Source organism: Rosa chinensis, chromosome 2 (assembly GCF_002994745.2).
Source record: "Rosa chinensis cultivar Old Blush chromosome 2, RchiOBHm-V2, whole genome shotgun sequence".
NCBI lineage: Eukaryota > Viridiplantae > Streptophyta > Magnoliopsida > Rosales > Rosaceae > Rosa > Rosa chinensis.
In genome coordinates this window covers 31,428,568-31,499,540 of record NC_037089.1, presented here as the reverse complement: position 1 = coordinate 31,499,540, position 70,973 = coordinate 31,428,568, and the positions used below count along the sequence as shown (strand labels likewise).

The following is a 70,973-nucleotide window of genomic DNA, read 5'->3' as shown; positions in this document are numbered from 1 at the left end:
TCCAACACCTTTTGGGGCTTGTGGCTTGTTTTGCAGGTGACCTGTTTAAATTCACAATACTGGGGTCTAAATCACAATGCGTCACTTTGTAGGGTCACAATACTGGGATAATAAATTAAATTATATCTTATCATTTTTACCTCACTTTGTAGGGTCATGATCAAAACTATTGAGTTTCAATCTAAATCACCTTTAAAGACTATTACGCAAAAAATTAGTAAAAACGATCACGGAATTGTACCAACTACCAAACATATAAATAGCATTGGTACCTCTTTACATGTTAATGAAGAAATGCCTAATTGATTGATTCATTGCATGATTAAACAATTCTTGATTTTCAACTATTTTTGCGAAGATATTCTTTCAAAAGGTGAATTTAAAAACAAATTACTATGACTATGATCCTATAAGTTCTGAGAGATAAAAAAAAAAAAAAAAAAAAGGAAATAATTTGGTACCTGTCCAAATTTATTTGGGACAGGACTCTATATTGGCAAAGACAAAAGACTAGGGAACAATATAGGTTTTCATGTCTAAATTAATTGAAATTTTCCTTGGAGATGATATAGGCGGGAGTTATGAAAAGCTACCCCTCAAAGCTTCTCTTTACTACTCTACAATGCTTTCTAAGTTCAATCCAGACGTTTGTCATTGCCATCGCTGTTGAGAGAAACCCCTATGAATGGAAGCTCGGATGGAATCTCAAACTTGTTGCCATAGCTTACTGCGTAAGTATTCTGAAGCCACAATTTTCCTAATGTGAATTAGTACTAGACTTTAATTAGTATTATCAATCTGTCTCGGCGCAGGGAATTGTGGTGACCGGCATTACTTACCATTTACAAGCATGGGTAATGGAGAAGAAGGACCCGGTTTTCTTGGCTATGTCCACACCATTGGCTTTGGTCATCACACTCTTTGCTTCTGCAATTCTCCTGGGAGAAATCATTAGTCTGGGAAGGTAAATGACAATGTTTGCTTAGCTACATATTCCCTTGAAAATGTAGTCACGCACGGTTTTGGTCACCATCTTTTCTATTTATGTTTGCAGTATCTTGGGTGGGCTCTTATTGGTTGGAGGGCTTTATAATGTTTTATGGGCGAAGAGCAGAGAGCAGAGTATAGTTGATGAAAGTTGCTTAAGAGCTGAAGTTGTCAAAGACTCCTCAAAACTGAAAGAAACAGAGGACTTTGTTTCTGTAGCGTAATATATCATGTTTTGAAATCGTATCATTGATATTTTTAGTGATCGATATATGCATTTACCTCAACTAGCTTATCATCAATGAAGATGTAAACTATGATCTGTTGAGTAGTTCAAACTACATACACCGTAGTGAATTTGAGAGAGATTGAAGTCCAGTTCAAGCCAATTTTCCAATATTATATGCTGACGGTAACTAGGGTGAATATTAATTGTGAATCCACTATTCGCAAGAGTTATTGATGATGCATGACAAGATATGAATGAAAAATAATGTCTCCCTATGATTTGTCTTTGTAACTATTCATCGACAGGTTTTTTTTTTTATAATCACCACAGGTGGTCGAGTTAGTAAGAGCTTCCAGGTTTGGAAACCCCACACCCGGGTTCGAATCTCATCGACGCTTATTGGAGTTAAATCCCAATATATTCTTGGTGACCAGGGGGAGGAAGTATTTTGACATGATCCCTCGACACGAATTAGTGTCTGGGTCTAAGAAGCCTTTGAAGAACTGTGTGATCTCGATAAAAAAAAAAAAATTAATAATAGACAAGTTTTTTGTCCAATAAAAATATTACAAGCTTTGCCACTCATCACCTTAATTGTGATGCTTAAGGTGTGTAGTTAATTAATCCTAGAAGGCTAGAATGCTACTGGCGTGTGTGTGTATATATGAATGACATCTGCATCTGAATCGCGAAAACTGTTCATCTACAGCTCTAGGAAATTACTCAGTATATTCAATCTAAAGTGTCCCATATGTCCACACTCCACACACAGACATAGTGTAGCAGAGAAATTAATAAGGCAACTCGAGTGAAAAATAAATAATAAAAATAAGACATATATATCAGAGAAATTTAAGGAAACACCAGAAACAAAGTCCTCTCAAGAAAAAAGATAGGGCAACCTTCCTTACAATAATGTAGCTAGTGAACAGAAGAAGCACAGCTCCTCCATGAAGATGAATCTTTTCCCTCTCATACTGCTTCCTTAGGTTTCTCTTCAGCCACTTTTTCTTCCTTCGCTGTTTCGGTCTCTTTTTGTCCTCCGGATTTTTCTTTTCCAACGTTCTCTTCAGCAATTTCCTTGACTTCTTCTGTGATCTTTTCAACCACTTCTTCAGTGATTTTTTCCTCTGAAGCTTCTTTGGCTTCTGTCTCTGCTGGTGCAGCTTCAATTACTACCTCAGCTGACTCGGCTGTCTTTGGAGCATCAAGAACAACAATGTCAGGGGTATTTTCCTCTAGAGGCTTTTCAGTTTCTGATACTTCTGTTGTTTTCTCTTTTTCTGTCGAGTCCTTCCCTTCTTCACTCTGCCAATTAGTTTCAGAAAGTTACAAAAGGTTAGAGAACAAAAGTCTAGATCGCAATGCAAATTGTGGTTTAGCACTTTAGCATTGATATCATTCCCAAGAAATTATAGGAAAAAGAAAAGAAAATTATTGATCGATATAAATGCAGGTATGTACTTCAACCATCATCGATCAGGTACTAATTAATCAACTGATCAATTTCAAGGGACCCTCACCAAACCATTTTATTTGAATCCAGGGAATCAAAGCTCCCAACAACTAGTATAGATAGTCATCTGCAGATTGTATGGTCTATATTCACACATATGGTGGCCATGCACATTCAAAGTCCACAACTAATCAATCATCATCTATAGTCATTTTCATTGCAGTACTCAAAGTCTACAATTAACCTAGAAGGTTGTAGACATCATGAGCGCTAAAAACTTAAGCCGTTAGGAAATAGGCGATGTATATTTAGCTGGCACACTCCGTCAGGAGTATCCCCGACAGGGGTCGGATCCAAGGGAATGCCTAACCATGCCATGCACCGGACCACTCTTGAATATTTGTGCATCCACCAAGTAGCTGCAGATCTGTTTGCTAATTTCTTTGGGCTTTTGGAGGTATGGACTATGAAGCTAGATAAGATGTTTGTAAAAATATCTGAAAGATACTTGGTCATAGTTCATAGGAGAGGTATCGAGTGATGATAGTTTAAATAAGTGAAGACAAAATATTCAATGAATTATTTTAGATAAACTCAAATTTACACAGAAAAAGCAGTTGGGAAAACAATCAAAGTGATGGTGGGCCTCTTTAAAACAAAGACTCATTTGCTTTGTCGTGAGATGAAGATGTCATGGAATCCAAAGATACCTATATCTGATTCTCTAGGACTTCACAAGTTTCGACAAAGCAATCAACGCCTTACGCGATTTAAGTCTCATTATTTATTTCAAACCAAACAAGAAAACATTTCAGAAAACAAATTTTGCACAGAGAAAGTTACATTTTAGTGTGGAATTAACATCTGACAATCTGATGGAAGATCCCTAATGCGGACGGGACATTAGACAAGCATAAAGACATGGACCAGCTTCATTAGAAAAGGCTATATATGCAATTAAATATTTCACAGAACATTTCTCATTCGGTTAATATCTCATAGGCATGGTGAAACATTCAGTGAAAGGACTAATCAACAGAAGGAGGATACTAAATGAATCGTAGACACACTTGAATCAAGCTGAATTAGTTGATCACTACACAAAGCTAATTTACCCTTATATATATATATTTTTTTTTTAAAAAAAAAGAGATTATATATATATATATATATATATGTAATTGGTAATTAATGTACTGATACAATATTGTCCCATATACGAACTTAATGAATTATATTTTTGATAAAAAGATGACTTGGCACAATATAATAAGGCCTGTGATCTTTTTTTTTCCTTTTTGGGTAAATCAATTAAGGTCAAAATATTGGTAAAAATCCATCTTTTGAATAACTTACCGAAAAAATAACTATCGTTAGTAAATGAGAGTGATCAAAGTGATCGTTGATATAGAAAAATATGGCTGTTTTCAAGATTTACTTCCCTGAATGGATTTCTGTTTTTAATTTTTATTTATTTTTTTAGCTGTGTAAAAATAGTAGGGAATCGTACAAATTTTTTCCATATAAAAAAATCAAAGGATATGTCCTCGGGAAAATAAAAGAGTGGAAGCATGAAGTGAATTTGATCATATAGAGAGCAGATTCATTTTTGCAAGAACATATTGTTTGATCAGATCTCATTCAAATTCTGTAGAAAATATACAGTTTGCTGCGTATTAAACCTGTTCAACTTTTCTGACAAAAAGAAAAAAAAAACAAGTTCAATTATTTTTCATCTTTTTGACAAGAGACTGCTGCTGGATAATAATTAGTTTTTAAAAGTTATAAAACAGCACTAATTAATCAACAAAAACAGTGATCATGAAAAAGTTGAAGGCATAATAATACATGTTTAATTAATTAATTAATTTTTACCTGGAACAAATTGCTGAGAGACTTGCGTTTATCTTCATCATCAACGATCTCCTTGACTGAATCATCACCTTCTATCTTCTTCTCAGCTTCATCACCAATCACAACTACCTCCTTCTCCTTCGACTCGATCACGACAGCTTCTTCCTTGGCTGTCTCCGGAGCCGGCACTGGCTCCTCCCCGCCGGCTTCCTTGGCCTTTGACACCTTAGGCTTCGTTGCACATCCGCCCATATTTATCAAGCAGATAATCAAAAAACCACGACTGCTACTTAGCTACCTAGCTAGGGAGAATGAGAAAGAAAGCACAGTTAGGAAGCGTGGAGGGAGAGAGATTGGTTTATAGGGAAAGCTTAGAGGCTGTGTGGTTGTTCCCACATTTGTTCCAAGGCAAATAAATAATTGTCTGTAATATTCTAATATTATTGCAAATGTTGTAACAGACTAACTTGTATTTATATATGTGGAAGGGGGCCAGTGCAGGCCTTGCAAAACTTGGAGAACCTATGTGATTGGAAGGTGAAGGGGCCTATTGGAAAGAAGCTCTTTCTTTTTTCTGGTTCTTTTTATTTCTTTGAATGAAATGAACTAGCTTTTAACATTTTGTATATGTTATTATTACAGCGAGGCTGCATAGCATAAACGTCATGATCAGATTCATGTGGAGGCTTCTGAGTTGGCTAAGCTATCTTCGCATCCCAGGTTGGCCTCACGGCCCTCACCCTCATAAAATGTACAATAATAATCACTAATTAATTCATTAATTAATTAATTATGTGTTAATTGACTCTCTGTGGTTACCAAATGAAACGAACGATATATCAAGATTCAATCTTGTAATTAATTTACAGGTTTAATTAAATTTGATTTGATTTTTGGCTCATAGGATTCTCCAATGTTGCGCTATAGGCTTTCATCTCAAAAAAAAAAATGTTGCGCTATAGGCTTATATAATCATGCATAGGATATATGTCAAAAGCTAGTGTACCCCATTGCTTTTAATTAATTGTTACAGTAAGTTTAATTATGTGATGACAACTAATAAATCTGTAGTAACCCCTTGGAAGATCAAATACACAAGACCAAGGCATTTATCTCACTGTTTGTGGATAGATCTTTCCTTGATATATATTATATATGGTGACTCTATTATCTCTTGTCCTATCAAGGAAATACAAGAACCTTTGAATCTTCTAAAAGTAATCCCACCATATATTTACCATATTTAGCTAGGTTCTTATAATCAAGACATAAATTAGTGCCAGTTTAGGAAAAGATCCCGCAAAAAAATTAGTGGCTCATAGCAGATTGGGTCAATTGTTGGTGTATCAATATTCAAGCTCTTTAAGATGATGGAATAATGGTTGAAATAGAGAATGAAGGATGGAAGAGTGCCAATGTTATAGGTTTTCAAGGACAAGGGCAGTTTCGTTCAAGGAATGACCCATTCTCTAACACTTACAATGAGGTGTGGACGAATCACCCAAATTTTAGCTGGAAGGACAATGATAATGTGCATAAATCAACACCTTCAACCGTGGACCTCCAGGATTTTATCAAAAGCTCCAACCTCCTCCTCAACAATCCTCAAGTAATTCTAAGGGTTAAATACTGTTTACTCCTTCAACTTTCAGGAAAAAAAACAGTTCAGTCCTTGCCTTTTCAATTTCACACGTTTACTCCCTCATCTCTTAATTTTGGACCAATAGGTCCATTCCGTTACTCTCCGTCCAAAAACTCTGTTAAATAGCTGACGTGGCAGTCCTTCTACAGTAAAATGTCTATTATATTCTCACTTTTTTTTTTCAATTTATTCTTTTCTATTTTTTTTGTTTTTTTTTTTTTTTTAATCTATTCTCTCCCCAAACTCAACTCCGATAACTCCATCACCTAACCGACTCTTTCTCATCGTTTGTCATTCAATCCCACCATACTCATTGAACTCAAACACCTCCAAATTAGTTCTCCTTCCTCCACCATCTTCCAAATAATTTGTACCAATCATACCATCCTCATTCCGCCTACCATGCTCCAGTCTCTCCCTCTTCGGAACCATTCCACCTACCATGCTCCAGTCTCTCCCTCTTCGGAACCATTCCACCCCTTCCACAATGCCCTTGTCCAAACCATTACAAACCCGAATAGTCTCCGACCCAACTTTCCTCCTTGGCATCAATAGCTCATCACTCGATCCTGAATCACTCATCACCAACCTCGACCTCTTCTTCTCCTTCTTCGATTCGAAAACCTTCCGAAAACTCGAAGAACCAACACCTCCACTAACCAGGCTTCTTCCTCACAAAATTAAACACCCCGAAGAATTTCTATTCTTCACCAACACCCCAGAAGGGCCAACAGATCTCACACCTTCATCCATCTACATCCACCACTCTCAAAAACCCCCAAATTCCAAACCCCACCCTTCAATTCATCCCCAATTCACCAAATTCGACCTGTAGAAAAATCTGGTCGGATCTTTTATGAGCTAAAACAAATTATGAATATCAACAAAAAGAAGATCAAAGCCTCCAAATAGTCAATTGAAATTACCGATTACTCTCCAAATACCTCCGGATCCAGAACGATCCGTGTTAAGATCCGGAATTTAAGCTCCGCCGGTGGATCGGTGGAGGTAGAGCTTGCCGAAGACGTGGAGGGTAGTGACGAATCCGATGAAGCATAAGCTCATGACAAGCATGACGGTGGGGGAGATCTTCAAGCCAGGAGCGTCGTCGGTGTAGATCCTAAGTATGTTGTTTCTGGCACCAGAGCCACCGCCGCTACCTCCCATGCCTCTGGAGCTGGAGTTGCCGCCTCCACCGATACGACGGCTGCGCATTCCAACTGTGGCAGCAGCTGAACCACGAGGAGCCATGACGCCGGGGCGTGAGGTCGTGAAGAAGAATGTGCCGAATAGATATGTCATCATTAGCACGGCTATCTTCCTGGCATCTTTCTCTTCTGCCGGCTTTGTCAACTCATCTATCAGTGTCGACTCCACCCTTGTTCTGAGGACAGCCTGCGTCTTTAAAGGGCTGCCAAATATTGGAGAGTCTTCCATCTCTTCCCTTACCACCCTCCTGTTCACATTGAACACTTCTCCTTCAGCCGGGAGGTGAAACAAAGCCATGACATCCTCCTCCGTTATTTCCATAACAATATCACCAAACTTCCACTTGTTGTCGGTACGGTCGAAGTGCCTTAGGAGTATCTCCAGGTCCGCTTCATGTTTGTGCAGCTGGATCTCTGTTATCTTGTCCTGCCAGAAAGGCTCCATCATTTCACCAAAGTTGGTGCCCATCAAAATCTCTTTCGTTCGGTCTGGTATTCTGTCTTTGTGTCCGTTGACCATCCTCCAGAACGCATTGAGCGTGCACTTCTGTTGCTTCCACTCAATCTTTGCTTTCTTTGTCTCTGTTTTCTCCTCCTTTTTAGCCTCCTTTTTCATTGCTTCTTCGCTTTCTTCTTTGGTTTTTCTTCTTCTGTATGCACTTCTTCGCTTTCTTCTTTGGTTTTCCTTTTTGGTTGTTTTCTTGTTTTAATTACAAACCTTTTCGTTGTCTGTTCACCCTCTGATTCTGATTCTTCTTCAGACAATCGTCCTGAATCTTCTTTAACTTCTTCTTCAGCGGATCCTTCGTCAGAAATATGTGATGCCTGTTGTCGCTTCCTCTTTCTTATTTCGACAAACTTTTTTTGCAGTGTTTGGTTAAACGTGGTCTCAGTACAGTTATCGGAACTCTGTGAATTCCGGTCATCTTCCTCTGAGTCACTGATCAATTTGAATTTGGGTCTACCCATCCTGCACCGAAAATGAAATCACAATGATCAATCCAAAATAGATAATAGAAGGGTTCTGACTACAGAAACCCTATTATTGAGGGGCAGTAATGTGTCTACTGCCATCCACTAAGCCATCAAAACTAGGACAAGTTTTTTGGATTCACAGTGTAATGCACTATAGAACAAAGAAAACCAAAAATGATCATTATATAATCAACAAAAGATGATGACTGTGTCCTAAGAGAAACATTATTGGTTGGCACTAACTAGTCTACTGCCCACCAGTAGACCATAAAACATTACACCGCATCCCATGTTTCACGGTTTTTAGCAGTTATTCACACTCAAAACAACAATTAATTTACAAAACCCCACATTAGGATGGTGTAATGTGTTGTCTACTGACCCCCACTAGACTGCCAAACACCTCACATTTTGCATCAAAAATTCCATCGCATTCTATGTTTCGCGTTTTATAGAAGTTATTCACACTCAAAACAACACTTAATGTCCAAAAATCACGCATCAGGATGGTCAATATACTGTCTACTGCCCCCCACTAGACTGCCAAACACCTCACATTTTGCATCAAAAATTCCACCGCATTCTATGTTTCGCGTTTTATAGAAGTTATTCACACTCAAAACAGCACTTAATGTCCAAAAACTAATACATCAGGATGGTCAATATACTGTCTACTGCCCCCCACTAGACTGCCAAACACCTCACATTTTGCATCAAAAATTCCACCGCATCCTATGTTTCGCGGTCTATAGAAGTTATTCACACTCAAAACGAAAATTAATGTCCCAAAATCACGCACTAGGATGGTCAATATACTGTCTACTGCCCCCCACTAAACTGCAACATACACCATAACTTGAATCAATAATCGACTACTGCAGTTTGACACAAAATTCAACTTGGAATAGCATATTTCTTTCCGCCAATGAATCAATCAGTGATAATTGGCCCCCAGTACGTACTCTACTGGGGGGCACTAATGTTTCTAATTTTAGGGGGCCTCCCCAATACGATTCAGATCCTACCTCATTTCATCTAAAATAAATGTTTTGAAGTACTGATTAAGATTCGAATCATATTTTCACAGTTATGAACTAGAAACCCTATATTTCACCGTTTTCACAAATATATGCAAACTCGTTCGAGAAATTTCACAGAAATGTCACCAAAATGTAACTTCAATCTACTTTAAACGAAAGATTTTGTAATAGGTCCCCCAGAAATCAATCTAAAACTGGATAACGGAGTCGTAATAGGTTTTTACCTGTTTCGATATCTTCCAAGCCGGAAAAAACTAGAAACACAACTGCCGGACCTTGAAGCGTCGTCGCCGTATAACGGTGAGAATACAGGTCAGAGACACAGAGAGAGAGAGAGAGAGTTAGAGAGGGAGTGAGGCAGAGAGAGAGAGAATCGGGTATGGAGGGAGGAAGAGATTTGAAACGGTTTGACGTTTGATTGGGATTGGTAACTGACGAGTCGTGCGGTGTTAGAATTGGTAACTGACTAGTGGCACTACCGTAATAATGTTTGTTTCCAGAACCTATATGAGTCTTGAACCTATAGAATTGGGTAAGTGGGCACAATTAGATGAAGGTGGAGTGGTTGGGCATATATTGGTCTAAAAATGTGTAACTGGTCACAACCCCAAAAATTTATATCATGTGAGACCACATTTTATGTTTTCACCTCAGGCCTAGATAATATCAGGATCGATCCCTGTGGTCAATCTCTAGCCAAGTTTCGATCAACAAATGCTCTATTCAATATTTGATTTGGTTTAATAACTAGGGAAAGTGCAACAAAGTTTTGCGTTGAGGCCCTAGGTTTGTGAACCAATTGATGGTGGCTAGCTAGTTATGAGGGCGCTTTTAACATCCGAGCAATGCCCTTGAACCCTTTGGATTTTAAGTTGTCCTGGAATGGTATTCCACCAACATAGGCTACACAAATTGAGTATGAAGGATGCCTAGTCGTCAGCAACAATAAACTAAAAGATACTTTTTTTAGTAAACTCTAAATTTCTCTACCCTACGGGAAGAACATCAAGAAAGCTGAAAAGAAGTCTTAAGGTAATCCTTTCTGAAGAACCAGCTTTTCTGGAGATGTAATTTAGCATAGTTCACTATTAGAAAAGGCCTCATAGAATACATAATTTTTTTCTGTATCTTTTGCCTCAAATGATAGAGATAAGGGTACATACCTAAAACTCATTAGATATGGTGCAGCCACGGAATGAAAAATTGTATTCTCTATAGTAGGTTTCACTAACCAAAAGTCATGTTAAGACTTCAGTATTTTTTTTTTTCAATTTTATTATTTCCGTTAGGCTTTTTTCCTCACTCCTCATTTGCTTTTTTGTTTTTTTCTTTTAAGAATTTTTTTTTATTTTTTTATTTTTGTATTAATCAAAATACAAAATTTTTTATTTTATTATCTATATATTTTCATTTATAGAGTATTTATTTGTGATTTATATTTTTTTTCTTCGAAGTCAAGTATTTCTTTTTTATTCAATAATGGTCATATCTAACTGCTCAACTCTGGCAATAAAATCCTCTCTTTCTCCGGCAACTCTTTCTTTCTCCCTTTATCTTTGCATCTCTCTATCTCTATTTGCATCCATTCTCTCACTCAATTATCCACCCATTGTCACGGTCTATAGATCAAAAGAAGAAAGAAGTCAACAACTCATAAGGTCACAGAGTATGAAATAGAAAAGGAAGGAGACTGTAATGTTGGTTCATAATGTGGTATTTGATATTTCAATAGTGGTGTTTATTATCAAGAAAAATGGACTTTGATGCTTCATTATAAAACTTTATATTTGTTTGAATGTGCTTGGATTTAAATCAAAGACGTTGAAAAAAATCCCAAGATTGATTATTAAAGTGCAACACCATTTTTGACGCAAATTGAATAGAGTGGGTCTATTTAGACATCCTAATTTGATATTTGGACCTCATTTAATTTTTGTAAATATTTAATCTCTATTTTACCCCTAAATCTGTGAGAAAAAAGAAAGCGAGAAACTGGAATTGGAGGAGGCTCCACGATGCCACATACAACCATCTTCTCTTCCCTTCCCACTTCTCCCGTTTATAAAACCCATAATTTTTGCTATGATAGTGCAGCTTCATATCTTCGTCAAAGGATAAACTTAGTTTCAGATTTTACTTTTTTTCATCATGCTAATTATACGAGACTACAAATTTTGTGTAATTTTATATATATCAAGGAGAACATCCCAGGCTTTATGGGTTCCATAGACTTCAGAGCTTGGGTCCCAAATCTTGGTTTTAATGTGGCAACGATTCACTATTTGTATTTGATCCAATTAATTACCTACTGTGAGTTCCTGAAATTTAGAGTTGGTCAAATTTTATTTTTGAGCTTCGAAGTGGAAAGTAGAGGTCGCCTCAAGTTCGCAGCATTTTTTAGTGAATTTTTTTGGTTCCCAAGCTATTTTTAAGGAATTATTGAAGTTTGGATGCAAAGCAAATTAGCTGGCGACGTGGCTCCTCATTATTGGTCGAAAGCATGACTTGGTGACCACGGAGCAGCAGCCTTGTTGCTATTATCCTAAAAGGCTGGTCATCTGTCACTTGTCAAAAAGAGACATGAACGTTGTTCTATAGTTGACATAGGGGTCATCATTTGGTCCGCGGGCCCAAAAGCCCAGGGGTGCTCGCCTGACCGACCTATAGCAAAACCCATCTCGACCTTGCCCATTGGGCACAAGGCAGGGCTAGGGCGGAGGGTTTAAAGCCCGCCCCGCCCTGCCTTATAAGCCCAGCTCGAAAGCCCATTGAATTCTAGTATTAATATTTTTTTATGTAGTTATATTGAACTAATTATTACATTAGGCCATATTTTCCTTTAATTTTGTATTTTATTTTGTTCAATCATTAATATATCATAATTTTTTCATAGTTCTTTGTATTTTTTTTAACAAAAAAACATGACATCTTAATATAATGGGCCCGGCCCTGCCCACCCAAAAAGGTCAGACCAGCCCATAAGGCCCTGGGTCCATGGGCGGCCCTGGGTCTTGATTTTTAAGAGAAGCCCCAGCCCTACCTGGCTAGATCAATTAAAAAAAAATGTTGTGGCCCGGCCCGGCCCTGCCTATTGACAACCCCTAAGTTGACAAGTGTTTCAAGCACCTTGGATGGAAGTTTTATGTGTTGACACATGGCAAGCTATCATTGGTCTTCTCTCATATATAAATAGGAACTCAGCCCCCATTATACTCCATACCAATTTCTGAGAGACTTTCTTTATGTTTCTAGTTTTCTCTCTCTAAAACTTTGACGGGTCATAACTTTTTATCCATAACTCCGATTCAGGATCTGCGAAAGGTTACAGATTCGTCTTATTTTCCTTTTTCTATCCAATGGTGATTTCTAGAAGGCTTGTTTTAGGAGGCTCGGTTTATGATCGGTATTCTAGGAGGCGATTCGGATTGTCGAGGTGAGTGCGTTTGTGTAATATGTTTCAAATATTCTTATTTGCTACAAAAATGGTGTAAAAGCATGATTTTATCTATTTATGAAATACCCCTCTATTTTCAAGTGAAGCGTGTTTATTTGTGAAATATACGGAGTTTATATATATTATATGCTGGATCCATTGTTTGACTAGTCGTGGACATGAGACCTTCTTGATTGATTATGTCGAGGTAAGGATGTGTCACATAGTGGTATAGGGCTAGAGAAAGCCATTAGAGTTCCCCTGGGGTACACTAAATTGAAGGATAATCAATAAGAAGGGATGATGCGATGTGATGAATTAATGTAAATTGTATGTGTATATGATATACTACTTTCTAGCTTGTGTAAAATGACATGGCTTTACTGGCATATTACATGATCTACTCACTAAGCGTGTGGTTTTGCGTACCCACCCATCTCTAATACCTTTTGTAGAGAAGTACTTAGATTTTAACGAACTGAAGTGGGTTGGATGAGCCTAGAATCAAGTGCCTAGAAGAAAGAGTTTATTTACATTGTGCTTTGTAACACTCACACCTCGGATACATTGTTAAGTGCTTAAAATCCACCGACACCAGGTCCGGCGCGTGATACATGCCTTCTCTATTTCATGTGCTTTGAATTATAGATGGGTATTGCCATTAGTGGTACTCTTGGAAACCACCATTGGAATGCCAAAGGTTGATTTCATGGCGTTTTGGCTGGAGATTTGAGAGAGATGGGAGGGAGGAGAACACGGCTGTATCTATAAGTCTTTTTCAATATTTTTTTTTGGTTTAATTTTGTTTAAGGGTAAAATGGTGATTCACTTTTTACAAAAATTAAAGGAGGCCTAAATATAAATTTTGGAGTTTTGACTAGAATCACCCAATAAAATATTATATTTTCTTTTGCCTGAAAATAAAGATGGATATAACATTTACAAAAATGCTTGAAATCCCAAATAGTTATACCAAATGATGTGGCACCTGCCATGTCATCAATTTTGTTACCAAAAAAGTGATGATATGGAATTAATACAATTTTTTATACTTGTCGTAAAATAAAAAAAAATAAAAAGAACAATCTAAATATCTTCTTCCCCGAGCAGTAGCATCGCACATAGTTCTTTGCAGTTTCAATCGGAGCCATGAAAGAGTGCTAGAATTCTTGGCTTCGTTCTCAGTGAATTAATTAAAAGCCACCCAAACTTACTAGAAGTTCCTCTCTCTCTCTCTCTCTCTCTCTCTCTCTCTCTCTCTCTCTCTCTCTCTTCATGATTTATTCTTCTGGCATATGAACTTTGAAGGCTTGAATCAAAGAATCAATCTAGGGTTCTCATATCGCTTGACCAGTAGGTATTCTTTGATCTCTGCATTGAATCAATAGACCGGTGCAGTCTATTGCTAGTGGTGTGCACATCATAGTTGTTGGCTTTTTGCCTTTTATCACTCACTTTGATGTGTCAATGGTAGATGATCATCTCCTCTTGATGAGGACGGCGGTCGTGCTACTTTGCAATGGTTGGGATTTTCTTGATCTTTAATTTTTTGATAAAGAGAAAATTAGTATAGAAAATCCATGGTAGTAATTCCATTCAACTAGATTGATGAGTTGGCCCTGCCACGTCATTTGGTATATGAATTTGGTATAAATATTTGGTGTCTCTAGCACTGCTCTAACATTTATGCTGCAGTGAAATTTGTCTTACAACACAACATGATGCCAGTGCTCCTTGAGACAGACTCTTGGTTGGTGCAAAGGCAAGTTTCTGCTCAAACTACTTCGAATAATTCTGTGTTGGGAAGATTATATGATGATATTGGGGAGATGATAGATTTGTTTTCAAACATCAAGATTAATCATATGAGGAGGGGTACTAATTTGGTTGCTCACCTTCTTGCTGATCATGCCAAGTCTCTACAACAAGAGACTTTTTTCTTTTCTGCACCTACTTTTTTACAAGCGGCTATTGCAGCTGATTCTAATTTTGTGTAATTCTTTCAATTTTCAATAAGGGGTTGACGTCATTCTACTAAAAAAAAAGTTTAGAGATCGATATAAAAAATAGGGTTAAATACTGTTTACTCCCTAAACTTTCAGAGAAAAAACAGTTCAGTCCCTTCCTTTTTAATTTCACACGTTTACTCCCTCATCTCTCAATTTTGGACCAATAGGTCTATTCATTAACTTTCCGTACAAAAACTCTGTTAAATTGGTGACGTGGCAATCCTTCCGAGTCAAAAAGTCTATATATTTTGTTATCTCTTCTTCTTCCTTCTTTCAACTCTCTCTCCTCTAGATACCTCCCTCCATCTCCTCTGCAACCTTCCCCTTCTCCTTCAAGTCTGAGACTTGTCCAATCTCAACAACATGTCGTCCTCGTCAATTCCTATCCTCATCCTAATCTCTCTTGCTCCTCTCTGCACTTTCCCAAGCTCATGACACAGTCTGCATCGTTGACGCTGGCATCGGAGGGGCTGTCTGGCGAAGCCTGTTCCCCTCCGACACTCCCCTCGCCACCACTACCTCCAACACTTCCTGTACCCCCCTTTCTTACCTCTCTCTCTTTCTACCAAAACCCATATATAACTCCAGTAACCCATCCCACAGCTCTCTCCAATCTCCATCTCTGACCTCCCTTGTTCAGCCCAAGATCTGACCTGTCGACTATATTTCAGCCAAAATCGCTACCGTCAAATCGATTTCCTCAATTTCAGATTCTAGAGCTCCCAATTTTCAATTTCTATTTCATCGCTCCCCTCACTCTCTTCCTACTCATTTCTCCATCCAATTCTATACTCCTCTGTTTATGCAATTCACTACTAAGCAACCCATCATCACTCAAACAAAATTAGCCTCACTATTTCAAGCTCATAACAAGTTCTACATAGAGAAAAAAAATAAATAGCAACATTCATCTTCCTCTCTCTCTCTTTTCTCCGACTAGTCAATTCACTGTGACCAATTCATAGCTCAAAACGACAACCAACACTGCCTTCACAATTCACCCACCATGCTTAAGCTTGAAACCCTAGATTAACGGTGGAGGGAGAGGAGGTCGGAGTACTTGGATTGGCGGAGCTGGGCGGCGAGGACGAAGTTGACGGTGTAGATGGTACGGCGACAGTTGGAGTAGATGGAGTGGCGGGTGTAGAAGGCGGCTTCTTCGTTGCGGCAAATGAAGAGCTTACAGGTCTTCTGTGCCATAAGAGGCTGAGGAAGACGATGAAGAGCACAACTCCGCCACCATCGAAGAAGGCGGCTTCTTCGTTGCGGCAGATGAAGAGCTTACAAGCCTTCTGTGCCATAAGAGGCTGACGATGAAGAGCACAACTCCGCCACTATCGAACTCACCGAGGTGGGATCAAACAAAAAAAAAATTGAGAATTTGTTTATGGAGAGAGAGAAGAGAGGAAAAAGACATTTTTATCCTTGATTTAATGTCAAATCTTAACGGATGGACCTATTGGTCCAAAATTGAGAAATGAGAGAGTGAACGTGTGAAATTAAAAAATGAGGGACTGAACTGTTTTTTCCCTGAAAGTTCAGGGAGTAAACAATATTTAACCCTAAAAAATATAAATATATGCAAAGAGATTCAAAAATAGACTCATCTATAACCTAAAAAACCAGACAAAAGGGAATCCTTACTAAGTTTGTTAATCAAAAGAACAACTTAATCAATGATGATGAAAATGCTAATCATCCAATCATAACATAAATTACAATGCTAACCAAATTGGTCTCATGCATGACAGCGTCATGAATATCCATTAATTTTCCACATTGTTAGTTGCTTTGATCCTTTATTCTTTCACATTTAACAAATGTGTTAAACATGAACTCCAGGTATGGATTAGTTCTTTGAGTCTAGAAAGCTATTGAAGATACCGCGTGTGATCTCAATAAAAAAAAAAAAAATCGTGTCAAGTGCCGGTCAACCTATCTTCCTATCATTTTTTGAATTTGTTTCTCCTTATAGGTTTTTTTTTTTTGGGGTGAATTTGTTTTTTCTTTTATTGAAACCACTAATTGATTGGTTTACACTTGACATTACATCTTGGAAAAGTAGAAACAGAAAATGAGAAACAGATATGCAGAAAAAGCTATGTTTGGTGGAAAGCAGCCAACTAATTAGTCTGGTTGTTTATTTTTGATAAACTTTGTTAAAGTACCATTATTACGAGTGGGAAGAGAAAGCCACATCTCTCATTATTCAGATATTTTAAAAAGATTAACGAAATTGATCAAATCCAATAGAGAAAGCCAGAATCTGAGCAAAGCTGTCTAGTATCAGGGCGGCCAAATATGATGAATATTAAAGTATGTCTTTGATGAAACTCAGAAAGAATGAATGCAAGGGAGTGTGTGGTGTCCTTATAATTACATCGTGTTGGCCATACATTATGAACCAACATTTCTGGTTTCTTTATTATTTTGTTCTCTGCATATAGTGTAGCCTATCCATCAAGTGAATGAAGCTTTCTAGAATCAGTAGATTGACATTTTCATGATCTTTCACACGTTTGTTCATCTGACCAACTGACAAAGTAACTGATGTATCATGGTCAATTTTTCTTACTGTGCACCCTACAAAGTACAGGTTGACGTACCCTTATAATCTTGGTGAACTAGGGCACAGAGTTGAAATGTTATAATCATAAGAAGCAACTCTGCCAATTAATTACCTATTGTCTAGTGATACACACGTACATATATATGTTTTTGTTTCAATGAATATAATAATATATAGTCTATCATGAGCCGTGTTCTCCAAGACCCTAGCGGCGAGTTCACCACTATGAGCGGGTCTATGATCCACATTGGCCATTCCTAATACACAATGACGCTGCAGAAAAGGATTAGCAAAATGCGCCCCCGTCCCAATAGTGAAGACGCGCTCAAACGTACCTAAGGTTCACCTTCTCATCACGATACATAGAACTTAGTTTGCACCCTTTTTATTAACCATTTTATATCTTACTAAAATTACTTATACCCTTTATTTATTGGGTCTTTATGTTAGGAAATTCGGGTCACCTTCCGAATTCCCTAGCCCAAGACCGAAACCGAATGAAGACAGTAATCACAAACTATGCAAGCAAACACAAGATTGTTGACGAGGTTCGGTCAAACAGTTGACCTACGTCCCCGGGTGATGATGATGGTGGATCCACTAAACGAGAAGAAGATTACAAACTTTTGAAGAACGTTTTGGTTCTTCCACTCAAATAACCTCTCTCCTCACAGCCCAAATTCTCAATAGAGAATTCCCAAATACACCCGATCTCTCAAAGCTTGCAACTCTCTAAAATCTCTCAAATTATCAGAACTCTCAATTGATCCACACACGGATCTCTCTAAACAATGTCTCAATGGCACCCTCCAGAATGAGTCTCTTTCAACCCACAACGGTACCTCCTAGAATGAGTCTCTTTCAACTCACATCTTCTCTTAATGGTGTCTTCCAATCTCCGAAAGCACACACCAAACCAATAACCCTGAATGACTATTTATAGGCTCACGATTAGTCCAACTCCCAATAGGATCTTCAATCCTAAACCTTTACTTCTAAGGAAAAACTCCATAAATCCTAGATACACTAAAATTGCTTACCCAAAGCCTTCAGAATTAAAGAATCCAAAACAGACAAGGAATTAGATATTGAGCCGCAATCCTAACACTTTAACCATTTTAAATTGGTAGTGAAGACGCTCAAGCGTACCTAATTAAGGTTCACCTTCTCATTAGGATACATATAACTTACTTTGCACCCCTTTTATTAACCATTTTATATCTTACTAAAATTACTTATACCCTTTATTTATTGGGTCTTTAATCATTTTAAATTGGTAGGATGGGCCAATCCGTTTTTTTATTGTTAATGTCAAAGATTGAGCGGTGGCCCAAGTCTCGGTTAACGCTGATCCGGTAGGCGGACCGCCACTTGTGATATTCTCAGAGTTTCCGCTATCTGTCAAGTAAAATATAAAGGGCGTCAGAGGGAGACCGTGTTGGGCGGTCTTCTCTTCTCCGATGCTTAAGTTAGTCAATGTATTTGTGTTGACAGAATAACAGTAGGTAAGTAGTAAATGCGTATTTAATGAGAAAAGAGGAAAAAACCTTTTATAGGTGGTGAAGAGGCTAACCTCTTCCATGTTTTCGATGTGGGACTGATATGCTTCGATTTCTAGCTTCTGGAGCTTCTGATGCTATCTTGGAGAGACACGTGGCGGCGCACCAGTGGTGATCTGGGGGTGAGCCGGGGCTCAGGCGGTAGCTTGCTTGGCTATGTTTCCGTAGGTCACTCCGTTGGTGGGAGTTGGTACCATTGGCGGTAGCATGAGCATGGCTCATTATAGCTAATTATGCTTGACAAATGCTCATGCAAGTACATTTATTGACCCGCTAGTAACACATAATAAACTATTTATTGAGCCCAATAAAATGTTTATCCTCAATAAATACTCATGATCCCTAAGAAACACTTTTTTAACCCCTAACAAATATTACTGGCCCAAGTTAACAGTTTACTGGCCTCTAGTAAACACTTTTTGTTATAATAAGAAAATGTTCCATAAAAAAGTGTCTTTATTAGAAATTTTAGAGATTGACTAAATATGTTGGAAAATTTTCTTGATTTTCACACGTAAACAAGAAACTTATTTTCAAAGTTTAGGGTTCACGATTTAGTGAAAAGTATGACTGCAGCTAGGGCGGAAAAACCTTAGATCTAAGGATTTTGGTTTTTGCATTTCATTTTTGAGTTTGATGGAGGAAGACATGGCTTCACGTTTGGTGGAGGCATTGACTTTTATGGAAGAAGCAGTAGTTGATTTTGGCGAGGTTGGTGCGGCGGCTGTCGCAGAGGAACACCTTTACCTGGTTGGACGTCTGGTCCAACTGAAGAGCGGAGATGCTCGTGGTCTGCCCGGAACCCTAGCCACTATTTGGTGTCTGGAGGATCGCCTAGCGATCTCGATGGTGGGAGAAAGGCGGTTCCTTTTTCGGTTCTGGTGTAAGGAGAAGGGGAACAAAATTCTCCACAATGGCCTGTGGTTCTACAATGGTCGCATGCTGATTCTGGGGTATGATGGCCTCTGAGAGGTGGATCAAGTTCCTCTACATTCACTGGAGAGGTGGGTCACGGTTCAGTGTATGCCACCGTGTCTCTGAATGGAGGAGTCGCTGGTCTTGAACGGATCCTCGATGGGTCGCTTTTTGTGGACAGACCAGTTTAACCTGCAGAAATCGGTGCTGGAGCAGAATTTTAGGGTTGCATTGGACCTACGACGACAGTTGTGGATGACTCGTTCCCCGGTTCTCTTCTGGCATTAAGGCAACGGTAGAGCTGCATTATGAGAAGCTTAAGGGACTGTGTAAGGGTTGTTTGTGGTTGTTTCACAGCGTTAATGGCTATGATTAGTTCCTGGTGACCCATGCAGCCAAGGCAAAGGAGGTGGCGGTGGCAGGGGGCTAAAACCACTGGCTTCGTAGGGGCCAGGGCTGGATCCAACTTGGGGATCAGGGTTTTTGGACCTAAGGTTTCGCTAGTGATTCAGGTTGTGCTATGAGCCTAGTGGTAGCCGTGGTGGTGACACTAGAACCAGTCCGACAGTGGGACCTTCCAAGAGAAAGATGGCTGGTAATGGTGGAGTGCATCCAGGGTGGGAGGCGAAAAGCCACAGGGCTCTTCCTATGCAAACCCTAATTCTAGGGCAAAACTAACCCTAACCTTAGGGTACTTTTTGCTCCAAACTTTTTAGGTAATGGCACTTCTCCTGCTCTTACTTCTTTGTTCAAGAACAGGGGTCCCCGTCCTCCCCCTAGGAAAACCCGCCTTTTGCCTTATTTAGCCCTTTCTTTTCTGGTTTATTTTTATGGCAAGAAAGAATCTTGTCTTCAATAGAACACCAACATGGGGTTCTCATTTGCAGGCTATTCCAAATTGGTCACATGCGGCGGAGGAATCTACTACTCAAGTTTTGAAAGTTATGCCTGAACTACCTAGCATTCTGGGAGTTCATCTGGATTCTCCTGAATGAATTTGGTCATGGTGGTAAGAAAGCTAAGATGGATGTTGGTTTTATTGATACACCTCTTGATTTTGAGGGTGTTGAGCAAAAATAGTGAATAAATGTACTCAACACAATCTCACTCTATTTCATTAACGGAAATAGAGTTTTATTATGTTAAGTTCAGACCCATTCGAGATAAAAATTGAATAGAGAGGAGTGTGTTTGTTTGATTTTGCGGCTGCACCCAGAGAGTTTATCAGGTTGCCTACGTACCACATAAGGGATCAAGCCACTCGTAGTTCAGATTTTGGGAAGGTTTGGATGCTTCGATGGGTAAATTACCCACCAAAGAAATTTGGTTAGTGTTTGGGTGACTTTAAGGTCATTTGGAGTTGAGAATTTGTATGATTTTTGTGGTCACATGGATCTGGTGAATTTGGTCTATAGAAAACCAGGGATTCTGTTAAGGTCACGGTTGCATCTAGATTTAAATCCAGATTGCCTACATACCCTGTGAAGGGATCAAACCACTGTAGTTCAACATTTGGCAATTTTCGGTTTTGTACCGATTTTTATTCAACAAATATGCATTTTTGAACCCGTTGAAAGAACATTTTTTAGTGAACACTCGATTTTAGTAGAGTGTCCACTAATTTAAATTGGGCACCTGAATGTGCCGAGCTTCATAATAGGCCCTGGAATTTGAAATGGGCTTTGTGTTGCCCTTCGATAAACAATTTAATCGATCTCTCGAGATAGGCTAATTTGGACACCCATCTTTCCTTTCTGGGCCTCTAGCTTCATTTTGTCAGTCCTAATTTATGCTCTGACCCATGTATCAGGCCAGCTGCCTCATGATAGGCTCTGTTCTCACTCCAGCCAAACTGATAAAGCTGAACTCCTTCTTAGTATGGTTGACTTGAGCTGATATAGATCAAATTAGAGATGGGTGTGGATTTCAGTTCCGCTTGGAGAGGGAGTCTTGATGTCCGGCTTTATACAAAAGGGGAATTTATGGCCTCGATTACGCACTCTTCACCGAAGACTACTGGGTAAGGCTCCTCTCCTCCAGAACCTTATTTTGATTTGGGAACAATTTTAACTAATCTTCATGGTATGCCTTCATCAATTCTCGAAGATTCAAAGCTTTCGTACTATACACTTTTTGGTCTCTGGCGGAATTGCATGTTGTGTGGCGCCTGAAACTGGTAAGAAACTATGCTTTTGAAACCTTCCACACCAATTGAAATTGGTGAAACACAGCGCCACTTCAATTAAGCATATTTAACTACGCCACCGACTCCATTATCTGCTTTATGTTTCTTTTTCAATGACTTGGAACAAAGGCACTTGTCATTTTGCCATTTAATTCCCCTTTCAAAACGAAGCTGCAGCATGCCATAGTTTATAGATTAGGCCTTAATTATATATAGCATTTTGTCTTCATATGTCTTGATGACTTTCCACCACCAAAACTTGTCAACAAAAGATATGACCAAGAGGAAATGACTTTGTTGCTGCAAGTCTAGAACACCACCTCTTGGTCTGCTTGCTTTATGCCACCGCTTGCCCCTTTTTTTGTTTTTGTTTTGAATATCCACCATGATGTACTAATATGCAGTAGACCAGTAACCTTGCATTATGCTTTGAGAATACTGATTTTGTTCTCCTCTAATTGAGAAGAGGTCACGTAGTAAACATCTGAATCTTTTGCCTTGCATGCCATACGAATCTGGAGAGTGCGTTGTTCCTTTTTTTTTTTTTATAGCTTTAAATAGAAAAAAGTTACAGTGTAGCACCCTCTGAGAAGCATGGTTTCAGATCGTCATTTCCTTTCAGACCAAGTTCTTTTTGCCATCCTTTAGAATCCACCTTTGATAGAGCCTTTTGTGAATGCTGCAAGTACAAGTGCAGGCAGGGACTTCGTGAGCAAGTGCAGGCAGGAACTTTGACAGCAAAAGCCATTTCATCGCAGGGATTTGGTGGACAAGGTGAGTCCAAGGTTCTCTCTAGAGAAGTGGGAAAGCTTCTACCTCACAGCTTGGTCTGAGGTTTCTGATTTATTTCCTCCTTGCTTGCAGGTTGCTAGGAGTACTTCCAAGAGAACATCAAGGGTGAGTTTTCCTCTCCAGACATCAATTTCGAATATTTGTGTGGTTTGTCCTGCTTGGTCAATTCTTTGTTCAGCTTGTTTGCAAGGCCATATGTCTTTATCACAGTTAACAAAAGACAGAAAGCATGCAGGAGACTTTTGTAGGGACTGTTGTTGACTTTCAGAACAGATGACATGACATTCCACTGATTGGTCATACACTTGTTGATACACATGTATCGTATACGAGATTGAGACCGCTCAGGGATCTCCATAGCTCTATGGTGACACAAGTAAAAGAGACACTGCAAAAAAAAAAAAAAAAAACAAGAAGTAGCACTGGTAGGTCAGAGAGGCCTCAAGCTTTTAGCGTCTGCTTGCCACCTCCTCCTTCGAACAAAGTTGCTGAACACTTCTTCTCTCCTTTGCAGCAGGGTTTCGCCTTTCTCTTGATGTGTTTTATGTGTGTTTCACTCTAGCACTATGCTTGCTTTTATAGAGTGTACTGAGGATAAGATTGAGTCTTGAATTTGAATTTCAAATTACCTTATCTCATGGCAAGTCATGTATGGCATATAAATTCTGTTGCATTCAGTTTGAAACAAACCCCACAAAATTTGTATAGCGTGATTTGAATTTGGATGTGAATGCCTCCAACTTTGACAAACCTCTTGCTTTGACCACTGTTTGAATTTGATAGCTATCTTGATATTGAAAGATATTCAAATTGGAAGATAAATGTTGTGGCTTGTGATTGTTGCATTTTTATTATTATTATATTTCAGCAGAAGGTAGCTTCGAGCTCCCCATTGATAATGGGTTTATCAACTTGTCTCCAACCAAGAAACGTGGAAGAAAAAAGGGAAGTCAGAACAAGACTACAAGAGTAGAGGTCCTAAGCCCCGTAGGAGTAGGGTTCCCAAGGTTCCTAAGGGGATTAGGGAAGATGACGTGACGGCCATGCTGATGGTGAATGAAGATGAATCCGGTGGTGGTGGTAAAACCAATAAAATGGGAGACATTGCTAAGGAAGGTGGTGTTGGAAATTTTGATTCGATATTTCAAAATACTTTGTGTAACTCCCAATTCATTGAAAAACTTTTTATTATACATTTATTCTAAAATGTTACTAATTCATTGTGCTCATAATTAGAGCATATTAAGGTTATTATGGGAATTACAATATTCCAATAATTATCTTATTAAATTTTCATAATATCTCTAAGCCTTTTCATGTAATATATATACCTATCACTTCTTGGTCTTACACACACTATGAAATTCATTATCTTTTATAGTTCTCTCCGTAGCCATTTCTCTAGTGAGTTCATACATATTCTAGAGTGTTCCTTGTTCTCGCTCTTCCATAATGCCAAAGGAAAAAATCAAGCATTTCTAGGATCCAAGTTTGCTAGTGTACGCTTACAAGGATTAACGGTTACTGTAACCTGAAGGGTAGGACGCCATAAACCTGTTACACCGAGACATTGTCTCCGAGGGGCGAAATCTACTCTTAAGGGCAATGTTTACACGCCTCAACCTTAAATTCTTTTCGAATGATGTGTTATTTGGAAGTCTACAAATGCAAGAGATAAGTCCTATAATTCTTATTATTTTAATCTATTATGACAATAATATTATGACTATTATTTCTTATTAATATATTGTATTTTTGAGATTTTGTAGGAGGTGAAATCCGGTAATAGAAGTAGCATCCATCGACCAAATTTTTCAACAATCTTAAAAGTAGAATATGCTGGTTTAGCTTACGTGGTGGTCCGACAAGGTGGCTAGTTGGGCCGGTTCCTTGTCATCAGGATGGGGATGGTGGGCGGAGGCAGGGACGGCCAGCGATCTGTTCATACACCGTTGGTGGCGCTGAAGTTGCTGCTGAGGGTGGATCGGCACTTACTGCAAGCTGATGGTGGAGATGCACCTACAGGCCTCATACTTGGCTTGGGCTTGGAAATTGTTAGGCCTGGGCTTTGGTTCAAGACCCATACTATGTTTTTATTACTTTTTATTGTTTTTTAGAATTAATTAAATATGGCTTAATGCCAAAAATAAATCCCCGTCATAGATTGGCAGGGCGAAGTGGGCGTTGTCCCGGTATACACACTCTGTGTGCCTTGTATGGCCTAGTGAGGTGGCGAGCTGTTTGTTTGATCAAATGGACGCAACCTCCTAGTGGCAGGATGAAATTGAGTGTCACCGGATTTATTTATGTGTTGCAACATAGTGGGAAAGCTGTGATATTTGTAATGATGCTTCTTCGTTATAGAGTTATCTTTATGGTATGTCACCGCTATGTAAAAGTAAATGGAGTAGCCATTTGTGCACTCTTTGCTAATTGGTGCTTGTTAGAGTACATAGATTTTGTAGAGAATTCTGATATTATTTTAGGATGTTCTCTTTATGCTTATTGTAATATGGGGTTCAGACTATACATCCCCCCCCCTATGTATTCTACAATTTCATAAATCAAGGCTTGAGGGCATCCGCACCAGCCCCATTTCAAAAAAAAAAAAAAGGAATATGTTGGTGGATGTTTCCTTGTGGAATGCTTAAGACATGAAGATAAGTCTTTTATTCTTTGAATGAACATAATTCTATCTTGTTAAACATATTACTTTTCAGCTCTAAGAATTGAAAAGAACTACTGAAATTTTCCTTTAAGAATGGATGATCACTATATCTTGAATTATATTTATGAATTAGTTGTTCCTTTTTGCAATAGGAACTGTTTGATTTGGAGTTTTATGTGATTAGTTGGCTTTTTATTGATTGCAAAAGTACTGATTACACTTTATGAATTAGTTGTTCCTTTTTGCAATAGGAACCGTTTGATTTGGAATTTTATGTGATTAGTTGGCTTTTTATTGATTGCAAAAGTACTGATTACACTTTAATCCTGCATTAAGTTTTGGTTATATTTTATTTGCTTATGGCTTATGATCGTTTAAGTTTCTGCCTATAGATTTTGAGTTGTTATTGGCGTTAAGTTATAATTTGAAAAACTAAATAGTTCTACATTTGAATGTTGATCATATAATGTGCATTTTTCGGTTAGTAATGCATGGTGTAATGATGTTTTGAGTTGTGTGCTACCATTAATTTTAGTTTTATTTGCATTCGCTTCATTGTTCAAAGGAATTATGTTTGTAACTTAAAAACTAGCCGTTTCGCACATTTACTTTTCTATATTAATTTCAGTGTTTAATATCGTTTTACCATTTTCGTACTATTTATTTTGCATCATTGCTATTAACCTTATGGTTTAGCAAGAGTTCTAATTCTCTTTGTTATATGATTTGAACCATAATTATTTTCTATGCATTAAAATATTTTTTACCGTTATAACTCAAAAAGTTGTTCGTATGTTGTTGCCTTCTGAATACGTCCCTTCAAAGTATTTTTCTTCAGGGAAGAAAAAAAATTGAAATGTTGCCTTTGGATTATTGTTGCTTCGGAAATAATAAAGTTGTTGCCTCTCAATATTTTCATTGCCTCTTGATTAAGATGATGCCTCGGTTGCCTGAAAAATAAATGTGTTATCATGAATGCATTGAGAAATTATTTTGTCAATTTTACATTGATGGTTGTCTATGGCAATTTGATGTCTCGGAATATTAATGTCCCTACGGTTGATGTCCTTGAAAAGAAAAGAAAAATGTTCCCTTAAAGTTTGGTTACAAGTAATAAGAGTTGCCTCATTTACATCTTGAATGATGAATTGGACCCTATCCTATGGATTAAATATAACGGTTCTCTCAATATTTAAACAGTAATGAACATAGTTGCCTTGAGAATTTGGTCACCGAGAAAATAGTTGCTTGATTCTATATTATTGGTGCTTCCAGATATAATGCAGAGGCAACAAGTCTCTAAACAAGGTTCCCTAGCCATATTTGCTCAGATGATTAGCTCTATATGCTACCTTAAGGTTTTAGGTTGCCTTTCGAATTTTCGTTGCCTTTCAGTCAATGTTGCTTCAAAACAAATAAATATATGCTGTTTTTATTCATTGACGCCTCGATATTTTCATTGCCTTTGGTTTATACTTTGAGAAAATGGACATTCGATGTACCTCCATGTTCAAATTTAATTTTGATCAAGAATAAAGAGACATTTGATGGCTCCAAATATGGGGGTGACTAAGGTATCCGAAGTCACTAAATCGGTAAATAATGTTGCCTATTAAATTCCCACATCCTTGACATGCGAAGATTTGTTGCTTGAATATATATGGCTTGATATTATCTTGCCTATATATATATATGAGCCTGAGGCTAATTCAGACAGACTCAAAATGTGGGGGTCAAAAGAAAAACAAGAAAAAATAGGCTCTTATATTTAAATGAGATTGGATAACTATAACTAAAAATCCAATGAAGATTACTTATTGTTGAGATTATTCAATAAGCTGTGTAGGTCAGAGTTGATTTTGGCCTATACTCTGATAAAACCAATAGGCTAAAGGCCAAAACTAGTGGTTAATACACCAAGGGGGATGAGATTACGCCTATAACAAAGGTCAAGAGTGATGGCTAAACCCAACCTACGTGAATGGCGATCCCAGGAAGTAGGTTCATATGGGTAATAACAAGTCACTTGTTGATCAGTGACCAACTATCAAATTAAACTTTGAGTCCATCCCTATGATGCATAGATAGTTCTTTAACTAGAACATATAAGGATGAACTTTGTTCTTAATAAGTATTATAGCCCTTAAATATGGGTAGTGTGTTTGATTCCGGTACACACTTGATGGACTTACCTATATGAGTGTGGAAGTGGGGCCGCTTCCTATGAAACTTGGATAAGTCTTCTAGAGCACTCATGAATATCTAGGTAGGGGTGCATGGCCTATTAATACCCACCCGCGGAAAATGCTTGATTTCGAGAGTTCAGTGTGGATGGCAGTTCTCTGATTCATATTAAGAAAATTTTAGTTCATAGAAAATTTAATTTTCACCAAATTTCTGTGGATCACAATTATTTATCCTATGGTTGGTTCATAGTCCAAAAGATACCAATTCAGAAGCATTGGATTCTCATTTTCCTCTGGCACTCTATAATTTCCGTTTTCATTTAGCAACTTCCGTATTTTGAAATATGTGGGGGATTGTTGGAAATTTTGATTCGATATTTCAAAATACTTTGTGTAACTTACAATTCATTGAAAAGCTTTTTATTATACCTTTATTCTAAAATGTTACTAATTCATTATGCTCATAATTAGAGCATATTAAGGTTATTACGGGAGTTACAATATTCCAATAATTATCTTATTAAATTTGCATAATATCTCTAAGCCTTTTCATGTAATATATATATACCTATCACTTCTTGGTCTTATACACACAATGAAATTCATTATCTTCTATAGTTCTCTCCGTAGCCATTTCTCTAGTGAGTTCATACATATTCTAGAGTGTTCCTTGTTCTTGCTCTTCCATAATGCCAAAGGAAAAAATCAAGCATTTTTAGGATCCAAGTTTGCGGGTGTGCGCTTACAAGGATTAACAGTTGTTGTACCTTGGAGGGTAGGGTGCCACAAACCTGCTACACCGAGACCTTGTCTCCGAGGGGTGAAATCTACTCTTAAGGGCAGTGTTTACACGCCTCAACCTTAGACTCTTTTCGAATGATGTGCCTTTTGGAAGTCTACAAATGCAAGAGATAAGTCCTATAATTCTTATTATTTTAATCTATTATGACAATAACATTATGATTATAAGATTATTATTTGTTATTAATATATTATATTTTTGAGATTTTATAGGAGGTGAAATCCGGTGATAGAAGTATTATTAATATATCAACCAAATTTTCCAACAGGTGGTAATTTGTTCTTGACAGATGCACCTTCCTCAATAGATGTTTGAAGTATTTGACGCCAAGGGGCTTCTTTTCATCCATGGCTCTTTGATTTTCCATGGATGAATAAGCACTCTGTTAGATGAGCTTCATTGATTTTAAAAAGGTTGAATTGTTTAGGTAATTATTTTTTGTCAGCCCCACGTGGGTAAGTCATTATGTATGATTCCGCTGATCAATAAAAAAACTTCTATGTTTTTTCAAAAAAAAAAAAAAAAAAAAAACCTATTTTCAACGTAAAAAACCCTAGTGACCCACTCTCTCTATCTCTCAAAAATCTCTACTAGTGCCAGTATTCATATGGAGGGGCCGATCAAGGAGGCAACGGTAGTCGTCGTCCTTGCAAAGGCTTTCGCCTACCTACTAGTAGTAGCTATTTTGTGGCTTCTGGTCTCTTGCTAGTTCTTCTTTGGGTCTATCTCGTCAGAGGAGATGCAAGTCCTAATTATATTGATGTGATGTATCATAACGTTGTTGGGGTTAGGGGTCGAGTTATAGTTCGTCCTTTATTAGAGGATTGGGGAGTAGACCAAGACTCATTCAATTTTACTCTTCTGTGGTTGCCTTGCGCATCCATGAACCTTCAATGGGATGCATGCCCATGGCTTTGGGTTGGCGTTGGCTGGGATGAGTTTTCTTCCTCATTGGTTGGTGATTGGCTCAATGACCGATTCTGGGAGATTGTGACTGCGGCGGCAGTTGCCAGCAACCGGATGAGAAGATGCCACAGGTCTTGCGACAACGATTAGTTTGCTAAGGTGCTAGGGATTTCTAGATTTACTGCATTGAATTGGTCTAGGGTTGGGGTCCCTTCAGAGCTAAGCCTTTACCCAACTTAGGGTTTGGTTTTTGTAGCCGAAAAGATTCAATTTCAACTATATAAAATTACACACAAGTGTCATTTTGAAATTTAAATTAGCCATAAGGCCACCTAACATTTTTTGTCATCATAAGGCCACTTGAGAACTCAAAGTTTCCCCTCCCTGACGATTTTACCCTTCTACCTCAAAAAACTAACCGCACCACCGAAGCCCATTACAGATCAATCACATACTCTCTCTCTCTCTCTCTCTCTCTCTCTCTCTCTCACACACACACACACACACAGTTCAATTCCAAAACCTAGACACTGAATCGACCTCCTCCGTCTAATGGCGCTGTTCTGGTCTGAAGAACTTTGAAGACGCGAGCCACAGCTAAAACGGCACAAAGCTCCGATCATCGCTCCTACGAAAAAGAATGGCGGCCGCACATGAAGATGAACAACCTCGAGCTTCCGATCATTGAGCCCGGCGGCCAGGAGCTCAAAATCGAAGCCGAGTCGCTCTCCTCGAGTCGTACTCCAATATTTCGTATTCTCAATGTCCGGAAGGCATCTGAATCGGAGAATGGTTCAGCTGTGCTTTGTACTCGATTTGAGAGATTTTGCTGTTGTAGACTTGGAGCAAGTCGGAGTCGCTCGAAGATCTGATAGGCCTGTGCTCGTTGATCACCTCCTCCAATTGTATTCCCATCACCGTCATCGACACCTCATCCAGGTTAGTTATACTTATCGATTTCTGATGTAAATCCCTATGCAACTGTAAACGGAGCTCCGTTTGATTTTGGTTTTGTGGATGTGTGAATTATTATCATGGAGACTAGTATTAAGCGCAGTGAAGAACTGAAGCGAGCTGATGCAGTGATGCTAATGTACGCCTATGATCAGCCAATGACGCTTACTCGTATCTCTAGCTTCTGGCTCCCTGAGCTTCGTTGGTTGGAGGTATTGCTTTGTAAATTCAAGTGGTTTGCTTAGCTGATAGTCTGATACCTAATTTGGTGGTTAGGTTCGTAGGTAATATGATTCGAAATGGTTTAGGTGAATGTACTAGTAATTTTGGTTGGATGCAAGTTAGATTTGAGAGACGAGCATGATTCGATGAGCATGGAGCAGGTGATGACACCAATCATACAGCGGTATAGGGAAATTGAGACTTGCATCGAGTGTTCTGCTGCTACTCTTAGATTTTGTATTCAGATTTTGTGCAAGAGCTTGAAGACTAAACAACAATTTGCTTGTGTTTAGGTTCCTGATGCATTCTATTATGCTCAAAAGGCAATTCTTCATCCAACATTGCCTTTGTTTGATTAAGAAACATAGTCTCTGCAACCCCGTTGTGTTAGTGCTTAATTTGCTACTGCTCCAGAAAGGTAAATTCATTAATTACACTTTATTTATTAGTTTGATGTGGTATACATTGTGTTGGATGTCATAGGTAGTTTTGTTGTCTTCCAGACCCCCAGAAAAAAAGTTCAATGAATGGTTACCAGCGTTTGATAGTGAGCATTGAATTTGTAGGTAACTATTGTGATCTATGAAAGATAGGTTTTGCTATTTTTGGGTACTAGCACTTATCCTAGTGTGCAACCAGTCAACCACTATAAAAAAATATTGATTATCTTGTTAGATTGATAGGTAAATGTGACAGAAATACGAGGGTGAAGTGTGAATCATCACTCATTTTTCTTTGCTGTGTCACCAATGATTTGGTTTTTTATGTGGGTTTTCAACACATTGATAGTAGTTTTTTATTACTATGTTAGTATCTTTTTGACGTGATGTTAGTAGGTTTTTTTGTTTTCATTTTATTTGATTTCAAGTCAGTAGCCCTCTATAATTGTTATAGTGGCTTTCCAATACATTGATAGTAGCTCTCCGTCTATTTTAATATCTTTTCAAGCTGGTAGCTTTTTGGTTTTCATTTTGATTGATTTCAAATCTGTAACTCTCCATAAATGTTATAGTGGCTTTTTAATATAGTGATAATAGCTTTCTATTCATACATTAATATCTTTTTAAACTGATGTCAGTAGCTTTTTTTGTTTTCATTTTGATTAATTGAAGTCAGTAGCACTCTATAACTATTATAGTGGGTTTTCAATACAGTGATAGTAGCTTTCTATCCATATGTTAGTATCTTTTCAATCTGATATCAGTTGCTTTTTTGTTTTCGTTTTGATTGATTTTATGTGGTCATTTGTTAATAACTTATCAAATTGGAAAACATAATTATGAATGAAATTCAATTTTCTTTTTGTTATAATTTCGCATCTCTTAATATTTCTTGTTTGAGATTTGTGTTACACTATCATAATCAGTAGGTTTTGTGCGATCTGTATGTTAGTAGCTTTTTATTACTGGTCCTATAGATTTGTACGTGTGTTATAGTAGCTTTCTGTATTTATGTCAGTAGCTTTTTAGATTGCTTATTTTATTTTTTATTATCTAGTTGATAAAGAGTGTCACGTTTGCAGCTTTAGCAATGCATTGTTGTTTTTAGTTTTTATTTCAAATACTAATATTTTGTTGTATCTTTGTTCTTGTAGAATTCTTCCCCTTTGCATTTGTAGCGGTAGATTTCGAAACTCATGTGAATTTGGATATTGAAGTCTTCATTGGCAAAGAGATCATTTGGCTAACCAAGAAATGTGGAAATGAAGTCTCGTGCTAAAGGTGGCAAAATTATGCCTATGGGATTAGGGCGTCACCATTGAAAAATCACAATAGCATTACAACATTGACAGTAGCTTTATACAACTATTGTAATAGATTTTCACAATTATGTTAGTAACTTTTTACAACTATGGAAGTAGCTTCTTACATAGTTATATCATTGTTGAACCGTTGATACTTTTTGTATCATTGAATATGATTTCTTTTCTCGATTGTAGTAGTATTTTTATTTTGGTTGTATCATTTAAATTTCATCAGAGTAGTTTTTGTTGCTAGTGATAGTAACTTTTATGACATCGCCGGAGGTTGTTGGAAATCTCATCATAGTAGCTTTTGTTGTTTGCCACAGTAGCTTTTGGTGTTAGCGACAGTAGCTTTTGTGGTCGTAGGAGTTTACCGGAAGTCAGTCGGAGACCCGTCGGAAGTTCACCGAAGGTCGGCCAGAGACCCGCCGGAAGTTGACCGGAGACCTCGATGGAAAGGAGAGAGAGAGAATGATTGTTGACTTTTTACTCTAGTGGCATTTATGTAAATATGTTAGTTTTTATATCCAAAATACAACACCCTTTTTAATCTAGTAGTCTTATGAGGGAAAAAAAACTAGTTGGTGGCCTTATGGCTAAAAAGACATTCAAAGATACACTTATATGTAATTAACCCTTTCAACTATCTAGTTATTTATGATGTTTTTCATGCTTGTAGGCATGTTTAGTGAACGAGCTTAGTCGACTTAAAGAGCATTGTTAATCAGGTCTTTGTTTGCTTGAGCTAGAGAAATGATCCAAAACATGGAGTTGATGTACGTGATACGCCGTTTTCTTTAGTCCTCTATCACTGATATTATCTCTATTTATTTAGAAAAAAACAAGAGAGAGAGAGAGAGAGACTGATTCCCGTGCAACTACTTACTTGCACTGGACGTCTGGACTAGCACGATTGAAAGACCCATGTAAAGTACAAAAATGATGGTCTTTCGATTTGATGTGCCAAGCCCAATTACTTTTGGTGTAAGCCCAAATAGTCTTTGGGAAGGAAGAAAAGATAAAAAGAAAACAAAGCTGAGCCCAAATGCCCCGAATTTGCAGCTCTACGCACACTGAGCCTGCCCCTAATCTGTGAGTGAAGGCGTATGCGTCGGAGCAGAGAGAAGGAGAGAGCTTCGGCCTCGCTGACCTCTATCAATGCTTTAGATGAAACCAAAACTCCAAGCCACACAACCTCTGCGTGAAGATAGCTCAAGTTCTTGTTACAAAAGTAGCAACCTTGAACCTTGATACTACAAAAAGTAGATTCCCCTCCACAAATGCAAGTACCCAGATGGAGAAACGTCTTGATACTCAGGAATTCATTGATTTCGATGACTTGTACGCCAACCCATTTAGCGTCATTTCATTCTACTCCAGCTTCATGTGAGAAGTGGAAGGACAAATGGAACTTTGTGAGTTGCTCGTCTTTTCATCTAGCCAATGTGTATTATCTTTCTTTGTTATGATCCTCAGTTCAGGGATGTTTGTATTTTCTCTAAATGTGTATTTGTTGCGCTTGGTTGAGGCTTTATTGTTGTAAGAGACATTAGTTTCGATTTTAGTGTTGCAAAACAGAGGGAACCTATATACCAAGTGAACAATGTAGTTGTGGGAGCAATGTTTTCTTTCCTTTTCAAATCTTATTTTCTAAAGCAGCACTGTTTTGAAATGCTTTATTGCTTATTCTAGTCATTTCAGTTCTGTGGGATTGTCCTTGCTATCTATACCTCTAATTTGTCTTAGTTTTTGCCATTCAGAACTGTTAATACAAATATAATGCATATGAAAACAATTGATTTGGTTTATTCCATCAGATTTTTTTTTTCTGTCAAATCACGGTGTAGGTGTTCTTTGCCCGCTTTCTTGCCTCTTTAAAATGAGGATGGCATAACTGTTTTGTGTTTGTTTATAGGTTCGGTGTTTCTTGTCATCTAGGTTTGAAGTTTGTTTGGGGCGGGAATTGCGACATTGTCACGCATATATGTTGTCTACTTTGAATATTCATTATTGTATTTGAACTTTTTGTTTCAAGACATGGAGAATCAGTTATATAGATTTGTTGGTCTTCTTGTTGTTAATTTCTTGGTCTTATAAGTGGTCTTGCGAATCCTGGAGGAAGTTTTAGGCCATATTTATATTGATTGTCCAACTTGCTACATATGTGTCTGCCAGGCTTCGGTGAATGTTTAGCTGTTCAAAACCTTTACAAATTTCTGCTCTGACGATCATCGCCTTGCTAGAAATAGCAAACATTCTCTCTGAGAATAACCATTCATATATTTTTGCAGGATGTGAAGAGTTCAGAACAACCATCAAAGGTATTTAATCTGCACGAACAATTATTTAGATTCTAATAGAGGAAGAAAGTACATGAGTTTTTGCAAGTTAGAGCATAAAAAAGCTGACACTACATGCATTTTTTTGATATTTTCCTTCTGTTATTGTGTGCTTTCACATCATAATTCTAGTTGGTATTGTTAATTTTCAAAAGGTGGTGACCTTGGCTATTTGTTGAAATAGACATTCCTAAGATTTCAGGTTTCATAATTCATTCAAATTTGTAACTCTCATCTGTAAATTCAAGAAACTTTAATTACTCTGATGATCTCCTATAGAAAATTTCAGTTCCCAAATTCAAGTTTCATTATTGCTTTTTATTGCCAGCTCATATTAGTCTTAACAGATTCCCTTATTAATGTTCGATTTTCGAAAAGAAAAGGTATTCTGACTATGGTATTTACCTCTATTTTTCTCGTGCTGTTATGATATGTGGTGCATCCTTCATTTTTTATCCACCTAGTGTGGTCTTTCTTCTTTTTCAAAAGTATAAATCCTGGTTGGCCATTAACCTTCTAAGGTGTATTAGCTATTAATTAAGCCCTTCATTCTTTACAAGCTACAGCATAATTTGAATTAGGTTGTCCAAAGGTAAAGATAAATGAATTTAGATATGCATATCACATTCTCTATTTCTTTAAAAAAAAAAAAAAAAATCATTCTCTCTTGCCATTGATGGTGAACTGTTATAAAGCAAAGGGATTTTACAGTATGCAAACTATTATACCACTCCAGAGTTCTAATGTTCCATCAGATTACGTGTGTTTTTCATGGTTTTCCTAACTGAAGCATCTCTAACATTTGAATTATGTAAATTTAGAATTTCATCAGATATGCAACACGTCACAAGCGAGCTGATGCAAAGAAAGCCCTTAAAAATCTTCTCTTCAACAGCGGATACTCCCCTAAACTCTCATATCAGCACATTCAGGTAGAATGATTCTATTGCTTTTTGTTTATAGTGCCGTGAGGTACTCCTATGCTATGCAGCTATTGTATAACACAATTTCTTCAAATTATTTGTTTTACACATTATATTGAATTGCGGGTGTGCATATACCATGCTTGGAATGGCTGGAATGGCTCTTTTAAATTAAAAGTTCTCTAGGGATAATTGTGGACACTGATTTTGATTGAATGGCTGTATTGTACTGAACTTGGTTTTAGATATGAATGTATCTTTATTTATATGGTGCCATTGGAAAAGACGTCTCAAACATGGTGATGGAGAGTTTATTTATGTATCTAGTTTTGAATTTATTTTGATTCTAGAACCTAAAAATTGTCCTATGTTGTCAGTCATGGTGATAGTTGCTTAGTTTTCTAATGGCCTTGTGGATTCCTAGTTCTTATAGATGATATGTAAAGCACAAAGGATCTATGAAAAGTCTATGAATCGCACATGCACTCTTGGAGATTCAGTCTCCTACACATTATTTGTGTTCCAATCATCTATCGCTGTAGTTTGTTTGTTTACTGGAGTCTGCATGATATCTGCTAAATGCTTATGACTAAACTGCAATTTTTTTTCCTGTACTGATATGTGGTTTTTTTTTTCCCTGTTAAAAGGAAGAAGATGATTCAGGTAGCTCTCCTAAAAATCATAGATCAAAATCTTGTCGACATGCTCAGAAATCCCACCACAAGAAAATGAAACGTAAGCTTTCCTATGTTTTCTTTCCTGAACCTTTTCTTTTGATCTTTCTTTTCCTCACTTACATCTATAATACCACATATTAGCATCTGATTATTATTATTATTTATTTTTATTACAATTCTTTAGTATAATGCTCCGTAATCTTTGCTTTGCTTTTGCATGCATGTAAGCAAACATCAAGGTATTTTATTTTTTCCTAATTTAAACGGGTTAGATATGTTTGTGATAGAGATCTTGTTTTCGAGTGTTGTCTGAAGACCATATTGTAACTGTTGTTTAATGAAATCAGTGTACGAAACCCTAGTGTGGTTATTGCAGATAATCTCAAGAGATGCATATTTTGCATGGCAGAAGTTGTTAGAGATATTTTTGCTGGATTTAGATTTGAAATAGCTGAGTTCTTTATGCATCCTTTTGCTTGCTCAGTAGCTGGTAGATGTGTTGAACTTTTTTAAGGTGATCGCACTTGTTCAATTGTGATCTGAAATCCTTTCTAAGTGTATAAAGGAATTGAACCTTCAACAGGTTGCTTGCTTATAATATGAGTTCATTGAAGCGTTACAGAAATCATAAATATAGATATAAGATATGATGACATGTAAAGCATACATGAACAAGTTAAGAGACTGGAGTAGTTGTCCACTAAAGAACAAAGCTAATAACATACTAGCAGAATCCCAAACACCAATTCGATCCCCACAATATTTGTCAAGATTTTTCTTCCACAAAACTACCCAAGACATGGTTAGCAGTTAACACACAACTAGGATAATCTTTGCTAAACAGCCTCAGCCACAATGTGAATGCTTTAGTGCTAGGGAACCAATGGTTTGCACTTCCACCCTCTCCCTGACAAATTATGCTCTGTTACCAAAAGTGATTCGCTGGATCAAATCACAGGTATTGATCCTTACCATGAGCAACTATCCGAGCAAGAATTTCTACCTTTGTAGGTTATAGCATCTACGAAGCTGCTATCAAATCTTGTCCATTAGAACTCTCCTTTGGGTTTGTGGCACTTTGATGTTACGTTATATTACCTCAAAGTTATGTCATTCCAATCCACCCTTCAAGCTTTAGTATCCATTCTTTACACTTAAATAGTTAGCTATATGTGGATCTCACTATACTTAACGTTTTACAATTGAAAGCATTGACTGCAACTTTACTTTTAAGATCAGTGGGTCTCAGTTTGCTCTTCCGCTGGTACTGTTGCCCCACGAAAGTTACCCTTTAAAGGGGTTGGTTCCTAGGTAGCATGGCAAATCCTCATTGTTATCTTTTCCTGCTACCTAGTGGTCGAGTTGCTCGTCCTTCTGAATGAAACAAGGTGGGAAGGGGAACGAGATTGACTGTTATATATCTCCTAAATTATATGACTCGCAAGTAAAAACCACAGAATTCTAGTTTCCACCTTCTGGACTCTGATCTACAATAGGCTAAATACATATTTTGTGGGTAAAAACATATATAATACATAACATATGTATACAGCTTGTAGTGCTGGTGTATATTGTATTATCCTCATCCCTTTCCGATGTTTTCAGCTGTGTCTAACATTTCAGGTGTATGTGACATATACTTGCGAAGGTAGCAGATGCATGTCTGAATTATTTGGGTGCAGAAAATTGGAAAATTACTATCCCAAATTTAAAAGTTTCTCAAAAAAACTTGCAGGACGTGTATGAAGTATCTATTATATGTGAAGAATTTCTAATATCCAACACCTATGAAATATAAGAATATTTCAGAAATTTTATAGATCTCCTAGCGATCTTATTGCGAAAGGCGGCAGATTTTAGGTAGAAAGTAATAACCTCATGTTTTTCTGCTGGTTGGTGGATTCAGAAAAAAGACGATTTAAGAGTTGCATGCATTATTGGCATCCTAACTAACTCTGATTTTTTCCATTACATCTTCAGGCAAACTCAAACGAGAGAGTTTCTCTGATGATGAAAACCATCCTGAGACAATCTTTCAGGCAACATATGGCAAGAGATGGTACACTTGGTCTTTTAACGCACAGCGCGACTCTTTTCATGATTCAGCATCTGGATTTGATTGGAGAGAGCCTTCAAGCTGGAAAGATAGAAGTACAAGATGGGAAAACATTAGTGATGTAGAGTCTGATGATGAACAATGTACCATAGGATCATGTTCTGATAGAAAAATTCTTGGTCTCCCTTCAACAGGTCCTTTAAAGACCGAAGATGTTAAAAAAGCGTAAGTTCTTTAGTGCTTTTCCCATAATTTAGTAGGAAGCAAATCTATGATAAATACTTTAGGCTTTATTCATCCTTTTTTTCTCTACTGATATTTGAACTTCTTATTCTATCTGGCAGTTTCCATTTATCAGCTTTAAAATGGCATCCTGACAAGCATCAAGGATCTTCACAGGTCAGTTCTTGATCTCATGATCTTGGTTAGTTTTGTCATGTAATACCCTTGAATTGTCAAATGGGTATCAAAGGAATATTATGTTGGTTTGTCAGATATTATCTTGTCCAACAAGTGTGATTCAAAAGCTTTTCTAATTTTTTTCCGTTCAGATTGTATAGTCCATTGTCACTGTAATGAGTGTGAATCATTACCTATATAAACTCGGGGACCACTTTTTGTGTGAGCGTCCAACTTACTTTGATGCTGGTGTGAGTCTAGTCTCAAATGAAGTGTGTCGACTATATTCAAACATCCCTTCCATTTTGTTTGTGTAGGGTGATAGCTGACTATATTCAAACAAAAAGAAGTGGTGTTGACTTTCATTTTTTCTTTCTTTCTTTTAACACCAATATAAAACATCATCTCATGCTTCAATGCATATGGCACACTGAAATTAGACAGTATGAAGTGAACTGAAGAAAGTTTAGAATTTGCCAAAAGAATATATATCAGCATTCACAGTCTTTCTCATCTTTTGAATCATCAAATACACTAAAACAAATTCACAGCTAGGAACTACAACTTCCTTACTTCTACTTCATTCTATAGAAGCTAAGAGGTGTTGTAGAAGTTTGCTGTCTGCACTGGTTCTCCATCTTGCACATCATGGTGACTTGTTTTGGCTTCACTCATCTTTGTTTACCTTGTTCCCTCTCTGCTTTGTGCAATAGTCTCTCTTGTTTCGCACAACATTATGTCCAATACATTTTGTGTTTATATTTTTGGATTTCTTCTGTTTCAATCTTTCATGTTCATAAGTCTCTAACCTAGCTGTGCCTCTTCGCAGGACATGGCAGCAGAGAAATTCAGACTTTGTGTTAATGCTTACAATTCTCTGTGCAATGCATTATCTGCAACGTAAGCTGTTGCAAAAGGTTGTGGTTTGTGCATTAACACATTCCTCTGGGCTCATAATTACAATGGAGCTTTAATGTATTTATATGATTAATTATATATATTTTTTCTTCATTTATCCACCTTTTATTTATACTGGTACTTCAAGTTTAACAATTGACAGAATACTCGTACCACCTTGACCAAAACTGGACAAGGTACAATTCGCAGTGTTTCATATGTTACTGTAGCATATTTATTAGACTAATCACATCATATGGAATTATGGATAAAGGAATTGCACTTAGTAGATCTTCCTTTTCTTTCTTTCTTTATTTTTTTTTGTGTGAAAAGAAACATTTCCATGTAGGCAAGTAGGAGTACTGCACCAAGAAGTCCACAACCACACCTGGTCAGGCAAGCTGGACCAAGCAGACTATTCGCTGCCCAACTCATCATCGTGTGAGTGGCACCATTTCAAATTCAAATTCAAACAAAATTAATAATGTCAGTAGTGAGAACTGAGAAGTAGTTAATTTCCCCAAAAGTTCTATGGTGTCCGGAGTTGAGAACTATTCGATTGTAAGTTGTTTGTGTCCGGAGTTGAGAACTATTAGACTGCAAGTTATTTGTACAAGACAAAATGTTTGTGGTGTGTCTCACACAATCAACTAATTTGATGGCTCTTGACTCCAGAGTTTCAATACTCTAAAACGTCACAGAACACTTCAAAGAGAAATGTGAAAAGGTCCAAAGATTCCAATCAAAAGAAGGAAATGTTCTCCAAAAGCCACACCAGTTTCCAGTTGAGTACATTCAAGTGATTCAACTTTCTGCCTAAAGTAGCGCCCAACTGAATCAATCTCTAGTGACTTTTTGAAGCTCACAGAACAACCCAGATTCCACATTTTACATCAAATTGGAAAGGGAGAAACAAATCTTTAAAATTGAACCCTCTCCAAATTAAGAAAAACCTCACCAAACCTATATCACAGCAACTCATCTAAGATCTACTCTCTCTCTCTCTCTCTTTCTCTCTCTCTCTCTCTCTCTCTCTCTCTCTCCATCCAACCCAATAACAGTGCCTAAAAGCAGAGCAGAACAACAGAAGAAGCCACCATGAACCCATAGATGACGATCAAGAAGCCGAAATGCAGAGCCCAGTTCCTCTTGAACTTGCCAAAATAACTCTCGGGTGGCTCCTGATAATGAATCTCGAACTCATTGTCCCCTATCCCATCAAACTCATGCCCTCCACCGCCGTTGGCGCCGAGCCTCATCTTCATCTCCCTCAGCTTCTCGGTGGCCAAGCCGAGCGTCAGCTTGTGGCAGCGCCTCTGGTACTTAAAGCCATTGATGCAGCGGAGGGTCTGGGCGACGGAGACGTAGAAGATGAGGTGGGCGAGGGAGAGGAGGACGATGGGGACCCAGCAGTGGCGGCATTGGAGGCGGGAGGGCTGAGCCTGGGCGAGGAAGACGAGGGCGAGGAAGAGGAAGAAGAACTGGAAGAGCTTCTGGAGCTCCTTCTTTTGGAGGTCGATGGATCGTTTCTTCTCGAGGGTCTTCTCGAAGTGGAGCTGGATGATGGTGTTGAGGGCTTGGAGGGCAGTCTCTTTGGGGATCGAGGAATGGTGGTGGTGGGTTTCGTAGTCTGCCATTGAAGAAGCTTAGCTAGCTAGCTTCACTCCAACGACTATCTCTGAGAGTTTGTGACGGTTTGAACCTTTGTTTGATGAGTGTGGTCGTAATAAGTGAACTTTGGGTTTTGGCTCGGATCTCAAAAAACTTTTTATCCTTTTGATTTTTGACTGGATTAACATACAGTATAGCCCCAAAAATGGAAATTTGTTTGTTTGTTTATTATTATATTACTATTATTATTTTATTTTTATTTTTTTCAATCAAGCATCATTAGTGTTATCGTAACAGTTTTCAGTTTTCAGATCCCTCCAACTTTTAGCAAATTACGCATGTTATTAGGGAAAGTTCTGATAAAACTCTGAATAGGTGAAAGAAAAGACATCAAACAAATAGAGGATATTGTTGGTGATAGTAAAGTACCTTTATATTTGAAAAGTTTTTAGTATGAGAACTTTTAATTCGAACCCAATTAGAGAGTAAACTCTTTATAAAAATATGAAAGAAAATTACCAAGCGGATCCCCGTGAGATTTTATACAATGCTTTATAAAAAAGTAACAAGGATAAAATCTGAGGAGGGAAATGATTACACAAGATACAATTTTTAGCATAGTAATATGTTATCATATTAGACATGAAGAAAAAAAATGGTTGTAAGATTTGAAGTCAAGTACTCAATATCTTACAAGAGTGTGGACAGCCTCCAAGGGATTTGAATTGACGCCTAACCATCTTGATAAGCAGCAATGAATCTCCTTCTACCTCCAGGTCAGTGATATGGAGTAGCTTAGCCCAAGGAAGACTTATCTTCAAGCCAATAGCCTCTGCTTGAAGAACTGAAGCAAATCTAATAGGAATCGCATCACCAACTATAGCAATTCCATGATGATTCCTTGTAACAAATCTTGCAGAAGCTTTACCACCGAGTAAGAACATTAAACAAACAAATTATCTATAAATTCAGAACTAACTTTACAAAATGAGCAAAGATCAGTAATGTTTGTAAATTTAGCCAATCATTGAAGAGTAAACTCTAATATGTAGTGCATAATTGATATCTACGAATCATCCCATGTAGGCTTTGCTCCTTACGTGGGAAGCCATCTTTCTGGTCAGTAGGAACATAAGATCAAACTAAACTAGTAAAATGCCTTGAGAAGACAAAACACTAATGGGTACCCACGATACCCATACCAGTTACTTTGCTAGGGAACTTCCCTCTTCCACTCCTGTTGTATGTAGGACATTCATTATGATACTGGATATTTTTCCAAGTGGATCGACAAAAAGAAGCTGATCATATCTTGATGAGTTGTGGCCTGTTAATTAATAGTCTAACTAACACCATGAAGTTGTGGCTTGTTAATTAATAAGTCTAACTAACACCATGAAAGTCATGTGTTTAAATGTCACTAACATTAAGGTGAGATAAAAAATTATTAAGGAAACTAAAAGAAGTATTACACCACTCTTGATGGCAACATTAACATATAAAGATTTCCCCAGATTCTCCAAAGACACCTAGTGTGCATACGTGCCTATTACTGAATGTTCTCCGACTATACGTTGAGCTTTCATAATCCAGAATTCCACGTCTAGAAAGAGAGAAACAAAATTTTCTTTCTTTCATTCAGCTCAGAGAGAAGATCTCTTATCTTCACCTCAACTCAACTTCTTTAACTAGGGATTAGGGAACATTACTTCCTAAATCAAAAATGATTCTCAACTCTTAAACACAATTGCTCTGTCAAAATCACTACTCATTAACTAACTTGGTTGTCAGAGTCTTTCATACTTTTTGTGGAGCAAGTGACATGAAAACTCATAGACTTCACCCATTCTTCTCAAGGCCTTCTTGACCAACCGGTCAAAGGAATTAGTCAACTATCAAGGTTAAAAAAATTTGCAACAACGTACCTAGATTATAACAGAAGGGTAAAAAATGGGAGTCACCAAAGTATACACAATTTTATATTTTGGTTTTCGTCATAATCTTCATATACTTGTTGGCCTCTATGAACATTAATACGAAAAGTCCGGTTATTGATAAGGCGGCTAGGTTTCGTCTATCTCTCTCAATCGGAACCGCCACTTAAGTTGCCGATAGGCACCTCCAAGGAACATCACCTCAATCTATATGGAGACCACAATTTGCCCTGCAACACCGCATTGCCCTCAAGAGAAGACCACCAACGCACCGCTCCACCATCTACAATATGAGTTGACCACCGCAAACCTCTTACTAAGAAACCAGGATCCCTTTGACCTACAAACTTTCGCTGCCAAAGCCAACAAGATTAGCCATACCAGAGTCTAGTTCAGCCTAACCGAGGCACGAACCTGATCCACCTCATAGTAAGATAAAAAAAGAGCCACTGCCAAACTACATACTTATCGTCCCATTAGTGACAATCACCAATGTCATCATTACTAGCCTTATCCGCATCACATTAAGATCTAAAGCTGGCCAACGCCAAAAACACTTACCGATCCTCTCATTGGTGCCAACGATCAACCAATCATCCCATCCAAATCAGAGAATCCAATGACGAATCGTCTTATTTGTGGCAACCGTCAACTCGAACACCACTAATAGCAAACAAGTCGACAAATAGGACAATGAAACATTGAAACTGAATAGAAAGAAAATGATTTGAAACGCCATACTAGCCTTACCCAATAATGAAAGGGAGTAGAAATTATAAGATTGTAGTATGCGGACCCTAAACCTAACCTAGAGATGCACTGAAAAAAAAAGGAGATTCAATATTATTCATGTTAAGATGATAATTTATTTTACTCTTTCTTTTTTTTAATGACAAAACAAAAATCTAAAGAACAAAACTTCTAACAACACTCCTTTCCAACTGATCCAAATGGAACACTGTGAACACAGCAAGAGGGAGAAAAAAAAACCACACAGAAGGACTAGGAGAATTATGAGCTAAAGCAGCAATGTTATCAGCAACAAAATTAGCTTTTCTATAAATATGTTATTCTTGTTATTGAATAAAATTGATGTATCTAAATATAAAAGGAAAAAAAATAAAAATAATTCATGCGGGAAATGAAACACAAATACTGAACTCAAACGCAACAGTATAGAGAAACAGCACTGCAACTCCCTCAAGTAGAAATGTAGAATCTCACGTTGATAAAAAAAGAAGGATGCAGAATAAAGATATTACCACGAAGATAGCTCCCTCAGTCTTCCCGTTGAATTTGCCGTTGAGGCCACTGTTCTGTCACCCCACCCAATTCCCTCAGACCAACACAAGAAAAAAAGTAAAAAAAATAAAGATACTCCAATTCCTCCCTTTTACACAGCCAGCATTACAGTGAAAGGGTAAACAACGAACTTTACTCAACAAGCAAATTAACCATAATACACTGTGACTAGCTGAACAGTTAAAGAACGATAAATTTCATGTATGAGATTCATACTTTTACAAACGGGGAATAAACCATCCAAAAGCCACAGAACAGCCAACTACAATATCCCTCCTTTATTCTCTCCCTAGTCTCTACCATCTTCTATTCAACAAACGATGAAAGTATAGATTTCTTTCTACGATCCCATTTTACACTGCACTAAAACAAAATAAACTTCTCAACAGTTCTCAAAACTACGATCTGAACAACAACCATGTGGTAACCAAAAATTGGAAACCGACTCACTTCAAAAACAAGACACACCAACTTAAGCTTTCATAAATCACTTAACCTCAGCTCATAATTGCCACTGAAGGATTATCTTGTTCCATTGGAGAAGGATTAGCAGCTACAATCCGATAGCCATCTCCAGCTACATCTCCCACTCCCTCTCCATTTCCATTATCTTCTTGAATCTTCTCAACATTGTCACCATCACCATTCTGAGTCACTGATTCCGGCTGTTGCTGCTCTTCTTGCCCACTCATCATATGCATTAATAGCTCCTCAGGCCTCAATTCATAATTAGAATCAACTTGATTCTCAGCCCTACTAGTCTTCTTGTTGTACAAAGCATCAAGCACATTATAATAAGCACATGTCTTTGAATCCTCGGGCCTTTTCTTGTTGCTATCTTTTAATCTTCTGTAGTACTTGTTTATGTTCTCCCACTTCTCCTTGCACCTCTTGGCATTCCGGTCATAACCAAGCTTTTTCATGGATGCTGAAATCTCCTCCCACAAATGCCCTTTAGATCCATTTTCTTGATACTGCAAATCATAATTAGATCTCAGCTTAATCAAATCTTCAACTTCTTCTCTAGGCCACCGTGTAGAACCAATAGGCGTATGACTTCTACCATTATTCTTGTCTGGCCTTTCCAAACTCCTATGCAGACGCTCCCAATCTTCATCCTTTTTCTGCTTGTCAGTTACTGTGTTAGCCAAAGGTGAGTTATCAGGCATTTGAACTCGGACTGCAGATGCTTGCACCGGCAGTTGCACAGAAGATGATTGATTTGGTAATTGCACTGAGCATGCTTGCATGGGCAGTTGCACCGAGGACGGTTGATTTGGAATTTGAACTGAGCATGCTTGGCCTGGTGGCATATGCACCGAGGCTGCTTGTTCTGAAAACTTTTGCAAAAATGCAAGAACAGCAGAATCCTTTGCAGCTGCAACAGACCTCTCTTGAGCTAGCTGCTCTCTCTCTCTCTCAATTCTAGCCATTTCTTGCATCTTCCATGCCTCTTCTCTCGCTACCCGATCTTGTTCATACTTGTCCATCACCTCTACAAACTTGGTCTGCAAATTCTCTTGCTTGTCGATCACTTGCTTCATCAGCTTCTCAAAGAACTCAGTTACCCTCCTCTTCTTCTTGTGCGTGCCTTCAGACTCTTTGCTTGAACATGATGTGGTGGGAGTCGAGTTATCAACAAAACTTGAAAGCTGGTGTTGAATTGAAGAACACGGGGGGAGTGCATGGGAAACACCATCCTTTGGGATTGTTGCTGCTGTTTCCGCTGTTTCAGCTTGAACCGTTTCAGCAGGGGGAATATGTTCAAAATGGTGTTGCTCTATAGCCTCTAACTGCTCAAAATACTTGTACGTCTTGCCAGCTGATCGACCACACCGCGTTTCTCTAGTCCTTTTGTGGTACTTGTATATGTTCTCGAATTTCTCCTTGCATTTTTTGGCATCTCTGCTATATCCAGCCTCTCCCATTTTCCTAAAAACAATCCCAAAAATTCCATCTTTCTTACTTCAATTACACAAACTTCTAAATTAATAGCCAAATAGTAAGTGGTAACTAATCATTTTATCGAATACCTACCGCCCACAATGAGCTGCTGTAAATAATTTGAGTGCAAATGGTAACAAAAAATGCAGACTTTACCCAAAAATCTGGAACTTAAGTTTACAAACACAACAAACAAAGTGCAAAGACTCAAACTTTACTTCATTTTCTACCATATTTTCCGAGAAAAAAAATCAACCCAAGTCAATAGCACAAGAGAAAGAACTGACCTTGAAACCTCTTCCCACAGAGGCATTTTAGCGGTGGCTGCCTTGAACTCCGCGTCCATATCTGACCTTATCTTGAGCAGAGCCAGAGTCTCCTGCCGAGGCCACCGGTTACCGGCCCAGTTCCGGTAACCCTGTTCAAGTCCGGCTCTCTCTTCCTCCTCAAGCCCGACTGAGACGGACCCACCATCGCCGGCCACCTCCTCGGCTCTCCGGTCGCTTGCGGGCGAGCTTGGATTGGCCGGTAAAGTTGAATTTTCCAGCATAGCGGAGGATTTTACAGTTGTACAGCTGAGAGATTTTCCGAGGGAAGAAGGTGAATTTGTGGAAGTATTGGGTAAGTGAAGAAGAAAGTGGGTAAAGGGTAAAATTGCGGAGGGTGTACTTTAAGAACTCAGCTCGGGCTTTTTGATTGGGTCTCTGAGTCGGTAATTGCGATGGTCAATTAGGGTTTCGTCTTCTTTTATACCATCGTTTTTGGTAAATAAAGAAATGTTTTATTTATTTATTTTTATTTGGAGTAAAAAAATTAGGGTTTTTTATTTTTATTTTTTATTGTTGGCCAGTAAAAACTAGGGGTTTATGAGGACAAAAAAACAGTGGGTGAAATGTGAAGTCTAAGACGTAATTAGATAAGTTACGTACAGGTAAGGTTATCGAGGTGGCGGGTTCTGATTGGGTGTTGGTCAATTTGTTATTGATTTTTTGGGTTTGATTATTGGACTTTGGAGACATGTCGTATTTGACTTTTGGTCAATAATAGTTGGCTTTGATGGGTAAGTGAAGAAGATGAAACATCTGGAGTGGAGGGTAAAAGTGGAAATTAAAAAAAATGAAGGAGGTTGGGTTTTCTTGTCCTGGCAGATAAATTAGGCTAGGCTGAAAAGCCAATGTCCAGATAAGCCCCTTTTTGGTCTTTCGTGGTGCTTTAGGTTTTGGTTCTTTTGCTTTCATACGGCTACTTTTGATTCTTTGTTGTGGGTGAGATTGATTTTTCTTGTGATGGTTTTTATCGGTTTAATGTTTGGGATTGTACATCTCTATGTTACTGATTTACACCACGTCAAATTCAGTACTTTTTTTTATTATTACTGTTTTGGAAATGGAAATGGCCAAGTTGTTTTGTTTGGATTTTTTCTTCTTTATTTTATTTGGAGAAATTGACATATTTGAACGTTAATCTCAAGTTATCTTTAATGAATGGCTCATTGTGATAGATAATATTTTGTAACTGGTTTCTTTTTTCATCGTAACAAAACCGACAAACTAAATGACCTCAAAGACATTAGTATATACTTAAAAGACGAGTTTTCATCAATTTCTTTCCAACTAAGACTCGACTTGATCTCATATAAGGTAATTGTCACCAGACGAACGACAACGATCGACGCATTGTGTTAGGCCGAGTGGACATCATCGCATCAAATGCGGGCAGCTATTAGCCAAGACCAGATTTGAAAAATAACAACGAAGAGCTCATCACACACTTCCGCCTAAACCAGACCATCAAGCTAGGTCAACAAACCTAGATCGTGTTACCTCAAGTCAGCAAACTCAAATTGCTATAGACATCAGACTAGAAAACTTTGATGCCATATATTTTTATTTATTTATAGATCTGTTTGGTGTTTGAATGAGGATCATGTCCTATTAATTTTGTTTTTGTTAATAAAGAGCTTCTTAATTATTTAGTTATGAAATTTTTAAAAGTGGGGGATCAATTAATTCACTAGTATATCTAGAACAAGGTTCTCTAAGATTACTTTGTCTCTGCTTTGTTGGGCAAGAAGAGAGAGATGAGAAGAAAGAGAAGGGAAGAGAGAGATAAAAAAGAAATAATTATAAAGGATGAAGAACGAATGTGTTTGTTAATTGCACTAAACTGCAACTAAATAACATTAAATAATAACTAAAACGCAAAATGTCACGCTATATCATAACTAAATCGTACATAATCATCTCAAAATTTGTGCACTCGATTACATCTTCAACTAAAAAGGTTCAAATTTTAACGAACATAGACATTCATCTTCCATTGGCTAGTAAAATCAACCCATCTTGTGAAGTTATGATAAATCTTCACAGCCAATAAAAAGAAGTACTGCACTATCTTTTGCTGGTGACATTTTACATGCTAGGGCCCTTCACCAGCACATTGATAAGGAGAAAATACCGGTGAAAAGATAATTTGTGCCCAGGAATAACACTTTAAGTATTGTGTAGGATTATGCCCGTACAACGATCGACATGGCAACATATTATTAGATTTAGATCTTACGTGACAATATATTCTCGAGATTCTAAGAAGATTATATTGTTGTTGATGAGTCCTAGAAAACTTTAGGTCATATGGACGCGATCATAAGAAAGTTACAATCTTGAGACACGTACCCTACGAATACTTTTTCTTTTTTTTGAACATTGAAGAGGAACATTCCATTGAAACAACACTAGAAAACAGGAAACGAAGAAAACTAAAGATCCCCAATAAAGTTTTTTTTTTTTTTTTATAAACCTATTATAACTTGTGGTGTATAGGTTGAAGACAAAAAAAAAAACTATTTAAAAAAAAAACATAAAAAAAAAAATAAAAAACTAAAAAACAGAAGAAAAAAAAATTTTCTTTATTTTTTTATGTTGAAATGACTATTTTAGCCCTCAAGGGTCAGACTTAATGTCCAATTTGGAAGGAATAGGAGAAATTGGACACGGCTGATTGAAATTGGAAAGCTTAGGGGATAAAAATTCAAAATTAAAAGTAAAGGGGGTGAAATGATAACATCCCCTAACCTCAGGAGGGGTAAACTGTAACTAACCCAAAATAAAAGATGAATAAATTTTTTTGCTTTGTTCTACCAACCAAGATCCCAATCCAATACATTCTCAAAAAAAAAAAAAACTCAATCCAATAAGTATGAACCTAACAATTCTTCATGTTTATCTTCTTAAACCCAGCAAAACCCAAAAAAAAAAAAAAAAGGGAAATCCTAACAATTGTTCATGTTCTTGAACCCATTCTTGTTCATCTTCTTAAACTCGACAAACCCATTTTCGAAGAGAATGGAAGATCTGGAAACTACCAAGAACAAGAAAGAATGAGAAATAAATTTTTTTAGCAAAGCTCCTTTGGCCCGATCTCAAGAAATCCAGCTCCGGCAAGCGGTGCTCCACTGGGAAGACCTCTTCGAGGCTGATTCCCAGGAATTCAAGGACGAGTCTGATACGGACGACGACAACCTCTCTGTCGTTCCTGACATGCCACACCACCTGCACCTACAACTTCCTCGACCTCTGGCCCAACTCTAATTACGTAGACGACGTCATCATCGGAGTTATCGACATCGTAAAATAAAGTTCTTATAGTTTCTTTCTCCATCCACTTTGTCTCTCGTCTTCTTCCTCCTCGATCTTTATCTAATTCTTACATTTTCTTTTTCTTTTCTGTTTGGGTTCAAGAACCATAGAAGCAAGAAATTAAAACCTTAATTACTTGATTCAAATGAAATATGGCCTCCGAAGAACCTTCCATGGCTGCTATATATCATCATTTCCCAAACACCAGCCCCAATTCAATATCAAAGAAACAAGCTTTCAAAGTCCTCGTTCAATCTCTTGATGAATGAGAGAGAAGAAAGAATTATGGGTAATTGATGATGAATGAGAGGGAAGAAGAATTTTTTTTAATTCTTCCTTTATTTCTCTCTCTTAATTATAAATTCATTTTTGGAGAATTAATTGTAAAATTCATTTAAATTAATTATTTTATTCATATTAAATCATGGTTCAGATAAAAAAGCAAGTTGAGGGCACATCAATCATTTAGCTCTCATTTTCGGCCTCACGTGTGTCGCACGTGGTTAACTTGCCGGTGTCGTGATAGAAAGTTGACATCGGTACTACATGGACAAGAAAATATAAGTTCAGGTGTCACATTGATAAGTTTTAAAGTCTAGATATCACCTTGATAGTCCTCAAAGTGTCCAAACATTGTCTCTACAGTTTTCCCTTTATTGGATGGTAATAAAAGTCTCGGGCGACCTCTTTGGGAACCTTCGGCAATTTTCAAACCAGTGATCAAAGTCTGGCATCTGGTTTTATTACTCCCCAATAATACCCAATAAAATTTTGTTGATCCCCAATAAAAATTTATTGGGTTTTATTGGGGGTACTAAAAGTTTCTGGTGACCTCTCCAGTGACCTATAAGATCTCTGACGACCTCTTTGAAGATCTCCGGCTACCAGTTACCGGTGATCAGAGTCCAGCGTCCGGTTTTACTACCCGTCCCCCCCTAATAATACCCAATAAATTTTTTATTGCCTCTCAATAAAAAATTATTGGGTTTTATTGGGGGCTAATAAAAGTCTCCGGTGACCTCTAACCTCCAGACCAGTGACCAAAGTCTAGCTTCCAGTTTTATTGCTCCCCAATAATACCCAATAAACTTTTTACTGCCCCCAATAAAAATTTATTGGGTTTTATTGGGGGGTAATAAAAGTCTTCGGTGACCCTCTTTTAGAACCGGTGGCCAGTGACTGGATTCAAAAGGCTGACAACGGGAGTCCGACGAAGTCCCCAATGACTTTTTAATTATTCGGAGGGAAAAATGATATTTTTACCTTTAAACTGGGTAAGTGAGCACACAAATCTTTTAATGGAGTAAGTGGGCATTTGTTAGACCTAAATTGGGTAAATGGTCAAGGGCCCTAATTCTATTATTCATTTGGGTTTCAGAAAAGTAATTAACTCTTTGTACTTAATCAAATAGGCAAAAAAAAAAAAAAAAAAATAGTCCAAAAAGAGTAATGGTTAATCAAACAATTTAAAGGGAAAGACTTAAGCCATTCCAAGAAGGATATTTGTAGAGGTGGAAGGTGGATGGTTAACCCAATCAATAGGGCACATCCGCCTGCGAGCCAAAGATCGAAGCAATGTGATCAGCTGCTTGATTAGCCATTCTGTTGGTCCACACCCAGCTTGCATGAGGAAAAGCAACTGTGATCTCACGAAGATAAGACACCAGGGGAGTGATAGTCCAATCCAGAATCAGATTTGAATCATTCAAGAGAGTCACAAGATGAAAGGAGTCAAGTTCAAAAACTAGACAGGGTAAATTAAGACGCAAGGCTAGACGAACACCTTGAACCAGAGCCAAAGTTTCAACTAGTAGGACTGAAGAAGCCTTAGTAGTCCGCATTTCACCATACAGGACGGTCCGCAAAGAATCTCTAACAACCACTGCCAAACCAGCCTCTAGAGAAACAGAATCCCATGAGGCATCAGTGTTGATCTTCAGGAAGCCATCAGAAGGGGAAAGCCAAGGGGGAGGTGGAACTGGAATGATGTGAGTAATAGGAAGAGAGCGTAGATGCAGAAACTCCGAAGCCGCACCAAACGCCTTACTGACCACCAAAGAAGGATCAAGGACAAGGTGATTAAAACCACAATGGCAGCTATGTTTCCAAATATGCCAAATAAGAAAGCTGACATGTGTAATAGCTTCTGTAGTTTTGATAGAGGCAGTGTGTGGAAAAGATAATCCAGTGATCCAACGGTCAAAAGTTGTATAGTCTGAAAAGGAATTTGGTAACCAAATGGATGAATGAACCAAACCTGTAGTACGCAAGGACACGATAGAAAGAGGTGCTCCACTGTTTCCTCATGAGAGTGACAAAAGGACAGAGTGGAGAATGAGCAAGATGTCTCCGGAAAAGATTGTGTTTTGTTGCTAACACATTTGAAACAAGCCGCCACAAGAAAAGCTTGATTTTTGGAAGACTGTGGATGGGCCAAATCCAAGACCAGACTTTGTCAGAGATAGTATGGGAAGTCTGAGTAGAAGGATTCAAAACTAGGTGAGAGGAATTGTGAGCTATATGATAACCAGAATGTACCGTATAGCTGCCATTCTTAACGTGAGGCCAAATCAGCTGATCCTCGACCACACCACTAAACAAACGAATAGCCTGAATAAGAAAAGACTCTGGAGGTGTGAGAAATTGTTGGAAAGGAGACAGGTCCCAAGACAGAGTGGACCAGGTAATTAAATCGTGAACCCGCAGATTTGGAGAAGGAAGATGAGGGAACCGGTGACTAAAACTCGGGTGATTCGGAATCCACTGATCCTTCCATGCATCAATAAGGACTACAAATTATTTGTAATAGCCTGTTCAAGTCGCATTGAGTAGTAAATCTCGAATTAAGCATGTAGAAATATGAGATGGACGTGAATGTATTTGTGATTTGAGGGAGCGAGTAAACTAAACATGACCAACGCTAGGAATGGATGAATGAAACTTTACCTACTTGTTAATCATATTACATTCCTAAGTTATGGATGCACCTGGTTTTTAATTTGAGGCATCATTTGTTATCTTGCATCATAGGTGGGATCTTTAACCAAACCTCAAAAGTCACACAAACGACAAGTAGTCCTATAGTCTGTGGATGCATGTGTGCACATGAAAGCACTTGAGTGCACAACAAGGGATTCTTTACATCCTAGGTTACTATGAATGTAAATGTTCCAAGGGTCCCTAGAGATTTAATTTCAAAAGTAGCCAAATCATTATGAGGAAATTAATCAGGAGGATCATATAAATATATATTAGGGTTTGACAAAAGTTTCATGTCCTAGCATTTATGATCAGAATATTGGTTAACTAGAGAACAGAATTGCATTTTAACCATAACTAAGGTTCAACATACCTTATGGATCAATAAAACATATTTTAGGTAATTCGGGTAGCCAATAACCATTGTTAGATATTACTAGTAGATATTTCTCCATGTGATTAAATTAGAATGTGATTCTAAATTTATAAAACAAGATTAATCCGATGAATTCACGGAAAAATGTCTATTTACCGAAATTTGAGCTGCACTAACCCCACTTACCCAAACATCTTATGAGATTGTCCACTTACCCAATAAATTACATATATCTTTTGCCCTAATACTCAATTAAGTATTTGTTTATTGTTTTTTATTTATTTTTGGGACAATTTTTCCCTCTCTCTCTTTGTCACTTAGAAAGAGAGAAGTCATCAGAGACTTCACCGGACTTTGGCGATCGGTGATTGGAATCTGGCGACCATTGACAGGAGATCGAAATTCGGCGACCGGCCGCCAGAATCAGGTGACTGGTGATAGGAGCCTCACGACTGATTTTATTGCCTCTCAATAATACCCAATAAACTTTTTAGAGCCTCCCAAATAAAAATTTATTGAGTTTTATTAGAGGGAAAAATGCACGGACAGTATTTGGACACTTACCTAGACTTTAAAACTTGTCAATATGATACCTGGACTTATATTTTCTTGTCAACGTAGTACCTATGTCAACTTTTTGTCACGACACCGTCAATTTTGATCATTTGTGACGCACGCGAGGTCGAAAAAGAGGGCAAAAAAGACTTTTTGACTCCATCAAACCCTAAATGAATAAATTCAAAATTAAACCTAGTATGTAATAATTTGTTATATTGAAAATAAAAATTGAATAAATTTTTTTGCTTTGTTCTACCAACCAAGATCCCAATCCAATACATTCTCCAAAAAACAAAAACAAAATCTCAATCCAATAAGTATGAACCTAACAATTCTTCATGTTCATCTTCTTAAACCCAGCCAAAAACCCAAAAAAAAAAAAAAAAATCCTAACAATTGTTCTTGTTCTTGAACCCATTCTTGTTCGTCTTCTTAAACTCGACAAACCCATTTTGGAAGAGCAATGGAAGATCTGGAAACTACCAAGAACAAGAAAGAATGAGAAATAATTTTTTTTAGCAAAGCTCCTTTGGCCCGATCTCAAGAAATCCAGCTCCAGCAAGCGGTGCTCCACTGGGAAGACCTCTTCGAGGCTGATTTCCAGGAATTCAAGGACGAGTCTGATATGGACGACGACAACCTCTCCGTCGTTCCTGACGCGCGCCTTAAGGCCTAACAGGCGTGAAGCGTGCTGGAAAAAGCCTCTATTTTGCAGCTGAGGCGTAGAGGCGGCCAAGGCGTTGAGGAAGGCGCAGAAGGCGGCGAAGACGCTCCTTAAGGCGTCAGGAGCGAACGCCTGAGATTTTTTTTTTTTTTGTTAAACACACCAAAACGACGTCGTTTTGGTGTTTGTTGAGAGTTGATTCATTTAGGTTGAGTTCTGTACCTGAGCCAATCCCCAAATCACTCAAACAGCCTCCTCAGTCCTCCCCGACTCTTCACTCTCAATCCCAATCCCTTACTTGAAAAATTGATAAAATCATGAAGAGCCCATAACTTTTCTCAAGAATTTGGTTCTACAAGAGGCTATTTGCAGAAATTGGAGCAAGATTATAAGAGAGTTGGAGAGTTGTAGTTCGATTTGAAGAAAAGGAGTTCAAGACTTCAAGGTATGATCATGGTTCGATCAACTTTCCTTGTTTCTTTGGATGGTTTCGTGTTTCTTTGTTATGTGCAATTGGAATTGGAATTTGGACATCTATCATTTATGTATTCTTAATTTCTTACTGAATAATTGAATATGGTCACTGTTTCGTGTTGATTTGTAGATGATTGTGGGTAAATGACTAACAATGGTTGCATTCTATTTTTGACCTGAAGATATAGTTTGCTACTCCTACAACCCTCTTCATCAGTTTATGTCGTGTATGGAAATTTATTTGTTTCTTTTTGTTGATTATCTTCAAATTTGGGAATAATATTAAAGTTTAGATGGGTTCATTTCACTTCTTTTAGTTGATTAAGTTCAAACCTGGGAATAATATCAGTTACACTTCTTTTCATTCAAATCACTTGAAATTGGTAACTGCTTATTGACAACTTATTGAATCTGCAGAAATTGCAGGTTGGTTTGTAGAACAATCTGTATTGGTTTACATTTTAGCAAGAAAGTATGTTCTTTGCTGGTAGCTCATATGCATTTCATTTCTCTATCTCATATTCATTTCCTCGTTCGGTCTCGCTAAGATGGCATGGTTGATTATTGAATCTGCAGAAATTGCTACGGGAAGGTTTAGCTAATTTGAGTGACGGTCCTAGCTTTAGGAAAGTTTCTGTAATGTAAACGTATATGTAATTGTTCTGTTTGTTGGGCCTATGGTCCCTCCTTAATTATGGTATAGCTAGGACTGGAGATTTTGTTGTTCTTGTTCAATAATTGTTAGGACAGGTATAGCTTATGGTATAGCTAGGACTGGTATAGCTTATGGTCCCTCCTCAATAATTGTTCTTGTTTTTTGGTCTTTCAACTTTAAATCTTTGGATTTATTTTAGGTTTGGTGATTTTGTTGAATCATATGGTTTTAGTACTTGTTTTTTATGAATGGATGACAATTTATAATGTATTTTTTGTTGCAATACATGTTCTATATATAAGACTAGTTCTATACATAAATACAGGTAATTTATACGTAAGGCTTACGCCTTACGCCTCAAGGCGAACGCCTTGCTGAGGCTCTTCCGGCTACGCCTCAGCCTTTTAAAACATTGCCTGCACCTACAACTTCCTCGACTTCTGGCCCAACTCTGATTACGCAGACGACGTCATCATCAGAGTTCTTCTTGGTAGTTAAAGTAAGTATTGATAAAAAAAAACCCTAAGTCGTCCGCCTCTATCCATGGCGGTCGGCAGCCCCATAACCCCAAAGCCCTCGTATGCAGCCGTCCTTGCAGCTGATTCCTCGCTCCCTTTTGCAATCGCTGATCTGCCAGCACCCTTCACTGAAGATGGCTTGGTCTTCGTCCGTATTTCAGAAGAGCCATTTCTTCGGGGACTTGATCGCTGCAAGACCAACCTGATTGGTCGTGTCACCGTACCGACCAAGACTCCAGAACTGGTTCAGCAATTGAAATCGCATTGGTCTAATCTCAATCCCTAGACTGTAGCATCACTTAGACATGGTTTTTTCATGCTTTAGTTTAACACCTTGACTGACATGCAACGGGTCTTGTCATTGGGTTATGTGTGTCTCAACTCTGGAATGCTTCGTTTAATCAAGTGGTCACCTGAATTCTCACCATTAACATACAAAAACTCCTTTGCCCAAGTATGGATTCGTTTGTGGGATTTGAATTTTGCATTCTGGGATCAGCAAACCCTTTTTGAAATTGCTTCAGGAATTGGTACGCCTTTGAAACTTCATCCCCATACAAAGAACTCTACTGTTGGTTTGTATGCCAGAATCCTAGTTGATGTAGACTTCTTTCAATCACCTCCGGATAAGCTCAGAATACCTAGAGCTAATGGTGAAGTGGTAATAGTTGGAGTTGAATTTGAATCAGTGCCAGTTGTTTGCAGTAAGTGTGGGATTGTCGGTCATGTGGCTTCCTCTTGTCAGGTTAATCCGAAGGTTGGTATTGCTGTCCCAAGTACACGAGGATGGTCAACAGAGCAGACTGCTCGCAAATGCGGCAAAGCGAGATCACATAAGAGCACGCCCCGTGCCTCTAGCCAAGCCTCTTTTTGTTCTCAATCTGCACAACATTCTGAGCCAGGGAAAACTGTTGCGAAGGATTCCCCTGCAGTCCCAGCATTGATTTCAATGCCGGGTGTAATCCCAAGCATTGAACCATTACCCTCCATGCAGGATGTGTGCTCCTTTGCCCATGTCTCTGACCACAACGCCTTAGAGCAGGCAACACGGGTTCAGAAGCAGACCCCATTGGGATTCAGGAGGTAGTAGCACAAGTGCAAAGAGTAGAAGAAGTACATACATCCTCCTCGCTTAGTGTGCCTCCAGGTTTTCAAAAATTTTTGCCAGGAACAGAACAAGAATTTATACCCTTAGATGAAGTGAGTTCTGCATGTGTCCATACTGTGGAAGTGGAAGAGGGAGAGTTCACTCCAGTCATCTCCAAGAAAAGAAAAAAATTGCAGAAATATGAGGCAGTCTTGAAGCCTAAGGCAGGTAAAGCAACGTTGGTATGTCCTCTCTACAAGGGGGCAAAGCAAAAGCTTTATAAATGAATGTTGTCTTCTGAATGCCCGGGGCTTCGCAAATGAGGGCACGCAGCGGGTGTTAAATAATTTGGTACGTAACTACAAGCCTAAATTAGTTTTTATTTTGGAACCTTTTGTGGTTCCTGAAGTTCTTCCTAGCTCTCTCTAGAAACTATTAAATCTTAATTTATGTGCCACTAACGATCGGGGGTCACAAGCTCCAAATCTCTGGTTGTTGTGTTCTATTGATGTCAGGCCCACTCTTCTCTCTTCAACTGACCAACAAATAACGATATCTTGCTTTCTGGATGGTGTTGATTGTACCATTACAGCAGTTTATGCCAAAACTACAATTCAGGGTCGACGTCAACTATGGCCTGATTTGTCTGTTATTCAACAGAATGGAATTCAGGGGCCGTGGTTGATGCTTGGTGATTTTAATTGTGTTCTTGGTGCACATGAAAAACGTGGAGGGAATGTGCCTAATGCTATATCTTGTCGGGATTTCCAGCAAATGTGCACTTCTTGTGGCATGTTGGATATTGACAGCAATTGAGGTTTCTATACTTGGTCAATTGGCAGAACTGACGTTAGATTGGACAGAGCTTTTGGTAACACTGACTGGTTTGAGGCCTGGGCAACCATTGAGTGTCGTACCCTTACCAAGGCCTCTTCTGATCATCACCCCATCATGGTTTCTTGTTCTCGGCTGAATTTTCTTCCTCATGCTCCATTCCGGTTTCAAGGTATGTGGCTGCAGTATCCAGGTTTCCTTGCTATGGTGAGAGATTTTTGGGCTAGTCTTGCAGTTTCTGGTTGTCCAATGTTTATTCTTGCAACTAAACTTAGAGCTCTGAAAGCTATGCTAAAGGCCTAGAACATTAATTCATTTGGTGACATTAATCAGAGAGTTAAAGCTTCTAGGGCTGCTTTAGATAGCGTGTAGCAAGAAATTTCAGATTTGGGACCTACGGCGGATAGACTTAGGTGTGAGGAGATGGCTATTCTGAGTTACCAAACAGACTTATCAATGCAAGAATCTTTCCTGCGAAGCAAAGCACGTGTTCGTTGGGTAATTGAAGGGGATAGAAATACAACTTTCTTGCATAATCTGGTGAAGATACGTCGCGTTCATAAATCTCTAACTTCAATCAAAGTTGGTTCCAAAGTTTTTCATGGCCAAGATCAGATTGCCCAACAAGTGGTGCACCATTTTGAGACTCTGTTCATAAGGGACTCTACCATTAATGACACGGGGTTAGTTAATCGCATAATTCCTGTCCTAGTAACAGAGGCAGAGAATTTGAGTCTAACGGCTAGGCCTACAGTGGAGGAGATCCATGAGGCAGTTTTGAATTTAGATGGTTCCAGTGCGCCAGGTCCTGATGGTTTCGGGGGTATCTTTTTTCAGCAATGTTGGGAGGTGGTAGCTTTAGATGTAATTGCTGCGGTAAATAGTTTTTTTGACAATGGCTTCATTCTTCCACATTTCAATTCAAGCCTAATCATTCTTGTTCCCAAGAAGGATGAGGCTGATAGTATCTCAAATTTTAGTCCCATTGCACTGGCAAATTTCACCTTCAAGGTGATCACAAAAATCTTGGCTAACAGGCTTGGTTTGGTTGCTTCCAGAATTGTTTCCTCCAATCAAAGTGGCTTTATAAAGGGTCGTTCAATTGCTGATCCTATTATTCTTACTTCGGAATGTGTGAACCTTCTTGACAGGAAAAATAAATGGGGTAATATTGCAATCAAATTAGACATTAGCAAGGCTTTTGATACGTTAGATTGGGGCTTTTTAATCCGGGTGCTTCAAGCTTTTGGCTTTGCTCCAATTTTTATTTCCTGGATTCACAGAATTCTACAGTCTACTTGGTTGTCAATTCAACTCAATGGTACCTCATGTGGCTTTTTCCAATGCTCTCGGGGAGTTAGGCAAGGAGATCCACTTTCTCCTCTTCTATTTTGTTAGCGGAAGAGGTATTAAATCGAGGTTTATCTCGGCTGGTCTCAAAGGGTAAAATCTCTCCCATTGCAGCACCTCGAAAGGTTAACCCTCCCTCCCATGTTCTTTTTGCTGATGATGTAATGGTATTTATGCAAGGCAACCCTTGTAGTCTTTGCGCTCTTATGAAATTTTTGGAAGAATATGCAATTAACTCAGGCCAGGTAGTGAGCAAGAGTAAGTCCTCTGTTTTTCTGGGAAAGTATGCTCAGCGTCGCAAAGTTTTTATTCAGCATGTTTTGGGCATCAGAGAAGGTTCATTGCCTTTTACTTATCTTGGAGTCCCTATATTTAAAGGGTGCCCAAAGCCGTCCTACTTCAGAGCCATTGTAGATAAAGTCAGATGCAAGCTTTCTTCTTGGAAAGGTAAACAACTCTCACAGGCTGCCAGGCTTCAATTAATTTCTTCTGTTACTCAGAGCCAGCTCTTACATAGCTTTCAAGTTTATGATTGGTCGCGGCCTCTTCTTTTGAAAGTGCAACAATGGACACGAAATTTTTTCTGGTCTGGGGATCCTTTAAAGAAAGGATTAGCACTTATTGCATGGGATACTTGCTGTCGTCCACTTGACCAAGGTGGGTTGGGTTTAAAGAACTTATTTCATTTCAATCGTGCTTTGCTCCTAAAGAATTGTTGGAACATTGTTAATTCCTCTTCTCCTGCAGCAGTCTTTCTGAGGGAGCGTTTCTTTTCATCTGGCATGCTTCTATTGCAGTACTACCAACGTTCCTCTGTTTGGCCAGGCCTTAAGAAATTATGGGATTCCATCTATTCGTCTATTCAGTGGTTGGTAGGTGATGGTAGTAAAATTTCTTTTTGTTTAGACAATTGGTTGGGTACTTCAATTTCATCCATGCAACGAATTGTTGTAAAAAATATGGGATGGAATTCTTGTAAAATAAAAATAAAATAATATGAAAATATCTTGGGAAATTAGAATTGAGATATAGATAAGAAAATGAAATAAAGTAAGAAAATATTATAATATATAGGTTTTTATATAGGAAAACTTATCGAGTCGAGGCATGCAAGCGCACTGTCCTAAGAGAATATTTGTCCCCTACTGCACAGGGTTGAATGACGAACTTCCCCCAAGATACAACAACTCTTCGAACTCTATCGTGCAGCTAAGAAGTCCCATTGAACCTTTATCACCCGTGCACTCAAAACGGTGTATAAGTAAAGTATGTATATGTATAATTTGTAAGAATATCTTTGGTAGAGGTATTTGGTTAGAGTGGTTGCATTATGATGGATTACACCGTCATGTATACCCTCATTATCCGACAATCTAAACTCCCACACATGTGCATGTTTCATGTCTCACCATATGCTTTCCAACCATAGCCACGTACCCTTATATAGGGCACACTTACCATACCATCAATAGTCTCATTAACCATATAACGGTCAAATAATAATCATATATTTAAAACATAAAACCGTTAAACCATAAATAGAGCAATACACACAAAATAAAAATAAATAAATAAATAAATAAAATATATTTTAATTTTAAATCATAAAATTTCCAACACGAATCACGCCAGTGGTGCAGTCCCTTATGCCTATCAAAGTAAGTGAATTCATTAGGAACAAGCAATGGGCAATTCCTCCTACCTTTACTTTTTTCTTCCCATATCTTGCATTAAGAATTTCTAAAGTAGTGTTGCCTCTGGAGAATGGGGTGGACCGAGTCATTTGGCCACCTAATGCGGCTGGAGTTTTAACTCCAAAGGAAGCTTTTGATTTCATTTCGCCCCCTAAGACAAAGGTACATTGGTGCAAGTTGATTTGGAATAAAGCTTTGCAACCGCGCAAAAGCTTGGTGGCTTGGAAGGTTTTAACTAAAAGGATTTTAACAGATGATTGGTTAGTAAGAAGGGGAATTTATCTTTGTTCTCAGTGCTCCATCTGCCGATCAAAAGGTGAGTCTTTTCGTCATCTTTTTTTTTATTGTTGCTTAATTCACGATTTTTGGGTTTGGCTTGCATCTTTCTTCCGTGTCCGGCTACTGCCAGATGCTTCCCTGGTTGATCTTATCTCTCATGAAACTTTAATTGGGATGGCTAGTTCTTCAAAAATTCTATGGAGCTTTGCTTTTTGTAATGCTCTTTGGTGTATTTGGTCGGAGAGGAATAAAATCAGGTTCCAAGAGGCTACTTTAATTTAGCAAGGGTCAAGCATTGGTTCCTAATTTCTTTGAAAGAGTCTGCCTCCATTCATTTTATGCCATATTCTTATGCTTCTTCAATGCAAGGCTTGTTTGCAGTTCTTGGCCTTTCTTCCTTGACAATAAAGGCACCAAAATATATTCCAATGCAATGGATTCTCCTCCCCCCCCCCCCCCCCCCCCAATTCAGTGGTTGAAGGTTAATACTGATGGTTACTTTCATAGCGTTGAAATTGCAGGATTTGGGAGGATTTTTAGAGATCATGAGGGTCAGTTTTGAGGTGCTTTTGCCCAAAAAGTGGAAGCTCCGTGTGCAGTGGATGCAGAAGTGTTGGCAGTTATCCAAGCTATGAGGATTGCCTGGGCTAAGAGTTGGACTCACATCTGGCCTGAAACAGATTCTATTCTTGTAGTTCATTATTTCAAGAATCCAAATTTGATTCCATGGAGGCTACGGATTGCATGGTATAACTGTTTGTATCTCACTCGTCTGATCCAGTTTAGGGTCACTCACACTTTCGAGAGGGGAACAGCGTGGCTGATGCTCTTGCAAATTATGGTGCACTTAATGAAGGTTACGAATGGTGGGATGCCATGCCTACCTTTATTGCTAGGCCGTATGGGCGTGATTTGTCTTCTATGATTAACTATAGGTTTCGTTGATGAGTTTTGTAGCTATTTGTATTTTGGTTCTTTGTGTGTTTGTTTTGGATTTTGTTTCTCTATGGACAGGGAAAGAGGATCTGTCTCTTCCTTGTTTTTACAGGTTGGGTTTTGGTTTGGTCCCCCCAACGCGTTTGTATTGTCGTTTTCTGTTTTAATAAAATAGGGGGCTGGGGGGTGGGTTCCCATAGTGTAGCAGACCCTTCTCCCTAGGGATTGAGGGTGGGACAAGTTCCCTACATCGTCTGCCTCCGAGGAACTAATATCGCCTAATCCCTTATTTTTTTCAAAAAAAAATAAAAAAATAAAGTTCTTATAGTTTCTTTCTCCATCCACTTTGTCTCTCGTCTTCTTCCTCCTCGATCTTTATCTAATTCTTACATTTTCTTTTTCTCTTTTGTTTGGGTTCAAGAACCATGGAAGCAAGAAATTAAAACTTTAATTACTTGATTCGAATGAAATAGGGCCTCTGAAGAACCTTCCATGGCTGCTATATATCATCATTTCCCAAACACCAGCCCCAAGTCAATATCAAATAAACAAGCTTTCAAAGTCCTCGTTCAATCTCCTTATGAATGAGAGAGAAGAAAGAATTATGGGTAACTGATGATGAATGAGAGAAAAGAAGAACTGATGATGAATGAGAGGGAAGAAATTTTTTTTTTAATTCTTCCTTTATTTCTCTCTCTTAATTATAAATTCATTTTTGGAGAATTAATTGTCAAATTCATTTAAATTAATTATTTTATTCATATTAAATCATGGTTCAGATAAAAAAGCAAGTTGGGGGCACATCAATCATTTAGCTCTCATTTTCGGCCTCACGTGTGTCACACGTGGTTAACTTGACGGTGTCGTGACAGAAAGTTGACATCGGTACTACATAGACAAGAAAATATAAGTTCAGGTGTCACATTAATAAGTTTTAAAGTCTAGATATCACTTTGATAGTCCTAAAAGTGTCCAAACATTGTCTCTACAGTTTTCCCTTTATTGGATGGTAATAAAAGTCTCTGGCTACCTCTTTGGGAACCTTCGGCAATTTTCAGACCAGTGATCAAAGTCTGGCATCTAGTTTTATTACTCCCCAATAATACCCAATAAAATTTTGTTGATCCCCAATAAAAATTTATTGGGTTTTATTGGGGGTACTAAAAGTCTCCGGCGACCTCTCCAGTGACCTATAAGATCTCTGACGACCTCTTTAAAGATCTCCGGCTACTAGTTACCGGTGATCAGAGTCCGGCATCCGGTTTTACGACCCCCCCCAATAATACCCAATAAATTTTTTATTGCCTCTCAATAAAAATTATTGGGTTTTATTGGGGGCTAATAAAAGTCTTCGGTGACCTCTAACCTCCGGACCGATGACCAGAGTCTGGGTTCCAGTTTTGTTGCTCCCCAATAATGCCCAATAAACTTTTTACTGCCCCCAATAAAAATTTATTGGGTTTTATTAGGGGGAAATAAAAGTCTCTGGCGACCTCTTTCGGAACCAGTGGCCAATGACTGGATTCAGAAGGTTGACAACGGGACTCCGACGAAGTCTCTGATGACTTTTTAATTATTCGGAGGGAAAAATGATATTTTTACCTTTAAATTGGGTAAGTGAGCACACAAATCTTTTAGTGGAGTAAGTGGGCATTTGTTAGACCTAAATTGGGTAAATGGTCAAGAGCCCTAATTCTATTATTCATTTGGGTTTCAGAAAAGTAATTAACTCTTTGTACTTAATGAAATAGGCAAAAAAAAAAAAAAAGTCCAAAAAGAGTAATGGTTAATCGAACAATTTAAAGGGAAAGGCTTAAGCCATTCCAAGAAGGATATTTGTAGAGGTGGAAGGTGGATGGTTAACCCAATCAATAGGGCACATCCACCTGCGAGCCAAAGATCGAAGCAATGTGATGAGCTGCTTCATTAGCCATTCTGCTGGTCCACACCCAGCTTGCATGAGGAAAAGCAACTGTGATCTCACGAAGATAAGACACCAGGGGAGCGATAGTCCAATCCGGAATCAGATTTGAATCATTCAAGAGAGTCACAAGATGAGAGGAGTCAAGTTCAAAAACCAGACAGGGTAAATTAAGACGCAAGGCTAGACGAACACCTTGAACCAGAGCCAAAGTTTCAGCCAGTAGGACTGAAGAAGCCTTAGTAGTCCGCATTTCACCATAAACGACGGTCTGCAAAGAATCTCTAACAACCACAACCCAACCAGCCTCCAGAGAAACAGAATCCCATGAGGCATCAGTGTTGAGATTCAGGAAGCCATCAGAAGGGGGAGGTGGAATTGGAATGATGTGAGTAGTAGGAAGAGAGCGAGAATGCAGAAACTCCGAAGCCGCACCAAACGCCTTACTGACCACCAAGGAAGGATTAGGGACAAGGTGATTAAAAACACAATGGCAACGATGTTTCCAAATATGCCAAATAAGAAAGCTGACATGTGTAACAGCTTCTGTAGTTTTGATAGAGGCAGTGTGTGGAAAAGATAATCCAGTGATCCAACGGTCAAAAGTTGTATAGTCTAAAAAGGAATTTGGTAACCAAATGGATGAATGAACCAAACCAGCAGTACACAAGGACATAATAGAAAGAGGTGTTGCACTATTTCCTCATGAGAGTGACAAAAAGGACAGAGTGGAGAATGAGCAAGATGTCTCCGGAAAAGATTGTGTTTTGTTGCTAACACATTCGAAACAAGCGGCCACAAGAAAAGCTCGATTTTTGGAAGACTGTGGAAGGACCAAATCTAAGACCAGACTTTGTCAGAGATAGTATGGGAAGTCTGAGTAGAAGGATTCAAAACAAGGTGAGAGGAATTGTGAGCTATATGATAACCAGAACATACCGTATAGCTGCCATTCTTAACGTGAGGCCAAATCAGCTGATCCTCGACCACACCACTAAATAAAGGAATAGCCTGAATAGCAGAAGACTCTGGAGGCGTACGAAATTGTTGGAAAGGAGACAGGTCCCAAGACAGAATGGACCAGGTAATTAAATCGTGAACCCGCACATTTGGAGAAGGAAGATGAGGGAACCGGTGACTAAAACTCAGGTGATTCGGAATCCACTAATCCTTCCATGCATCAATAAGGACTATAAATTATTTGTAAAAGCCGGTTCGAGTCGCATTGAGTAGTAAATCTCGAATTAAGCATGTAGAAACATGAGATGGACGTGAATGTATTTGTTATTTTAGGGAGCGAGTAAACTAAACATGACCAACGCTAGGAATGGATGAATGAAACTTTACCTACTTGTTAATCATATCACATTCCTAAGTTATGGATGCAACTAGTTTTAAATTTGAGGCATCATTTGTTATCTTGCAACATTGGTGGGATCTTTAACCAAACCTCAATAGTCACACATACAACAAGTAGTCCTATAGTCTGTGGACACATGTGTGCACATGAAAGTACTTGAGTGCACAACAAGGGATTCTTTACATCCTAGGTTACTATGAAGGTAAATGTTCCAAGGGTCCCTAGAGATTTAATTTCAAAAGTAGCCAAATCATTATGAGGAAATTAATCGGGAGGATCATATAAATATATATTAGGGTTTGACAAAAGTTTCATGTCCTAGCTTTTATGATCAGAATATTGGTTAACTAGAGAACCGAATTGCATTTTAACCATAACTAAGGTTCAACATATGTTATGGAACGTCCGAGAAAACAGGCGACTAAATCAGGGTTTGGAAAAAGCAAAGGAGACTATGCAGCCTGTCCGGCGGCGCCTCCACGTTGATCGTGGCTCCTTGCCTCATCGACAATTGGCGAGTGTTGCTGGACGGGTTCCTGGGATATGGGGGATCCCGGCTTTGACCTCTCTTCATCGGTCTGGGTTGGGAACGTCTCTTCTCTCCTCTCAAGTGACAACGCAGGTGTGGGTAGTTGGCGATCAGCGATCTATGGTGGCTCGGGTGTGGAGCAGGTGGTCAGTGGCCAGATCATGGCGGTGGTATGCCATGGATCGTATGGCGCTGATTGCTTCTCTATGGTGGGTCACTGGACGGAGATTGCAGCGGTGGTTTTGGGCTCCCAAACTGAGGGACACAGACGGGTGGAGGTCCTCCGCTCTAAGATGGCAGGACATGGTGATTTTTGATCGGTTTCTTAGACAACAGGCCGGAAGTTTGGCGTGGCTTGCTGTATGGTCTGGGTTTCTTCTGCGAGGAGAGCTTGAAGGGAGAGTCTTGACACTCTTGTGGTGGTGGGCTGCCGGCGAAGCACTTAAGGAGAGGGAGGAGGAGTATGTTGGTTCCTTTTTGTTTTTGTTTTTTATTAGCGTATTTTTTTGTTGTTAGTTCTTTGGTTAGGCTTTTTTTTTGTCATTAGAATGTCCCTACTCTTGTGAGTTAGGGTTGGGTCAAATTGGGGTGCCATGGATATGGTGTTATTCCTGGGGACGAGTTGGTTTATATTCGGTTTTATCTTATGGTCAATGTGCTGACGAGCGATCCTTGCACGTGGTCTGGTATCATTGGGACACGGTGTGGAAGAGGGCGTTGGTTTTTTAGGTGGTTGTCTATGCGGTGTTATCGAGATTCTTGGGATTCTTTGTAGCCTGAGAGGTTGGGCGATATGGTGGGTTAGGGGTTGGGCCCTTTTGGCTCATGGAAGTCATTTATGATGATGGACCCGTAACTGGTTTAGGTTTTTGGGTGGAGAGTGGAGAGTTCTTGTCTTCCACCGGTCATTCCCGTGTTATGTAATTTTTGGTTATTTTAATAAAAATTTCTTCTGCTCAAAAAAAAAAAAGAACATACGTTATGGATCAATAAAACATATTTTAGGTAATTTGGTAGCCATAACCATTGTTAGATATTACTAGTAGATATTTCTCCATGTGATTAAATTAGAATGGGATTCTAAATTTATAAAACAAGATTAATCCGATTAATTCTGTGGAAAAATGTCTATTTACCGAAATTTGAGCTGCATTAACCCAAACATCTTATGAGATTGTCCACTTACCCAATAAATTACATATATCTTTTGCCCTAATACTCAATTAAGTATTTGTTTATTGTTTTTTATTTATTTTTGTGACAATTTTGCCCTCTCTCTCTTTGTCACTTAGAAAGAGAAAAGTCGTCGGAGACTTCACCGGACTTTGGCGATCGGTGATTGGAATCTGGCGACCGTTGACAGGAGATCGAAATTCAGCGACCGGCCACCAGAATCCGGTGACAGGTGACAAGAGCCCCACGACCGATTTTATTGCCTCTCAATAATACCACATAAACTTTTTACTGCCTCCCAAATAATAATTTATTGAGTTTTATTGGAGGAAAAAATGCACGGACAGTATTTGGATACTTTAAAGACTGTCAACATAATACCAAGACTTTAAAACTTGTCAATATGATACCTGGACTTATATTTTCTTGTCAATGTAGTACCTATATCAACTTTCTGTCACGACACCGTCAATTTTGATCACGTGTGACGCACGCGAGGTCAAAAATGAGGGCAAAAAAGACTTTTTCACTCCATCAAACCCTAAATAAATAAATTCAAAATTAAACCTAGTACGTAATAATTTATTATATTGAAAATAAAAGATGAATAAATTTTTTTGCTTTGTTCTATCAACCAAGATCCCAATCCAATACATTCTCCAAAAAAAAAAAATCTCAATCCAATAAGTATGAACCTAACAATTCTTCATGTTCATCTTCTTAAACCTAGCAAAAAATCCAAAAAAAAAAAAGGGAAATCCTAACAATTGTTCATGTTCTTGAACCCATTCTTGTTCATCTTCTTAAACTCGACAAACCCATTTTGGTAGAGAAATGGAAGATTGATATGCCAAAAGCAAGCGCATAATTTAACCTTGAAAATGTCATCGTTAGTATACAGTAAATAGGGATCGTTCTAATCCGGGGATTGAGGGTACACCTGTCATTGTAAAACAAATAAAGAATTAAAATAAGTACAAAGTATAGTATTTACAAAAAGAATATATACAAATAACGAAATAAAAAGGGGGTTTAAGAATTGGAGTTTTGAAAATTAAAATAAATAAAATAAAGAAAATATAAAAACACATATACAAAGGTGGAACGCAAGGAACAAATATCAAATCCACAATTATATGAATGAAAACCAATCACAATTCCTTTAGTTGATCTTCTATGTCATAAGAAAGAAGTTGACCATGTGAAACGTTAGAAAGCAAACGATTTCCCATTTTTTACTTTCCTTGAATAATTAAGGATTAATTTCAGTTTACCCCCCTGAGATTTGGGGGCCCCTCAACTTTCAATTTTCAATTTTTACCCCCTAAACTTTTCAATTTCAATCAGCCGTGTCCAATTTTTACTGTTCCGTCCAAATTGGACGTTAAGTTTGACTTTTGAGGGTTAAAATGGTCATTTCAACATAAAAAAATTTAAAAAAATAAAAAAATATTTATGTTTTTTTTTTTTTTTTTTTTTTCTGTTTCTTTATTAATTTATTTTTTTTAATTTTGTCTCCAACCTATATACCACAAGTTATAATAGGTTTATAAAAACAAAAAAATACTCTAGGTAGTTGAAAGCCGCTCGCTAGTCTACGATATTTGTGACATATCTCCGATAAAGTGAAGAATTTAGGATATATCCCAAATAAAGTGAAGAAATATTTGTAAAAAATAATTTTACACTTTATCTGTAAATAAATATCTGTATATTCCCAATAAAGTGAAGAAATATCTGTGTAAAATCATTTTTGGTCTGCGATATTTGTGATATATGTCCAATAAATTGAAGAATTTTAGGATATATCCCCAATAAAGTGAAGAAATATCTGTAAAAAATGATTTTACACTTTATCTGTAAATATCTGTATATCCCCAATAAAGTGAAGAAATATCTGTGTAAAATCATTTTTACAGATATTTATTTACAGATAAATATTGGATATATATCACAAATATCGCAGACCAAAAATGATTTTGCACAGATATTTCTTCACTTTATTGGGAATATACAGATATTTATTTACAGATAAAGTGTAAAATTATTTTTTACAAATATTTCTTCACTTTATTTGGGATATATCCTAAATTCTTCACTTTATCGGAGATATGTCACAAATATCGTAGACCAGCGAGCGGCTTTCAACTACCTAGAGTATTTTTTTGTTTTTATAAACCTATTATAACTTGTGGTATATAGGTTGGAGACAAAAAAAAAAAAAAAAAAAATGAAGAAACAGAAAAAAAAAAAAAAAAAAAAAAACAAACAGAATTTTTTATTTTATTTTATTTTTTTTATATGTTGAAATGACCATTTTAACCCTCAAAAGTCAAACTTAACGTCCAATTTGGACGGAACAGTAAAAATTGGACATGGCTGATTGAAATTGAAAAGTTTAGGGGGTAAAAATTCAAAATTGAAAGTTGAGAAACCTCAGGGGGGTAAACTGAAATTAATCCAATAATTAATCTAAGTGAAAGCACCTAAATCAATCCTATTGAACATGCAATCATAGTCTAGAAAGCTAGCTAATCAAGAACACATTCAACGCATTAAGAACAAAGAAAGGATGTCAACCAAAGTGCACAACCTAGTATGAATAAGTTCACCTATTTGCAATTCTCCTTAATTGATTTCGACTTTTGTCCAAAGCTTTTACTACTTAAATCTAGCTCCAATTACATGCATATATCCTAAGTTGGCCACCAAAGAACACAAACATGCAAAAGTTTTCTATAATCCAAAATCAATCAAGCAATCTCACATAAGCAACATATAAATCAACATATAAAAATCACAATTTTATTTCAAAACATATAAACGGGCTTTAAACTTTGCCCTTAACGTCATGTTAACTAGAATTCATAACTCTACTAATCAAACAAAGGAAAAGAAAAAAAAGTTTGAAATACACCATGAAAGATGGATGATATGGCCTTGAGACAAGAACTCGAAGATCCTTGAAAGCTAGCAATCTTCTAGGGACGACACAAGGGTGGATGGCGGATAGGATCTTGATGTATTGCATGACTTCTTCTCCTCCTTGCTTGAGACGCAGAGCTTCTGAAGACTAGAGAATGGAGAGAATTTTTCTGATGTGTAGAATTGTGGGGGAGAGGTGTGTTGTGGTGTGTGTAAAACGTCTAGAGAGGAGGGTATATATAGGGGAAGGCAAGACTTCATGAATTTAATTTCCAAGGAGTTTTCTGGTTGCACCACACAACTCCAACCAATGAATTAATGCCACATCAGCTCTGTCATGTCACTCAACCAATCAAGAAGCTCCAAAATAACTCCATAATCTTTCCAAATATATTATTGCTGATTTTCCCAAGATTTTATCTGATTTTTCTCTTAATTTTCGGCCAAAATAATTTTAAGTGAAAATAGGAATGAATCTGGACTTGTTTTGGACCTTTTCTCCCTTAAATCTCTCTATGGCTTTATCCTTAATGTCCTCCCCTTGATTTTCACATTAAAATTGTAGATTTTATTCTCTAATTTCAGCCAGCATATCTTGAGGGAATT

General features: G+C 38.0%; 7 protein-coding genes across 8 annotated transcripts in view; 4 read left to right on the top strand and 3 right to left on the bottom strand.

Moving 5' to 3' along the window:
• LOC112188497 (WAT1-related protein At5g64700) overlaps positions 1 to 1,413 on the top strand; it is a 4,623-nt gene extending 3,210 nt beyond the window's left edge. Inside the window, exons 4-7 of the mRNA XM_024327619.2 lie at positions 1 to 36; positions 573 to 731; positions 813 to 964; positions 1,055 to 1,413. The exon at positions 1 to 36 is cut by the window's left edge and continues 211 nt beyond it. Of these exons, the coding sequence (XP_024183387.1) occupies positions 1 to 36; positions 573 to 731; positions 813 to 964; positions 1,055 to 1,211 (504 nt within the window). The 3' untranslated portion in view covers positions 1,212 to 1,413. The remainder of the gene's footprint in view (positions 37 to 572; positions 732 to 812; positions 965 to 1,054) is intronic.
• Positions 1,414 to 1,920: 507 nt separating this feature from the next.
• Positions 1,921 to 5,055, bottom strand: LOC112188499. Its single transcript, XM_024327620.2, has 2 exons — positions 4,548 to 5,055; positions 1,921 to 2,524 (listed from the first exon to the last, which is right to left on the bottom strand). Exons 1-2 carry the CDS (start codon positions 4,776 to 4,778, stop codon positions 2,189 to 2,191), a joined length of 567 nt encoding a protein of 188 aa, XP_024183388.1. The 5' UTR covers positions 4,779 to 5,055; the 3' UTR covers positions 1,921 to 2,188.
• A 28,333-nt stretch (positions 5,056 to 33,388) lies between these two features.
• On the top strand, positions 33,389 to 39,748 carry LOC112185561. The gene is made up of 7 exons (XM_024323820.2): positions 33,389 to 33,750; positions 34,627 to 34,656; positions 35,496 to 35,606; positions 36,245 to 36,332; positions 38,255 to 38,555; positions 38,675 to 38,729; positions 39,559 to 39,748. The coding sequence occupies exons 1-7, from the start codon at positions 33,616 to 33,618 to the stop codon at positions 39,631 to 39,633; spliced, it is 795 nt and encodes a 264-aa protein (XP_024179588.1). The 5' UTR covers positions 33,389 to 33,615; the 3' UTR covers positions 39,634 to 39,748.
• Positions 39,749 to 40,270: 522 nt separating this feature from the next.
• LOC112185562 lies at positions 40,271 to 41,431 on the bottom strand. The gene has a single exon (XM_040514308.1). The coding sequence runs from the start codon at positions 41,261 to 41,263 to the stop codon at positions 40,691 to 40,693; it is 573 nt and encodes a 190-aa protein (XP_040370242.1). The 5' UTR covers positions 41,264 to 41,431; the 3' UTR covers positions 40,271 to 40,690.
• A 3,153-nt stretch (positions 41,432 to 44,584) lies between these two features.
• On the bottom strand, positions 44,585 to 47,144 carry LOC112185560 (trihelix transcription factor DF1). The gene is made up of 2 exons (XM_024323819.2): positions 46,705 to 47,144; positions 44,585 to 46,405 (listed from the first exon to the last, which is right to left on the bottom strand). Exons 1-2 carry the CDS (start codon positions 46,965 to 46,967, stop codon positions 44,971 to 44,973), a joined length of 1,698 nt encoding a protein of 565 aa, XP_024179587.1. The 5' UTR covers positions 46,968 to 47,144; the 3' UTR covers positions 44,585 to 44,970.
• A 7,749-nt stretch (positions 47,145 to 54,893) lies between these two features.
• On the top strand, positions 54,894 to 58,406 carry LOC121051973. 2 transcript variants are annotated; one of them, XR_005807671.1, is made up of 2 exons: positions 54,894 to 55,077; positions 55,524 to 55,741. XR_005807671.1 is itself a non-coding variant. In XM_040515708.1 (2 exons), the coding sequence occupies exon 2, from the start codon at positions 56,623 to 56,625 to the stop codon at positions 57,364 to 57,366; it is 744 nt and encodes a 247-aa protein (XP_040371642.1). In that variant the 5' UTR covers positions 54,894 to 55,077; positions 56,087 to 56,622; the 3' UTR covers positions 57,367 to 58,406. The 2 variants fall into 2 exon arrangements, 1 of the variants encoding a protein (XP_040371642.1); XM_040515708.1 differs by lacking the exon at positions 55,524 to 55,741 and adding an exon at positions 56,087 to 58,406.
• A 217-nt stretch (positions 58,407 to 58,623) lies between these two features.
• On the top strand, positions 58,624 to 62,158 carry LOC112184116. The gene is made up of 5 exons (XM_024322402.1): positions 58,624 to 59,365; positions 59,484 to 59,606; positions 59,731 to 59,997; positions 61,300 to 61,406; positions 62,045 to 62,158. Exons 1-5 carry the CDS (start codon positions 58,624 to 58,626, stop codon positions 62,156 to 62,158), a joined length of 1,353 nt encoding a protein of 450 aa, XP_024178170.1.
• The last annotated feature ends 8,815 nt before the right edge of the window (positions 62,159 to 70,973 follow it).

Coding starts and splice junctions, on each gene's coding strand:
- LOC112188499 (XM_024327620.2), bottom strand. CDS start 4,778: ATGGGCGGATGTGCAACGAAGCCTAAGGTGTCAAAGGCCAAGGAAGCC. Junction 2,525..4,547: donor CTCTCAGCAATTTGTTCCAG/GTAAAAATTAAT, acceptor ACTAATTGGCAG/AGTGAAGAAGGGAAGGACTC.
- LOC112185561 (XM_024323820.2), top strand. CDS start 33,616: ATGCAAGTACCCAGATGGAGAAACGTCTTGATACTCAGGAATTCATTG. Junction 33,751..34,626: donor GGAAGGACAAATGGAACTTT/GTGAGTTGCTCG, acceptor ATATTTTTGCAG/GATGTGAAGAGTTCAGAACA. Junction 38,556..38,674: donor ACCGAAGATGTTAAAAAAGC/GTAAGTTCTTTA, acceptor TCTATCTGGCAG/TTTCCATTTATCAGCTTTAA.
- LOC112185562 (XM_040514308.1), bottom strand. CDS start 41,263: ATGGCAGACTACGAAACCCACCACCACCATTCCTCGATCCCCAAAGAG.
- LOC112185560 (XM_024323819.2), bottom strand. CDS start 46,967: ATGCTGGAAAATTCAACTTTACCGGCCAATCCAAGCTCGCCCGCAAGC. Junction 46,406..46,704: donor CTGTGGGAAGAGGTTTCAAG/GTCAGTTCTTTC, acceptor GATTGTTTTTAG/GAAAATGGGAGAGGCTGGAT.
- LOC121051973 (XM_040515708.1), top strand. CDS start 56,623: ATGCAACGGGTCTTGTCATTGGGTTATGTGTGTCTCAACTCTGGAATG.
- LOC112184116 (XM_024322402.1), top strand. CDS start 58,624: ATGGCTATTCTGAGTTACCAAACAGACTTATCAATGCAAGAATCTTTC. Junction 59,607..59,730: donor CTATTTTGTTAGCGGAAGAG/GTATTAAATCGA, acceptor TATTTATGCAAG/GCAACCCTTGTAGTCTTTGC. Junction 59,998..61,299: donor CAAGCTTTCTTCTTGGAAAG/GTAAACAACTCT, acceptor TTTCTAAAGTAG/TGTTGCCTCTGGAGAATGGG.